Genomic DNA, 72,089 nt, shown 5'->3' on the forward strand with positions numbered 1-72,089 from the left:
GAATTATTTTTTCTGTCCTCGCTTCCAAAATCGGAGTTCAACAGTCTCACTGTGCAGAGCAGATTCTGCTCTTCTAAGCCCACCACAGCCTGGTGTAGCACAGCAGAGCTGGGTTCCTCAGTACCCGCGGTTAGGTCTCCTGTTTGGTACTGGGCCTCCAGGAACTTGGGCTGGGCCTCCTTCCCGACACCATGCCTTCCCAGAAGTAGGTCAGGCTGCCTGCTCCCCACCAGGGGCCCAGGGCCTTGTGGCCTGAACCTCCAGACCTTCCACGGGGCAGGTGTGCCCTGCTCAACCTCTGCTCTGGGCCCAGGGACTTGCGGCTGGGACTTCCAGACCATCCAGGGGACAGGCAGGCCCTGCTCGACCCCCACCTGTGAGCCCAGAGCCTTGTGGCCTGGACCTCCGAAACTTCCAGGGGCAGGCGTGCCCTGCTGGACCCCGTCCGGGGCCCAGGGCCTTGCAGCCTGACCCCGGTCCTTCCGCAGGGCAGGCGTGCCCCGCTCAACCCCCGCCCAGGGGCCCAGGGCCTGCATCTGGGACCTCTGGACCTACCAGAGGCAGGCATGCCCCGCTTGACCCTTGCCCGGGGGCCCAGGACCCTGCAGCCCGGCCCCTGTCCTTCCGGGGAATAGGCGTGCCCTCCTCGACCCTCGCCCGGGGGCCCAGGGCCTTGCAGCTGGGACCTCCAGACCTACCTGGGGCCAGGCGTGCCCTGCTTGATTCCCGCCCAGGGGACCCAGGGCCCTGCGGCCTGGCCCGGTCCTTCCAGGGGCCACGTGTGCCCCTTCATCCCTCACCTCGGGGCCCAGGGCCCTGCAACCTGGCCCGAACCTTCCCGGGGTCAGGCATGCTCCATTGCACCCCTACCTGGGGGCCCAGGGCCCTGCAGCCTGGCCCGGCCCGAACCTTCCTGGGGGCAGGTGTTCCTGCTTGATCCCTGCCTGGAGGCCCAGGGCCCTGTGGCTTGGCCCGGTCCTTCCAGGGGCCAGGCATGCCCCCTCGGTGCTTTCCTGGGGGCCCAGGGCCCTGCAGCTTGGCCCAGTCCTTCTGGGGGCCAGGCGTGCCCCCTTGACCCCCGCCTGGGGGCCCGGGATCCTGCGGCCTGGCCTGGTCCTGCAGGGCCCAGGTGTGCCTCACTCAATCCCGAAGTCACTCTCTTTTAAAGTATACAATAACCTCTGAGGCCAGGATCAGAGCCTGCCGAGGGGTAAGGCCAGTGCTGGGGCCAGCGAGGCTGGGATAGGAGCCTGCCATAAGCCAAGGCCACTACTGAGGCCTCCGAGACTGGGATTGGAGCCTGCTGAGGGGTTAGGCCGGTGCCGGGGCCAGTGAGGCTGGGATCGGAGCCTGTCATGAGGCAAAGCTGCTACTGAGGCCTCTGAGGCCAGAATCTGAGACTGCCGAGGGTTTAGGCCAGTGCCGGTTCCAGCAAGGCTGGGATTGGAGCCTGCCATGAGGCAAGGCCAGTGCTGGGGCCAGCAAGGCCGGGATTGGAGCCCGCTGAGGGGTTAGGCCAGTGCTGGGGCCAGGAAGGCTGGGATCAGGGCCTGCCATGAGGCAAGGTCAGTGCTGGGGCCTCTGAGGCCAGGATAGGAGCCTGCCAAGGGGTTAGGCCGGTGCCAGAGTCAGCGAGGCTGGGATCAGAGCCTGCCTTGAGGCAAAGCCGGTGCTGGGGCCTCTGGGGCCAGGATTGGAGCCAGCGGAGGGGTTAGGCCGGTGCTGGTGCTAGTGAGGCCAGAATCGGGGCCTCCCATGGGGCAAGGCTGGTGCTGGAGCCAGCAAGGTCGGGATAAGTGTCCTCTGGGTGGCCAGGCCACTACTGGGGCCATTAAGAGTGGTATCGGAACTTGCAATGTGTCATGCACAGAGAAATATCACAGAAAATAAAAACCAGATGCTTCCCCTAATTAGCAAAATCTAGGAGGAAAGGGGTAACAGGAGGAGGTCGAGTTATAGAAAGGGCCCTATAGTGAATCAAGTATGGTGCCAAATCAGAGGGGATAGGATGGGGAAGTGTGGAACCTCTTTAAAAGTCAGGAGGTGCATAGACAAATGTATCAAAGATAATCACCAATCAAGCATGGGATCGAGGGAGGGGGAGGGAATGGGATGGAGATTGGATGATGGCTAATTGGATGATGTGTGCTTGTATATCCTTTCAAGTCTTGTATTCCAATGTGATGTATGATTACAATGCATCAATAAAAATATAAAAAATAAAGATTCCATTAACAACAACAAAAAATAAAGTATACCATAAACTTTGAAAACTGATATACCTGAGTTCAAATCCTCTCTCCTTACTCATGACCTTTTAAGTTGGGCTGAGTGATTTTCACACTAAGTATCTTGCCTCATGTATATGGTCTTCCTTATCTGTATGGTTGCTTTTACTTTGTCAATGAGAAATTTAAATAAGATTAGGATGGCAAAGCATTTGGCCTAATGTATGACACTTGGTAATCACTCAGTAAATATTAGCTATTAATAAAGGAAGATTATAGAGAAAATCCTATTTCTTTGTACAGTCAAGGCTAATAAAATCCCCTTTTTATTTCCTGAATATTAGTACACAATAAGAAATCCACACACAATTGGAAGTATCTTCAAAGGCTTTAAGCAATAACCTAGGGACAAGAAGTGGCAAGAATTGATTGTTCTCTTTGACCCTATTTTCAAAGATTAGGAACACGCCGAAGACATACTCTCCTTCTTTTGTATTAGGTTTCATAAATCTGTCTTTTAATTCTGCATAGCTCTTTGGGGGTCATGAACTTAGAAAAAAGAACACTGAAACTGGGTGTGGTGGCACACACCTGTAATCCTAGTGCTCTGGAGGCTGAGACAGGAGGATTACAGGTTCGAGGCTAGCCTCAGCAACTTAGTGAAACTCTGTTTCAAAATAAAAAAAGAAATGTGACTGAGGGTATAGTTTGTAGCTTGGAGGTATAATGCTCCTGGGTTCAATCGCCAGTATCAAGTAAAAAAGAATAAAAAAGTAAAGGAAGGGAGGGAGGGAGAAAGAGAGGGAGGGAACACTGAAATTGGAGGTGTCTCTGTGGTCCTGAGATCTCAGGCGGCTGTGTGAGCTTAGTGAGGAGATGCAAAATCTTAGGTGTTTATTTGTTGGTAAAACAAAAGACCTTGATTAGATGAATTGGAAAGTTCTCGGCAGGATTGAATTTAGGATTCTAAATTCAGTTTCTTGCTACTTGAGTTTATCTGATTAATGCTTTACAGTGAACATGGAGGAAGACTACTCTCAGAGTATTCTTGGGTTTCCTCATATAACACAAAGTTACAGAGCATTGGAATATAATGCCTAACCAACCAAGCAAAACGGCGTGCCCTCTTGGAGCTTGTTTGTCTGTAGGTTAAATGTTCATTTTGGCTATGACACTCCTGATACCATTCACAGGGAGTGGAATGGTAGCTTCCTTGGGAGCATGGAGATAAACCAATCATTTGTTTACCCTTTTTTTAAATAGCAGAGTTTCAATTTCTTAGGGGTGCTTGGTGATTCTCCCATAAAGTAGCCCTTCTCCCTAATTTACATCTGGGTTTCATGAGCATTCTTGAATATGGGACCAGTATATCATATGAATATGAGATTTGCAGTCATAAAAATCTGGGTCAGTCATGATTTTGTTGTTTACTAGTGTATAACCTTGGTCACATCACTTTTATTACCCACAGCTGTAGTTTTATAGTGCAATCCTTACCATAAAATTGATAAATCATATGCAGACATGAAAATATCTGCTATGCTTTTTTGTGAAAATCAAATACATTTATTACTCTGTATTTTCAGATTCTATGTCTGTGATTTTTTTTTTTTTTGTGGTACTGGGGTTCCTGGAAGCCCTTCTACTTCCGGGCTACCCTCCCAGACCTATTTTTACATTTTTATTTGGAAACAGGGTCTCCTAAGGCAGCGCGCGTGGCTGGCTTTGAACCTGCGCCGATCCTCCTGTCTCTGCCTCCCAAGCGCGGGGATTACAAGCGTGTGCCACCACGCCCGGCTATGTCTGTGATTTTAACTAACTATAGATAAAAAAACATTTAGTGGGCATTGTGGCACATACCTGGAATCGCACTACTTGGGAGGCTGAGATAGGAGACCGGAGACAGGAGGATCACAGGTTTGAAGCCGGCCTCAGCAATTTAGGGAGACCCTGTTTCAAAATTTTAAAAAGTGAAGGGTTGAGGTGTAGCTCACAGATAGAAGAATATCTATAGGTTCAATTCCAGTATTGCCAAAAAATACTTTAAAAAGTTAAGTTGTTATTAATGAGTTCTATGTGTATAGGACAACCATGGTTTGTCTTTACTGAACACGCATAGTTTATGACTTTTTGTATTATCAGTATTTCTTAAAAGTACATGAAATAATTATTTACATAATATTTGTTTTTAGATACTATAAGCAATATAAAGATGACTTATTATATACAAGAGGATATATGTAAATTACATACAAATAATATGCCATTGTATAGAAGGTTATCTAATGTTGTGTAACAAATTAATCTAAAACCTATTAGGGTTTTGAAACAACTGTTTATTGTGCTCATCAAGGCTGTGGGTAAAGAATTTAGAGATAGGACTTCAGGGATCATTGGTGTCGGCTCTCTACTGTTTTGAGGCTTAAAATACCCATGAGTTGGTCCATTGATGCATCTGGTGGTTGGCATTGGCTGCCAGACTGAGCTCTCCTCCATGGGGCCTCATGGGTTGAGCTAGTTTGGATCTCCTCACGAGTAGCTGCCGGCTCCTCTATAGGGCACACATTTCAAACACACTGGATCATTCTGAGGATCAAGCTTCCAAAGCTACCAAACATCACTGTAAATCTATGATATTGATCAGAACAGTTGTAAGGCAGCCGAGGTTCAAGGAGGAAAGAGATGGACCCTGCAATTTGATGAGGAAAGGTGAGAGTCTAGGAGAATCGGTGGGACTCCAAATACTACCATGACTATTTTTGAAAAACACAATTTTCCCCAACTGACCTTTATATTACAATACTTCACCTCATATCAACATGCATCAAAATATGTTAGCCTCTACATCAATGTTCCTCTACTGTATCAGGCCCAGGTCTGAGGTTGTGGATCTCATCATCTGAAACAGATACAGGAGTGAATGAGATTCCCTGGGCACTTTCTCAATATTGATTTTTAGGGACTGTTTCTCTTGACTCTATAAACTATAGAAATAGTTACCTTCCCCTCCACACACCTCCAACTTATCATGGTGGGACAAGTCTAAAATAGTCAAGAGAAACACTCTCATTTAACAATTCAGAAGTCATGCGGCACACAGCCACTGCTCTAGTCCACAGGAACTCTGAAATTCACCCAGGCAGATGTGGCCAGATCTTTGGTTCTGAGGACTAATGCCTAAGGATGATGATGATGATGATGATTGTAGTACTAGGGCTGGAAATCAGGGGGATTCTACCTCTGAGTGACACCTCCAGCCCTGTTTTTTTTTTTACTCTTTCTAATTTTGAAACAGGGTCTCAGTCCTTTGCAAAGGGACTCACTTGGTAGCCGAGGCTGTCCGCGAACCACTAGCTTCTGATCTCAGCCTCTCACATGCTGGGATTACAAGCCTGTGCCACCACACCAGGCTCTGAGAATGATTCTTAATGGCTCCTTCTTTTGAGTATTTCTTCTATTCTCATAAAAAATGATAGGCAGTTCTTTCCTCTGTAAAATAAAATGTGTAAAATAACATAGACATTATCTCATATATTTGCAAATTTATTATTGATTCAGTGGGGTTAAATCCAACAAAGAAAAACTATGACCACAAATATCACTCAGCTCTTACATACCCAGTCTTTTCTTAAGGCTGCAAATGGGGAATCTCAGAAGATTCTTGGAAATTCAGTATGTAAATAAATAGGATCGGTGAGACATATCTTAAGGTACTTATATGGACTTTTGTCTATATGGAATACCACTTTAATTGCTTGGGAACCTTAACAATGGCTTTTAAAACACCCCCTTCAGCAGATCATGCTTTCCTGAGAGTACCCTAGGTTTGATCTCTGCACCAAAGCTATTTATTAAGTTCCGCATTGCTTACCATCTGGAGAGACTAGGAATGAAGAATAGTATTATTTTTCAACCCAGAAATCACTAGCTCATTTAAATTCAGCAGTCCTCTGGGCCCCGGGCCGGACTGTGTGGAGCACGCTAGACCCCTGGAGAAATGGGGGCCCAGTCACAAGGCCCTGGGCCCTGAGTTAGGGTCAGGCACGGCACGCTGGAACCCAGAAGAGCCGGCCCGGGTCGGAAGGCTCTTGGCCCTGGGCAGGATCACGCGGAGAACACCAGACCCCTGTTGAAACTGGGACCGGTCTCAAGGCCCTGGGCCCCGGGTGGGGGTCAGGTGGGGCACACCGGACCCTCTGAGAAACCTGGGCTGGGTCACAGGTCCCCTGGGCCCCGGGCCGGACCTCGGGGAGCACGCCAGACCCCTGAAGAAACCAGAGCCCGGTCGCAAGGCCCTGGGCCCCGGGTGGGGGTCAGGCAGGGCACGCCAGAGCCTGGAAGAGCCAGGGCCCGGGTCGCAGGACTCTGGGCCCCAGGCGGGATTGCGCAGAGCACACCAGACTCCTGGAGAAACCGGGGCCCGGTCGCAAAGCCCTGGGCCCCGGGTGGGGGTCAGGCGGGGCACACCAGAGCCTGGAAGAGCCGGGCCAGGGTCGCAAGGCTCTGGGCCCTGTGTGGGATTGTGCAGAGCATGCCAGACCCCTGTTGAAAACGGGACCGATCGCAAGGCCCTGGGCCCTGGGTGGGCATCAGGCGGGGCACGCCGGACCCCCTGAGAAACCTGGGCCAGGTCACAGGACCCTGGGCCCCGGGCGGGATCGGGCGGAGCACGCCAGACCCCTGAAGAAACCAGGGCCTGGTCGCAGGGCCCTGGGCCCCGGGCGGGGGTCAGGCGGGGCACGCCGGACTCTGGAAGAGCAGGGGCCCAGGTCGCAGGACTCTGGGCCCCAGGAGGAGTCTTGCGGAGCATGCTGCACCCCTGGGGAAACCGGGGCCGGGTCACAATGCTACTGAGTGCTTGATCCCACAACCTCCTCAAACCACATATACTGTCTTCTCTTAAAAAAAAAAAAAAAAAGTAAAAGAAAAAGAAAAAAGAAAAAAAAGAAAAATATTGGAAAGGGGTCAAGAAGGCTGTGGAGGATGCCTGGATACTGGAGATACAGACAAAACTTATCCAAATGAACTGGCAGTTTTGGAAAAATTCCCTGTGTAGGAGGACTGCTTCTTCTCTACATTCTTAAGAATCTTGGACATCACCTGTAAGGAGAGAGTTTAGCGGAGACCTAGGAGAAAGGCAGTATTGGAAGCGGTCTCCGCGATGGCGGTGGAAAGTTGTATTCAGGAAAAGAAGAAATTGGGTCCTACCAACCTTATTTTTTGGAGAAATTACACCAAACGTCAAATGCTACCGTCGCCCATGCTTAGGAACACTGGACAACATTCAAAGTGGAAAAAGAGCTTGGGAAAGATTTGAAATGGTGGAGGCAGTGGCAATGGCAGTGGCCAGTACTCAGGGGAGGCAGGGATCTGATGCATTATACCTGGAAACTTTGAAGTAATAACCCCAGAGGCAGAATGCTACTACCACACACGATCGAGAAGGTGGGACAAATGGCTGGGCGGAGAGGGTGCTTGGATTGGAGCCTGCTGAGGGGTGAGGCTGGGAAAAGACACAGAAAGGCTGGGATTGGAGCCTGACATGAGGCAAAGCCGGTGCTGCAGCCTCTGAGGCCAGGATCGGAGCTTGCTGAGGGGTTAGGCCATTGCTGGGGCCAGTGAGGCCAGGATCAGGGCCTGGAGTGAAGCAAGGCCAGCGCTGGGGCCTCTGAGGCTGGGATCAGAGCCTGCTGAGGGGTTAGGCCGGTGCTGGGGCCTCCAAGGCCGGGATCAAAGACTGCAGAGTGGTTAGGCTAGTGCTGGGGCCAGTGAGGCCGGGATTGGAGCCTGCCGTGAGGCAAGGCCGGTGCTGGGGCCTCCAAGACCGGGATCGGAGCCTGCCAAGGGGTTAGGCCAGTGCCAGGGCCAGCAACCAACATCGAAGACTTCCATGAGGCAAGCCGCTACTGAGGCCTCCCAGGTTGGGATCAGAGACTGCGGAGGTGTTAGGCCAGTGCTGGGGCCAGCGAGGCTGGGATCGAAACCTGCCATGAGGCAAGGCCGGTGCTGAGGCCTCCAAGGCCAGGAGAGGAGTCTGTCGAGGGGTTAGGTCGGTGCCAGGGTCAGCGAGGCTGGGATGGAGCCTGCCTTGAGGCTAAGCCAGTGCTGGGGCCACCAAGGCTGGGATTGGAGCTAGCCAAGGGGTTAGGCCAGTGTGGGGGCCAGCGAGGCCAGAATTGGGTCTCCCATGAGGCAAGGCCACTGCTTGAGCCAGCGAGGTCTGGATCAGTCCACTGGATAGCCAGGCCATTACTGGGGCGATTAAGAGTGGGATTGGTACTTGCAACGGGGTATGCACAGAGAAATATTGCAGAAAATAAAAAACAGATGCTTCCCCTAATCAGCAATAGCCAGGAGGAAAGGGGCAACAGGAAGAGGTTGAGTTATAGAAAGCACCCTATAGTGAAGCAATTAAGGTGACCAGTCAGAGGGTATGGGATAGGGGAGGATGGAGCCTCTTTAAAACGCAGGAGGTACATAAACAAATGTATCAAAGTTAATCACCAAACAAACATGGAATCGAAGGAGGGGGAGGGAATGGGATGGGGACTGGATGAAGGTTAATTGGATGATGTGTGCTTGTATATCCTCTCAAGTCTTGTATTCGAATGTGACATATGATTACAATGCACCAATAAAAATAAATTTTAAAATACATAAATAAGAAATAAATTCAGCAGTCCTTTCTTTATCATTTCTCTATTTTCTTATATATACTGTAGATTTCTGTAGTAGCCTAGAGGACCAAGTAATAACTTCAGCTCTCTGCCAGGCAACTGACAAGATTCCATTGTCCAGACTGTTACATTTCTTTTCTAGTTTCGATGTTAATCACAGTTGATAATGTTTCAAAACTTTCTGCCAGGATATAACAAGGATCTTATTTTCTCCACCTTTTGAAGACACCTTTCTCCCCCATTTCCTTAATCCCTGTATCTATTATCATATTTGCATCTATAATTTAAAAAAATTGACCACGTAACTTAGAGGAAAGGAGATTTATTATTTTTTGCTTTCAGGTTTAGTCCAATGGAGGCCAGGAACTTGGGTTCTTAGGTGAATTGTGACAAGAAGTGAAGAAAGGTTGAACATTAAGCTATACTCACATCATGGAGGTCTGAATCAGGAAAACAAGGGGTGGAGGAGAAATTATATACATGATCTTCCAGAGGCCACTTCCCCCACCCACACCCCACATGCCTACTGGTACCACCCAGGTAAATCCATTGCAATAATTATATTCACTTGTGGGATTATAACCCTCATGACTCAATTATATCAGCTCCAAACATTAATAAATGAGCTCTTTAGGATATATTTTATATCTAACTATAGCAACCTTGTTGAAGACCATCAAGGTTCCACTGACAAACCCTTTAGGACCCTTTGAGTCTTCACTAACACTCTTCTCAGTGTTTTTTATTGGTGAATTGTAGTCATACATCACAATGGAGTACAAGACTTGTGAGGATATACAAGCACACATCATCCAATTAGCCTTTATCCAATCCCCATCCCATTCCCCTCACTTAATCCCATGCTTGATTAGTGATTAACTTTGATACATTTGTTTATGTACCTCCTCTTAAAGAGGCTCCATCCTCCCCTATTCCATACACTCTGATTGGTCACCTTAATTGCTCCTCTATAGGACCCTTTCTTCAACTAGATCTCCTCCTATTACCTATTTCTTCCTAGTTTTTGCATATTAGGGAAAGGATCTGTTTTTTTGTGTGTGATATTTCTCTGTGTATGCCGCATTGCAAGATCCAATTCCACTCTTGACGGCCTCAGCACTGGCCTGGCCACCCTGCAGACTCTGATCCTGGCCTCGCTGGCTCCAGCACCAGCAGTGCCTTAGGGCAAGCCCAGATCCTGGCCTCACTGGTCCCGGTACCAGCCTTATCCCTCGGCAGGCTCCAATCCTGGCTTCAGAGGCCCCAGAACCGGCCTTGACTCATGCCAGGCTCTGATCCTGGCCTCACTGGTTCCAGTACGGGCCTAACCTCTTGGCAGGCTCTGATCCTGGCCTCAGAAGCCCCAGAACTGGCCTTGTCTCACAGCAGGCTCTGATCCTGGCCTCGCTGGTTCCAGCACCAGCCTAACCTCTTGGCAGGCTCCGTTCCCAGCCTCAGAGGCCTCAGCACTGGCCTAGCCTCATGGCAGGTTCCAATCATGGCCTCGCTGGTTCCAGCACCAGCCTAACCTCTTGGCGGGCTTTGATCCCAGCCTAGGAGGCCAGCACTGGCCTTGCCTCACAACAGGCTCTGATGCTGGCCTTGCTGGTTCCAGCACCAGCCTAACCTCTTGGCAGGCTCCAATCCCAGCCTCAGAAGCTCCAGCACTGGCCTTGCCTCATGGCAGACTCCGATCCTTGCCTCACTGGCCGCTGCACCAGCCTCACCCCTCCCTAGGCTCTGATCCCAGCCTTGGAGACCACCCCCCACAGGTCTTGCCTCACAGCGGGCTCTGATCCTGGCTTCATTGGCCCCAGCACTGGCCCCACCACTCGGCAGCATCTGATCCCAGCCTCGGAGGCCCCAGCACTGGCCTTGCCTCATGGCAGGCTCCTATCCCAGCCTTGCTGGTTCTGGCTCCAGCCTAACCCGTGTGCAGGCTCTGATGTGGCCTCTGAGGCCCCAGCATGGGTCTAGCCACATGACAGGCTCCGATCCCAGCCTCAGAGGCCCCAGCACTGGCCCTGCCTCACAGCAGGCTCCGATCCCGGTCTCAATGGTTCCAGCACCAGCCTAACCCCTCGGCAGACTCCTATTTCGGCCTTGGAGGCCCCAGTAAGTGGTCTTGCCTCACGTCAGGTTACGATCACAGCCTCGGTGGCCCCAGCACCGGCCTTACCCCTCAGTAGGCTCCGGTCCTGGCCTCAGATGCTCCAGAAACAGCCTTGCCTCACAGCAGGCTCCCATCCCAGCCTCGGTGGCTCCGGCATCAGCCTCAACCCTCGGCAGGCTCCTATCCCAGCTTCAGAGGCTCCAGCTTTGGCCTTGCCTCATGGTAGGCTCCAATCCTTGCCTCGCTGTCCCCAGCACTGGCCTCACCCCTTGGCAGGCTTCGATCTGAGCACCCTTTTCACACAGCATGCTGTCCCAAGTTCCCAAGAATGCATGGTGGTAGCATTCTGCCTCTGGGGTTATTTCTTCAAAAGATCCAGGTGTGTTGCATCAGATCTCTGCCTCTCCTAGGTACTTGCCGTTGCCGTTGCCACTGCCTCCACCATCTCAATTCTTTCCCAAACTCTTTTCCCACACTGCATGTTGTCCAGTATTTCTGAGCATGTGCAATGGTAGAATTCCACCTTTGGGACAATTTCTTCAGAAGATCAGGGTGGGTTGGATCAGATCTCTGCCTCTCCCAAATACAAACCTCCACCACCACTGCAGCATCTGCTGCCGACACCGCCTTCCTCCAAGGTCTCCGCTGAGCTCCCTTCTTACAGATGATGTCCAGGATTCTTAAGCATGTAAGGAAGAAGCAGTCCCCCTTTGCGGGGAATTTTTCAAAAGTTCCAGGTCAGTTGGATATGTTTTGTCTGCATCTCCAGAATCCTGGCTGCCGCCGTGGCCATCTTGACCCCTCTCCAATATTTTTTCTTTTCTTTTTTTTCTTTTTTTCTTTTCTTTCTCTCTCTCTCTCTCTCTCTCTCTCTCTCTCTCTCTCTCTCTCTCTTGAATAAGAGAAGACCGTATGTTTTGTTTGAAGAGGTGTGGGATTAGCAATGAATTTTTTCTCCCTTCCAAGAGTGGAGTCTCACAGCCTCGCCACACAGAGCAGAATCTGCTGTTCTAAGCGCATCAAGGCCCGGTGCAGCACAGCAGTGCTCAGTTCCACGTTACCCATGGCTTGGCCTTCTGCCTGGCACTGGTCCTTCCTGGGAGCGGGCCAGGCCACCTGCCCTCCAGCCCATGGCCTGGCCTTCCCGGGAGGGGGCATGGCTGCCCACCCTCAGCCTGGCTCTGGGCCTTCCCAGAAGTGGGCCAGGCTGCCCGCCCCCAGCCTGGCTCCAGACCTTTCCAGGAAATGGCCAGGCCACCCACCCCCCTTAGCTCATCTTTAAATCTCAAGGTTGTGTGTAACTTTGTGATGGTAGCACCCCACATCCAGGTAGGAAATACATTTTATTATTAAATATGGCATAAATTACTCTGGGATTTGGAGTACAAAGCAACTATTCCTTACATTTCTGGATTTCCTGAGTCAGGAATTTAGAGAGGGAATAGCAGGGATGACTTGTCTTCCCCCCATAACAGCTGGACCCTGAGTAGAGGTTTCATTCTGGATCCCTCTGAAGGCTTGTTGGCTCACATGCATGCCTGTAGATGGAAGGTGTTGGCTGGGACCCCAGGTGCTCTCCACGTGAGCTTCACCAAGTGATCTTTTTATGTGAGTGGGTATAAGCCTCTTTGTAGCATAAAGGTTGGTGTCTCATAGCAAGACCTCACGTAAGAAGCCAGTTATAAGCCTTATCCAGTCTAAGGTCTAGTCTTAGAAGTCATACTACATGTCTTCGTTTTAGTCTCTTGGTCTGAAGAGATGCAATCTTTCTGGGTTCAAGGGCAGGAAAATAGACCACAGTTCTTGCTGCGCCATTGCAGGTTTTCAGAGACATATTGGAACTGAAAAACTTGCTGTGGCCATTTTTAAAAATTATAATCTGCCACTCTATGAACATTCCTTAGGCACTTAAGTGTCAAAGTTATACATGCATGTGCCAAAAATGAAAATAAAATTAAAAGATGTAGTGGAAAATTAAAGGCTTCTCTATTTTTCCTAATCACAAGTACACACTTCTATTTAATTAATGATCACATTTCAACATTGTTAACGTTATTGTAAAACCTCCATAAAATGTTCTACTCATTTATCAACATGGGAATATAATATTATGTGGAGTTAGTGTCTCTCTCTCTCTCTCTCTCTCTCTCTCTCTCTCTCTCTCTCTGTATGTATTTTATGTGTGTGTGTGTGTGTGTGTGTGTGTGTGTGTGTGTGTACATATTTTTGTGGTACTTGGGGTTGACCCAAGGGCATTCTACCTTTGAAGCTATACCTCCAACCCTTTTTAATTTGAAACAGGGTCTCACTAAGTTGTTGAGTTTATACTTGAACCTCTATCCTTCTGTCTCAGACTTCTAAGTACTGAGATCTCAGGAATACACCATCAGGCTTGACTATGTGAATATATATATATATATATATATATATATATATATATATAACCCATATATGTGTGTGTATGTGTATGTTTTATAAACCCCTTTCTCATGTATCTATACTATAAGGTTAGAAGTCATGGTATACTCAAACTTATAGAGTTTTCCCCTGAAATATTGATGAGTCTTTTTTCTTTGACACATCAGCTTTAAGTATGGTTTTCTTAAGATAAAACATATCTGTATTTCCAACCACAGGCTAATATTTGCAAAAGGTAGAGAAGAGGCTGACTATATCCTTAAAGGGCAGAATATTCATTTAGGAGAAGACTAGTTGGTCCTCCCTGGCCAAGAGTGTTTTTTTTTTTTTTTTTTCTGTTTCATGTTTGATATCATTGAAAATTTGGTTGGAAACCAGAGATACAAAAGTTGAGATTTTTTTCTCAGTAAAAGAATAATCTTATTGTACCCCAAGACTTAATGAGTAAATAGTGAAAGAGTGTTGTATTTGTTGACTTTCTCATGTGTTATGGAATAGAAAAGGCCCTGTGTTGGAATTTTAGAGACCGTCCCTCTGTGCTGGGCCCTCCTACTGGGAAGCTTTGTGACCTTGTAAAAGTCTTTTCTTCTATCCCTCAGTTTCCTTACTTATGACACAGACTATTAAATTTAAAAGTTACTTCTTTTTTTGTGTGTGTGGTACTGGGGTTCCTGGAAGCCCTTCCACCTCCAGGGCTATACTCCCAGACCTATTTTTTACATTTTTATTTGGAAACAGGGTCTCCTAAGCCAGCGCGCATGGCTGGCTTCGAACCTGCGCGATCCTCCTGTCTCTGCCTCCCAAGCGTGGGGATTACAAGCGTGCGCCACCATGCTCCACTTAAAAGTTACTTCTTAAAGTTTGGTTCATGAAACACCAGTGTCCACATCATGTGGACACATTAGAATCTTGGACCTTTCTCCATTCCTACTACATCAAATTCTGCAGTTTAACAAAATCCTTATTAGGATTTTGATATGCTGATGTTTGGAAAACACTAAAAAATTTCAAAGGTCCCTTTGTATTCTAACTTTTTAGAACTAAAATTACTTAAAGAAACTAGTTGGGTGCATTGGTGCATGATAGTGATCCCTGTACTTGGAGGGCTGACACATGGGTATCATAGTTTTAAGGCCACCTTTAGCTATTTACACTCTCTAAGTCTCACTGACTCTAACTTAATGAAAAATTTCCTGTTTCACAATATAAAAAAGGCTGGGATCAATCCCCAATACCAAAAATAAATAAGTAAATATAAATAAATAAATAAATAAATAAATAAATAAATAAATAAATAAATTTAAGGAAAGAAAATCCGGCAACAACTATATTAATATTTTATTATCTTTGAGAAAAAAAAGAAGTGCAACCAATATTTTTAATCTAGACAAGAATGTTCTTTACCAGGACGTGAAAAAAATTTTTTTTTTGTGTGTGGTATTGGGAATTGAACCCTCTTGAGAGAGGGGTATTCTCTCTCTGAGCTATACTCCCAGCCCTATTTTATTTATTTTTTATTTTGAACAGCATTTTTCTAATGTGCCTCATGCTGACCTCAAACCTGGATCTTCATGTGTCAGTCATGTGATTATAGTGGATATGTGCCACCATACCCAGATTTAAAAAAAAAAAAAATTTTTTTTTTTTGCTTGCTGAAAAATCAGAGAAGTAAAAGTGCCAAGGAATATCTGGGTGCACACTTTATTTAGTGATCTTGTGGCCCTGCTATATGTTCCAGAAACATCCTTTTCTACTTTCCTGGCTCTTTTCATTAATCAGCCTCTTACGGTAACTTTCAGGAATTTTATTAGAAACAAGCTAAGAAAAGTAAGATGACCTACCAAAGGACATGCTGCAAAGTAGTACTGAAAATGCCAGTCACAGTGGGAGACAGTGTTATCACAGAAAGAGCTTCCAGTACATGAGCTTGCAGTTAAATAAAGCCTAGTATAGGAAGTGGCGCTCTGGGTCAATTAACACGTGGTAATAAGTAAGGGAAAGTGAGTTACTCTATTTCCTTTATGAAAACATTTCTTCCTCTGTCATTGAGCTCAATGCTTAGACATAATAGGGTCCCATCACTGCTTAATTAATTAAGTAATTAAAGTACTGAGGACTGAACTTGGGGCATTCTATTTTTAGTTATACTCAAAGCCCTATTTTAGTTTCTATTTTGAAACAAAGCCTCACTAAGTTGCTGAGGATGGCCATGAGCCTGGAATCCTCCTGTCTCAGCCTCCTGGGATTAGAAACACGTGCCACTGCCCCAGGCCAAATTTATTTCTAATATTTCCAAAACTGTTTATTGGATACTTAGTAGTTGCCAGGGTTGTGCTGTAGAGAGGAAAATAGATTTGTTCTGTTACATGTATTATACAGTTCACATATTTGAAAGACGTCGATTCAGATGTGGAGTGACTGGAGCGCTCGTATACTCAGGGAAGTTTAAGACGCAGTGTCCACTTTGCAAAAGGCCTTGGAAGCCGGGCGTGGTGGGCACGCTTGTGATCCCAGCATTTGGGAGACTAGGACCAGAGGATCTCAGTTTGCAGAGAGCCTCAGCTACTTAGGCCCTCTGCAACTCAGTGAGACCCTGTTTCAAAATAAAGAATAAAAAATTGGGCAGGGGGAGTAGTTCGGAGATCAAATACCTCTGGGTTCCATCTCCAGACCAGCAAAAAAAAAAAAAAAAAAAAAAAAGCTTTGGTAGTTTCCCATAAGGAAAAGCATATATCTACATTGGGACCAAAAAATTAAGCCCCTAATTATTTACTCGTGAGAAATGAAAATATAGTTCTACAAAGAGATTTAAAGAAGAATATTCATTCAATAGCAGCTTTATCAATAGCTCAAAAGGTTTACTAACCAAGCCAAATGTTTATGAACAGGACAATAGGTAAATATTCATATGATATAATATCTCTTGGGTACATGAAGCTTACAGATGACTGAAAACATAGAACAATATGGACAATCTCAAAAAAATATGTATAAATATACATATATATGTTTATACATATATTGTTACATATATGTACATATGTGTATATATATATCTATCTCTATCATCTATCTCTATCTATCATTTATTTATCTATCATCTATCTATATATCATGTTGAGAAAACCAGCAAAAGACAAAAACACTATATGACTTGCATTTTTGGGAACCAGAGCCACGGTTTCAACTGAATGGAAATTAGGCATGATGAAATGTTTTAGGGTAAAGGGAATGTTCTCAGTCTTGACTGTAGTGTTACTTGTAGTGCTATATATATTTTCCAATCTCATACTATTCTACATTGAAGATCTGTGTCCTTAAGTTTATGTAAATTTTACTTTAGATAAACTGACAAATTTATATCCTTCCTTGGAGATTTATTAGCTCTTGCACTTCACAGTATAATTTATCATCCTGTATCTCAGCATCTTTACCTCTTTCATGGATTATTACAGTAGGTAAAAAGAGAAATGGACCCTAAATGTTTAGTTATTCCTGGCACATTATAGGCACTAAAAGAATGCATCATATTAATAGTATACATTCCAGTTAAGACAATATTTACTATAATCAAATAAGAATCTTGGTTATTTTTGCACATTCTCCTCTGGTTACTCTGTTTTTATGGTTGCTTTAGTAGATCTTCTAGCTTGAATTTATGAAGTAAATAATTGATAAATTCATAAGAATTGCTTGTTCTGGCTACAAAGTTCTGAAAGGATCATAATAACAAATCCCTTACTTCTTTTCATCTTTCTATATTGTTTCTCAGGCCTCTTTGTATTTTAGAATCAATCACCCAATGAGATTATTTTTTAAACCACACTGATGTTTATTTAGTTCTCACCCTAGGGATACACAGAAGATATAAACTGATCCAGAATGAAGCCCACACATTGGTATTTTTAAGAAGCTGTTCAGGCATTTGAATCTGGAGCCAGAGTTGAAAATCCCTGCATTACTGATCTTTAAAGACCTTTCCAGCTCAAATGGCAGTATATGAGCTGAAAATACCCAACTGAAGTGTTTTCTTAAGCTTCATTTTTTATTTTTTTTTGCTGTTGCTATAAGATCGGTGTTGTTGAATTACTCTGTGCTTTGAGGACAGAGTTTTCAATTGGATGCCAATGCTGCACTTTCCCTTGCGTCATACCCTGTACTTTTTACATGGTTGTCTCATCTGCCTTGGCCTTGAAATCATTAAACTTTCTTATTTGTGGTCCTTGGTTCTAAATATGTTCAATTCAGCAGCACCTATAAAGAAAAGCTTGTTTTGTTTTTCTTTCATCCATTGTGATTTTATTGTCTTCTCCGATGAATGGAAGCTGTGATCTTATTCATCTGGAAATACCAACAGAACTGTAAAACTGGATTTTGAAAACAATCCCTCATCCTGCCTCGCCCAGTTGCAGCAACTTAGCTAGAAAATTTCTCCACATTGCTATTGTATCTTCTGCGGCATCAGCAAAGCAAAAGAAATCTGATATGAAACCTTCTGAAAATGCAGAGATTTACTTTTTTAAAAAAAATCTGGAAATTGAAGAACAGATAAAATAGCTTCTCTCTTTTCTTTCTAGATATAATAAAGTATTCATCTGGGGTGGGGTTCATAAGGTCACTAACTGCATTACAAATAACTCCATCAGGTGTGCTGATTCTTATAAGGATGATAGGTTAGTGGAATTCATAAAGAGAGAAAAGGAGGAGATATTAAGACTGCTCCTGAAGCCCCTTTCAGTTCAAAAGAGCCGAGCTAATGCTCCCAACTGGTGATGAATGTTTTGGTACTGTCCAATCTTCTGAATGGCTGAAAGCGTAATCTATAGATCAGCAACTCACAAGGCTGTAAGGATGGGAATATTTTTGTTCCTACATAGGGAAATATAGAATTGGCAAATTTTGAGGTGGATAATATCTCATCCTAACAACCTGTTCCATTTAGTCACATGACACATTCTCCCCCCTCCTTAATTTTGATAAAACTTCTATGGCTCATTAGAAAGAAAATCTAATGCCTCTTTCTAGTCCAAGTTACTTCTTGCAGTTAGCAAAAAAGCGTAGGAAATATTTCGCATCAGTGCCTAATAAATCTGAAAAGATAACAGAAAATATTTGAGTCCAAGTTAGTTAAATGCATGATGTTTAAAATTCCTTTTAGCCACCTGACATTAAGCATGTTGTAGTGAGATTCATAAATGTGCTTGCTCATGAATAGCTCTGGTATTCGTGGTACTCACTACTTTATTGGCATCGCTTTGGGACAGGGTTTAGAACGTTCAACGAGCCATTGAATTCTAGTCTTCCAAACCACATAAAAACTCTAAACTCCCTTAAACATGGCAAGACTCTCAACTATTAGGTGAAGCATGCAAAATTATCTCTGAGATCTGTTTGTTAGAGTAAATATCCTTAGGGTGCTCAGTCACTGACCTCATATAGTAGTATTGTGCCAGTGGTCCTCCTAGTCCTTCTAGTTGAATGAGCTCTATTTTCTTCAAAGATCTCTTAATGTATTTTTATGGAACTCAAGACTTTTTTATTGTGTGATCTGAGAGGCAGAAGTAGAGAGAGATTTCCATCTATTTGTCTCTGGATGTTATTCTTTACTGCCCCCTTAAATCTTTTCTGAAGCAGGATGGGAAATAAATAAAATCCTGTTGTTCTTTTTAATGCAGGCTTAGATTACATTGCATTAGCTTTTTTCTTTTCTTTTCTTTTTTTTTTTTTGGCAGCCTCATTTTTCCTGTTCAGTGAACTCAATCTCCATGGCTGGTTAATTCTGTCACTCGAATATGTGATTCAAATGAAGCCAAGTTGCATGCCAAGACATTCCATGGTCTCCATCCACAGCCCTCTTCCCTGTCATTCACCAACCCATTAGACCCTTGCTCATGGGAGACACTGAGAAATGCTTTGTCCATATTTTGTCCCCCAAAGGGCAAACTCGAGGTCATGGGAAAAATAATGTGTGTTACTACTTGGGGTGATAAGTCCGGACCTTTTCAGGATGCAAGAGGTATCCTTGAATATGTTCTTTAACAGGGCTGCTGGAAGCTGTGGCAAAGATTAAATGGACATAGAGTACTCTCCTAATCCATTATCAGTGTCCAGTATTAAGCCTCATCTTCTTTGAGGAAGGTGAGTGCTTCATTATGTGATCGATCCAGTAGAATCACCAAATCTACTGAGCTCTGTTTAAGTGTTGGGATTTCCACTGAACCTGTCCTCACCATTGAATTTTTCTGAGTGTGGAAAATCACTTTCTCTGCTCTTATGTAACTTTGGGCACATCATTTCAATCTCCACCGTAGTATAAGCACAAAGAGGGCTTTCTTGTTGCTCGTGTTCTGTTATTTTTAGTAATAGATGTGAGCATGGGTGGGATTTAAAAAGTAAAGTGTACAGATGGGGGACCACATTTCAACTTAGAGAATAGTGACCTAGAATCCCAGGATGTCAGGCTGCTTGTGCCCTCCGGGGTCATGCAGAGACATCACCCCCATGGGTCCCAAATTCAAAACAGCGTTACCGAGCAAGTGAAATTGCTTTTGATTCCTTCAGTTCTCATCTGTCTTTTGTGGATGAGGTCACACATGTGGTTCAAGGTTGCTCATCTTTTTGATTCCAAGTCAGTGTCCCCAAGACACATGACACTCACTTTCTCCACCTGGGGTGTCCTTTGGAGCTGCCCTCATCAAGCCCAGATAGAGTCAAAAGCATGTCTCTATGTCATATCATGAAGAGTCACTACCAGTTTATGTTTGTCTTGGGGATACAACCTCCTCATTCTATTCTAGACTGTCTGGGTTCAAACTACAGCTATATATGCCACTTTCCCCACCTAAGATTTCATTTCACCATGTGTGAGCTTCCACATTTATAAAATGAGAAGAGTAATATTGACTACTCCAGGGTTGTCGGGTTTAAATGAGATAATGTGAAGATGTTAGAACAATTTTTGCATCTGCTTGGCTCCAACTAAATAGCAGTTCTCCGGTTCTCTCAGTCTCTCTTTTTATTTTTCTGTATCCCCTTCAGATATTCAATCAGAGCTTATTTGATCAAAACGCAAAGCTGGATATGAGTCTTCAGTGTGATGGACTCTAGTTACAGACGTTCAACTGTGTCTTTGTATGTTTATGTCCTGGTTGATTCATAGGTGCAATTGGGGGGAATAGATTTAGAAGGATTGTTATTTATATTTTTCTTTCTTTCTCCCTTCAGTTAGCATTTGAATAGGGCCATTTGGTAAACACGTCACTAAAATATCCTTTCCAAAATGGGCACCAATCTGGATAATGAGAGTCCTCAGCTATTAACCTGAATTTCTTTCCTCTTCAGTTCTATTTACAGAAGTACAGAAAAATTGTCCGTTGCTTGAGGAAGCCAGAGTTGGTCACGCTGACCTTTCTGCTGGCATTTGGTTAGTTCTTGTTGTCTTCCTGATTCATTCTCTCGCGGTCTCACAGCCTCTGTCCCTTTTTCTGTCTTGTTTCTGACAGCTTTGCTGAGGTGTAGCTGCTGCTCATCAATGACAGGAAATATACAAAGGAGAACGTATGAGAGTTTCTGTGTGTGTAGTTTTGGGGAGAATGTGTGGGGTGTGTGTGTGTGCGTGTGTGTGTGTGTGCGTGTGTGTGTGTGTACACCTGAGTTGTACATCACGCCTTGAGGAAGATGAGGTTGTATGCATATGGAGTTTCTGAGAGGGAGAATGTGTAAATTCATGTGCCTGCATCTGTATGTTTGGACACCTAGACCTAGAGCGTTTAAAGAACAGCCACTTGGGTTGATTATTTTTAAAAATTCATCCTTCTAGGAATGACCTTGTGTTTTCTTTCTACTCCCTCTGAACTACTTTTTCTTCCTGATTCACACCAGTTTCACTCTTTCATACTGTCACCAACCTCAACAATCTATACCTTATTAACTGTCTCTTAGAGCCAGAGCTTCCTGTTTGTACCTGCAGAGGGTGTCTCATGATGTCTCTGCCTACTTTCTGCGTGGTCCTATGAAAGGTACTCTGTGTTCACCAGAATGTGTATCAATTTAGGCTTTCATGGATAAAACACACCGGGAACCTTGACTTCCAACTCGTTTTTTTCTCTTTTGCAAAATATTCACTTTCCAGTAGCTTCAGTAAGGCAGAAAAGGTATTATAATTATAGCTCCTAACATAGCAAGAATTTTGGTGTCTGTATGTTATAGGGTCAGGGTTAGCCCCTAGGGTTTTTATTACCAAGTCACTTCTCTAGAGTTTTAGAGAGGAGGGAGGGAGTTTGTGGTCAGATACATGTTTACCAATAAAATACCTGGAGACTATTCTTTATAGCTTTTTGCTAACCCCATGACTGTTGAATCCTTATCCAATTTGGGCCTCAGTACAGACTTGCTGTTTGAGTATTATTATAGGGCTTGAGTGAATTGTGTATCCTTTCATTTTGGACTGGCATTCCCAATGGAATCCACTTCTGGTAAAAGAGTCTTAGTACTTATGTTGACAACTGCTCTAGCAAAATTAATTGGGATATTAATAATCATGTCAGATCATGCACAAAATGTGTCTGTATCACTAAATATTTATGTTTTATATACCCTTTATGTTCTGTTTAAAGTTCTAGTAATTAAGTCTCCCCGAGCTCAGTTGGAGAAATAACAACTGAGCTTATTAATGACACCAATTATGAATATGGAATTTTATAAGGTACCATTTACATTATGTAAATAGGGGAATTAATTACAAACTTGAAGAGAGAGTAGGTTCTGGCCTGTCCATTAACTCTGAGCCCACAGCTTTAGCATTGGAAAAAGTTTCCTTTCTTTTAGCAATGACACTGACCTACCAGTTATCTGTGGAAGGAGGACTATACCTTAAATCTAGAAGATTTGGTTCTAAGTATGATTGCTTCACATCTGACTCACAGGGGAGCTTCAGCAGAAAGCTAGTGTCGTATATGTGCAAATCCCTTTGCATTTCACAAATGGTTTTCTGCACATGCTTTCATTTGAGCCTTATAACCACATGAGATGATCAGATTATACACTGAGGAATAAAATTACATGAACAAGTAGAAGACCTTAAATATGTTGCTTTAGCTTACAAATACTGCCCCCTGAAGTAGGAACTGATCAATACCTATTAGGTCACAGAAGCAGGCCCCAGGCACAAGATGTGAAATTCAAGCATGTTCCCACTCTATGGGTGGGAAACAGATGACCAACACTAGCTAGCACCTTCAGATCTTCAGCTGGGAATTATATTTAGAAATGAGAGCCAAGCTTTCCTTGTATTTGAAAACTTGGGTTGCCTTGAATAAGTTTTTTCTAAAAATTGATTTGATATAAGGCAGTTTTAGAGCATGTTTTGTATTAATAAACAGAATATCAATAAAGTCACAGAACTAGGAGATAGGACAGAGTGCAGAACAGCTTGGGTTTCCTAACCACTTATCTGCAGTTTCTTCTACAGTTCTGCAGCTTCCTCCCATTTTCCCAGGCCTCAGCCTCTATTTCGGACCCATCGATCCTGTCATGGGGTTGGCACCCACTTCAGGGTTCTCAGATCTCAGCTTCTGGGATGAGAGCCTTCTGCTTGGCTTCCAGCATGTACAGCTGTACTCTATCAGGATGCTTCTAAATTCATTAAAATTCTACAAGGAGGAGACACAGCCAGCTGCCACTCTCCTGGCCCATCATCTTCCCCGATGTCAGTTACACCTCATTGCATTTGGCAACGCTCTTGACGTGAGTGACATTAGCCAGAGCACAAATCAGGTACCGTCTGCTGAGGAGTAGGGGGAAAATCACTAATACATTTATAAAAGGGAAAACAACCTCAGGGTGACATCTAAGTTGTCTTTTTGATAGTCTCTGTTTCTAGGTCTGTGTTTAGTATGGAAGACTCTATTTTTTTTAGTGTTCCCATTTACCTGTTCTAAAGCTGCTCCTAAACTTTATTGGAGAGAAGAATCATAACAATGAATGGATATAGTAGACCAGGAGTTATAACTAGGGGAAACAAGTGGACCAGTCAGTCCAAGATGATCCCAAGTTGTAATTGTCCTAGTCTACTTTTTTTTTTAAGTAAAACTTGTTTTCTTTCAAACATGTCCTGATTTAGTGGATATATAATTTGACCACATGGGTGATGGTCTCAATTTGATGAATCATCATCCATCAATGATACTGAGCATCTACCACCCAACATCAAAGGTGTGAGGTGTGTAGATGTGTACCTCTAAGCGTTTCATGGTTTCTGCCATTAATGAGCTTTAGCTTTGTGATTGCAATAACAGAAAAACAACTGTAACTCCTAGTATTGTATTAATAAACAGAATGTCAATAAAGTCACAGAACTAGTAGATAGGACAGAGTGCAGAAGCAGCTGCTTTAACAGTGGGACCAGGAGAGGGTCAGCCACTTGCTTACTGTTCTTGTGGCAGGCAGCATATGAATTGATCTTGAGGACAGAACATCTGGAGTCAGTCAGTTTAGGTTTACACCCCAACGCTGTACTGTGACTGTGAGAGGGAGAGTTCATCTTCTCATGCTGCTGGTTTCCGAGTGTCTTTCTTCTTGTTGGTGTATTATGAGGAGTAAGTGTTACCACACATGGAAGGTGGGTCACAGAGTGCTTCATGGAAACTTAAGAATGCAGTCAATGAGAAGAACTAGGGAATGATTAGCAGCAACAATATTGAAACTCTGCTGTCAACCCCCGTCTCTGTCATTCAAAGGCTGTGACATATAAGACAGGGTTAATGATAGAATCACAGTGCTGAAAGGGCCTGTGCTACTACCAAGCTCAAATTCCCTACCACTCAGAAGATGGGAGATGGTTAGGAGGTAAACACCATTCCTCGGAATCATTCATCACATTTCTTCTCGACATTTTCAAATAGAGTTGTGACAGCAAGGCAAACTGTGTGCCGTGGGCTTAGGAGAACAGATGGTGTCAAAGAAATCTAGCATGTGATGCAAAAACATGGTATGTTCCCATCCAGCACACAGAGGGGCAAAAACAGTGTGTGCTGAACAGCCCCTCCCTCCAGTGGTGGGGCGGGCAGGAGAAAGAAGAGAGGTGCCAGGAGCGAAATCCATAACAGACAGGTCTAGATTGCTGCTTCTCTAGAAAATACTTATCAATTTATTTTTCTCTGGACCTAAAAAGATGCTAAATTGGATTCAATGCTATCTGAGCATATGTTCCTTATAAGTGTACTGGGAATTACTTTTTTAATTATTTACTTTCCAATATACTTTTATTAGTGCATAGTGATTATATATCATGTTGAAGTTCAGAGTGATAAAAACATAGGCGCACCCAGCATTTGAGTTGATTGGAAAGTTTGAAACATCTTGGGGTTTGGCCAAAGAACATGGACTTCTCGAACAAGAGATATAAAGTAAAATATTTACTTATTCAAATTACTAATATCTATCAAAATCATTGAAATTAGTCGCTAACATTTATTGAGGCCTATGTAGCAAGTCAAATACTTCTAAATGTTCTAAAATACTTAGAAGTATTAATGTATAAGTATCTAAAGCCATATTCTTCTTAAATTTTTTTTTCCAGTACTGGGGATAGAACCCAGGAGCATTCTATCTCCAAGGTATACCTCCAGCCCTGTTTTTTTTTTTTTAATTCTTTATTTTGAAACAGGGTCTCACTGAGATGCAAAGGGCCTCACTAAGTAGCCAAGGCTGGCTGCAAAACAGGATCCTCCTGTGTCAGCCTCCCAAATTCTGGGGTTACAAGTATGTCTCACCATGCCTGGCTACCACACTCTTGATGTAGGTGTTATGATATTTCCCATTTTGCCTGTGAGAAAACTGTTTCAAAGAGGCATAAGGGTCACACTAAAAGGGGGGGACTTTAACCCCTGATTTTTTTGTGTGTGTGCGGGGGTCTGGGAATATAACCCAGGGGCATTTGACCCCTGAGCTACACCCCCTGTCCTAGTTTTTATTCTTTATTTTGAAACAGGGTCTTATTAACTTATGGAAGGTCTCACTAAGTAGCTGAGGCATTCTATGAAATTTTATGTTCTTTAGAATTATGCTATTTCCTCTGGTTTATTGGCCATAGAAGTAAGAAATAATTTAATTATGTATACAAAATGTCTTTGATGATCATTGTGTTCAAGAATGGAAGAATGTTGAGTGGAAGAAGAGAACTTAAAATATGCAAGAAAAGCCTTTCTAGTTTGGTGGAACTTTCCTTCTGTTCCCAGTATGAACAACAAGGAACTTTCCAGTTGAGTGTCGGGTCTTGTTCTACTAGAAATATCTTCATTTTTTTTCCTGGAAAGTATTATGAGATTTTAGCCATGTTAAAATGCTAGAGAGTTTGAACAGATTCTGAACCTAATATGGCTATCATATTAGTCTACATGATAAAGAGAAAGTAAGATTTTGAACATAAGTTACTTTGGTTATTAGATTATACTGGTTCTTTATGTGTGTTTCTCTTCATTTTTTAATTTTATATATATTTATGGTATAGCTTCTATATGGTGGGCTCTTTACAGACCTATGGACAAAACAAAATGAGGAAAACAGACACAATGCCTATTTTCATTAAGATTATTATAATGTTATTTTTCTGGGGAAAAAGGATTGACAGATCTTGTCAGGTTTGATAGTGGGATGTAGTAATTGTAGTTTTTTTTTTTGGTGGTGGTACTGGAGTTCCTGGAAGCCCTTCTACCTCCGGGCTATACTCCCAGACCTATTTTATTTTTGGAAACAGGGTCTCTTAAGCCAGCGTGGCTGGTTTGGAACCTACGCGATCCTCCTGTTTCCACCTCCTAAGCCTGGGAATCACAAGAGTGGGCCACCACACCTGGCTAGTGATTGCATTTTAATGCTCTCCTTTCTTGAAACTGTAGTTTTTTGCATTTATTTCTAAATACATTAATGGGCTGACTTATCATAAAGCCACAGAGACATCAGTAGTGCCAAGTTTAATAGCTGATTATTGCCTTGATACACAAAGATAAGAGGGCTATAGATTGACTAAATGACCCAGAATAAGTTGACACATTTCTCCAAGCTTATTTACTAATTTAGAAAAATGACCCTGCACCCTCCCATGTCTGCAGCCAAGCCACAAATATCAATTTATTTTCCTCGTGAAGATCCATCTGCCTCAGAGTTGCACAGTATGTGGAGCCAGAATAACTTTGAAGAAAAGGCTATCTCCTTTCCCCTGACTACCCTCAGGCGAGTCACCTGAATTTCTTTTAAATAGACATGCCATTTTATATTTTCCCTGCCTCCATGATGGCTTATATCTGGGTCCAATGAGATGGGTATGAAACTTCTCTATGGATTGAAGGATTTCTAATTGAATATTTCTTATACCTGAGTTTCTTCCTGATGGACAGGCAATTACTTCCGACTGCACAGTTGTATACTTTGCAATATTAGAGTGTGTGTGTGTGTGTGTGTGTGTGTGTGTGTGTGCATGCACGCATGTATGTGTGCACACAAAAGGGTAAAAAGGCAGCAATATGAATTATTCTCTAAATTCTGATTCCACTCCCCTGCCACAGAATGCATTTTCTCATATAATTTCAGATGGGTAACCAAATGGAAATGCATGTAGCATCATTGAACAACACAGGCATTATCCATGCAAGAAAATGAGTGAGTGCTCAAACTCCTATCCCTCCTGACAGTTTTCAGGAGGGCTGCACATAGCTCTTGGCACCAAGTCCCCAAGCCAGCCCTCAGATTACAGCATGAGCTGAGCAGGGAGTTGTTCCCTTGTCAACAATGAGCATTAGTACAGCAGTTGGACTGGAAGGAAAAGCCTTTGTCTATTAGGAAGCTTGCAGAGCTTGGTTGCTAGGCAACCCAGTCTAGAGGCAGCAACCAGTGTGTACCAGGAGGGAATCCAGGGGGGTGGGCCTGGAAAACAGAGAGAGGCAATTCTTCTTTCAGAATCAGCTGAGGCTGAAGAGAAAAGAAGCCAGTCACACTGTCTGCCACCCAGGTAAAAAGTGGTGCCTACATGGAATTCAGTTGTGCATTTTAACATCAGAGAGCTAGATGCCAACGCTGACAGAAACCATATTGCCATCCAGAAAGCTATGTGACCTCCAGTAGAAGTCTTTCTCTAGGCTCAGTTTCTCTTACAGTAACAAAAACTAAAGAACCAGGCCCAGAACTCTCTCCCAACACTTGCCACCTTAAAGCAGAGGGTCACCGAGTCTCATCCCATGTACTGTACTTTCATAAAAGGATAGAAGAAAAGGCTATAGTGCTAAAAACACTGTGGCTCTGTAAACCTAATTTTCCAAATAAAATGATTAGTTGCCAGTTCTAAACACTTTCAAATATTTACACAGGTCAACATCTATCAAATTAGAATTATAAAGGAAGTCATCTTTTGTATGGCCAAGCTTCTTATGTTCATATCCAAAGATGTTTCTCACTATCCTGACAGAAACTCCAAAAGACAAAAACTAGATGCATCTGGGAGTCCAAGGCATGGACTAATCCTCAGGCCACTGGGAGGGCTGAAATATCAGGTAAATATTCATTAATTCACAACTAAACCTGTCAGTTAATTTGAATTCAAGGGACCGAGACACCTCTCATTGTAGTTTGCTGTGAACAGATAATCAAGGTTGAATATTGGATGGAGATTAGGCTGGGCAGGTCTGTGAGGGTTTCAGTCATCACAAGGAGAAGGCAACAGACTGTAAGCATTGTATATAAGAAGAAATTTAAAGTAGGGCTTCTTCACTTGGTTTAGCTGTCAACCTTGGACATGTCACCTAAATTATTTGGGAAACAGATTACTCATACGTATATGGGAACAATAATAATACTTAGTGGTACAAGATGCTTTGGTTTCTAAGTGAACTAAAGCATAAGAAACACCAAGAATGGGGTTCAGTATACTTGTAACATTGAAAGAGGCTAGTGAGCTAGTCACTCTGCGTGCCAGCATCACAAAATAAAATGACAATATGGCAAAATGCACACAACAAAAGAAATGGAAACAACCAAAACACTCATCTCAGGATGTTGGCATGGAAAGTACTCAGGTAGGAGTTTGGGAGGCCAAACTTCTTGGAGGTTCAGGGCCACCACCTGAGTCCAGATGCAGTGTGAGTCATGGATTACAATCAGTGATCGTAGCTCGAGTTGCCCCCAAAGAGCATGGTACTGTTAAAAGTACAAGCCCCAGTGTGCCCATGCTCTTCCAGCACTGATGGACATTGAACTGTTTTCTCACGTTTCAGTGGCCAAGCCCAGCTACATCAGCGAGTCAGTCTGGAAGAGTACTGTAGGCAAAGATGAATATTGAAAAATAACGCCTTCTAGAAGTAGGGCTACTGGAACTGACATGAAGGCTATGAGAAGACCAGAGAGAAGATGGTTTCATGCAAGAAAATAATAAGTATGAAGGTGTTGAGGTGAGGAAAATCTTAAGTATTTTGGGGTCTGAGATTGGTCCCCCTAGAACTTGAACTTTGTGAATAAGAGGAAGGAGCGGTTAGAGGATGTGATCAGGGATGCTAGAGACAAGATCATATACAAGGTCTTGTAGGCTAGAGCAAGATTTGGAGTTTTATTCTACATGCATTGAAACTCAACTAACCTGTTGAATAAAGACAGAGATGACATGATTTGCATGACAGAAACAAAAGTTAAACTTTTTTGTGAAGAAAAGATGTCAAGAAAATTGGCCCAGTCTTTTCAGTATGTCAGAAACATAAAAAGGGACCGTGCCAGACTTTCAGATTTTAATAATAACAACCAAATGTAATGTGTTATCTTGGAATGGAGAAAAATAACTGTAAAGACATTTGAGAATAATTAAAAGATAAAAACATAATGAAATGGAAAGGTATACTTATCCACTGGAAACAAGTTACAAAATAGAAGAGGTACTCTGCCTTCACTTTGGCTTTTACAAAAAGATATAAATATAAATAATGCATACATATAAAAAGGCCCACAAAGCCACATCTTCCAAAGTAAGCCTTATTGGAGATCCCTGAGTGTAAGATCATAGTATTTTATTTTCTTAGAAGAAAGAAATGGTAAGAAGGGTGAAAATTAGAATAGGTAGAAAGCTGTGGCAGGTGAAAAATAATGGCTACCTTCAAAGGTTAAATACACTGAACTTGGTGATAAGTAGGATATGGTGAGTACTATCTTAGAAATAGATTAGGACCTACTGATAAATTAACTGTCCTAGAATAGGTAAAAAAGAACTAGAAAGACTTTTAGGTTTTAGGCTTTTGATAATTGGATGAAAGTAGGGTCATATTCTAAGATGGGAAAGATCAGGCAAGGTAAGATGGGAAAGATCAGGCAACCTTTCTTAGAGGGAGGCTCAATAGTGAACAGATACCTTGTGGATGGGTGACTTATATGGAGATGCAACCATCTGAAATTCTGAATCTTCTTAGACAAGTTTGCACTGATCTGTAGAGTTTTATTAAGGCAAAAACCTCCTCACACAGATAAAAAAAAAATTCTGGCTAAGCAGAAGCAAGAAGAATAAAGATATGACTTGAATTTTTTTCCTGGGATGCTAGATAAAATCTAAGCAATATAACACAGTATGGTCTCTAGAGTAATAACTATATTCTTAAGCCTCTACATTTTAGGAAATCAATGTCCCTACTTGAGATGGTCCACAGAAAAATAATCCAGTTACTTGCCACAGATAAGAATAAGATCACTGAAGAACAGATAAAGTAAAATTAACCATGCCCAGAAAGTATTTGGAGAAAGATTGTCAACATAAATAATTACCAACAGGAAGTTCAGATCTAATTTACAAACTCATATTATATATATATGGATTGTTTCATCATGAAAAAAGAAAAAACCTCACAATATTGTCAATTACCTAAATGATTCCTGCTGTAATTAAAACAGTATGACTCTTTTGTTAAAAGGCAGTAAGGAAAAGTTTGGTTAGATGTGAAGAAGAAATTACTAGCTAGTAGATCTAGAGTAGAAATAGGCACCTCTTTAAAAGGGTTTCCACCTTTGGAGACTATTGCCTAATTTATGATTTCATAACCAAACCTGTAAGGCAAAAGAAAAAAATTACAAAAACAAAATAACAAAAAACCAGACACTTGAAAGGCAACTCCATCCAGTGTATTTTTTTTTTAGCCTGGCCCATAACCAATCTACCCAGATGCTTCACAGCTGAATCGATCCAGATGGTTCTGTGTAACAGCCAAACTGAGCATTTCAGATGAACTACAAATTTGGATACTGGAGATCTCAGACTCTTCACTAAATAGGGAATCTGAGATGCCAATTACAGAATCTCAAGGGCTATAAGAATTAAGAGGGTAGGGGTAAAATGTCAAGTGGTGAGCAGGTGTGGATTTTAATGGAAAAACAATTCTCTAGCCTTCTACTGAATTCAAGTATTCAACATAGTTTCTTCATTAAGGTTTATAAAATTTTCAGAAAAAAAGTTTAAATCTTAACACTGAACAAGATCTCTCAAGATATGCTTTAAGTATTCTTACTTAAGAAGCATTTTTTCTATACTGCACCAATAAAAACTTTTAAAAAAGAAGCAATCTGCCAATGGAAATAAGAAATGCACACATGCGCATGTGCATGAACATGCGTGTGCGTGAGCATGCACACACACACAAACGCAAACTAAATTAAAACTGTTTGAAACATTTGTTTAAAAATATTCAGGATAATATTTTTCCAAAAATCCCATTTAGAAGCTATTTATACAAGTCATATAGGCTTGGATATATGCATGCACTAGAATTCATGGTAATTCATTTTCTTTCTATGTTTCAGATCAATACACACACACACATGCACACAGACATATATATACACACATATATACACGCACACACACACACACACACACACATATATATATATATGTGTGTGTGTGTGTGTGTGTGTGTGTGTGTGTGTGTGTATACGTATATATAATCTACCGATGATGAGATCTCACTTAATGACATTGAAAATCCTCTAGGTGCAAGTTTAAACAATGGAAGTCTAACAAATGGAGCAAATCAAATAGCAGGCTGGGGAAGTTGAGCAGAAGTGATATCAGCCGTGAGGCTCAAGATGTTTCTCTTTGGTTTCTATGGTAAGAGGTGGTTGTCAGTATTCCAGTTACCAATTGAGGAATCCCAGAGAGAGAACACAGACATTCTGTGTGATCTGTCTTCTTTGGTAGAAGCTCTGTGCCTGGTAAAGGGAAAAGCAATACTAAAGATGAAATAACTCAGGTCAAAAGAATTTGAGAGAACCATACAGAACTGGGACCCTATTCTAACTCAACTGTTATTCCTGTGACTTTGGACACAGGACTTGTCATGGTCAGATACACAATGTCTCCTGGAGAGCTCATGTGTTAGTGTTCAGAGTTGATGTATTGAAGTCATGAGCATTGTTATCTCATCAGAAGATAAATCCATAGCATTGTATTTAGTGAGCGGTAACCTTGGTAGCCGGGTATGGTGGTACTGCTGGAGAAGGTGGATGCCTGGAGGTATGTCTTTGGGTTTTAATTTTTGTCTTTAAATCCCCTTCTTTTTTTATCTTTTTTGTATATATGATGTGAAAGTAGAGCCTCACACTTTCCCTTTCTCTGTTTCCCACTGTCATGGTCTGAGCTTCACAGACCCTAGCCTCACATGGACTAGGCCCCAACACTTTCAGAAAAATGTGAGCAAATAAATCTTCCTTTTTTAAAGTTGTGTGGCCAGGATTTTTGGATTGTGGCAGTGAGAATATTGACCAAGACAACATTCCAATTCTGCTTCCATTTTCTCTTCAGCATTTAAGATTATTAAGTCAGATGCTACTACATAAAGTTTTATACAATATTTGATATCTAATAAGACTTGCTAATGTTACATTTTAGCAAAAGGCAGTATCAAAAATAAAGAAAAAATCAAAGGCAACAGATATTACTGATTTTCCTATTGTATCATAACAGTTTTTTTGAGAATACTGTATTTCCTTCAGGAAGGAGAAACTGTCAAACTGCCTTGAAAGTTATTTAGTACAAGCTAATATGTGGCTCTTTGAGTATGTGTAGCCTGCAATTACCCTGAGTCATTTCAATTATTTTTAATTTGTTTATCACTGAGCCCACTTTGATAACACACAATTGACTTAAATTTTCATGGGGCATACTCATATCACCGAATCCATGGATTCATTCTGAGCTTTGTAGCTTTTTTAATATAATAACTTTTTATTGTAGACCAACTTTGGGCTGCTAAAGCAAAGACTGCATGGCTATAGACAGCTTCTACCCTGGGGCAGAGTACAGTCTTGTCAGCTAGAACTGTTCTTATTTAACCTCAAATTACCCCAATTCTAAATTTTGCAAATTTTTTGTATGTCTACAATGTCTTATTCTGACATGGACTTAACTCAATAAAATATGTTTGCTTTAGTCCTTGTATTAACTCTATTCCACGTTAATTTTTCTTCCCTGTTAAACCAGATTTTAACAAATCACCATGCTGAAAAAAGAAGATACTGGGTATAGTGGCACACCCCTGTAATTACATACTACTTGGGGGCTGAGAAAGTAGGACCTCAGGTTCGAGGGCAGCCTCTGAAACATATCAAGGCCCTCTACAACTTAGTGAGACCATGTTTCAGAATAAAAAATAAATTAGGGAAGGGGATGTAGGTTATAGGTAAAATACCCCTGGGTTCAATCATAGCAGCAGAAATAAACACAATAGGAAAACTCTTACAAGATACTACTTGTAATATATCTCCAATAGATATAATTTACAATTTACCTAACAGCCCATTTCCTGATGACCCAGAAAAATTTAGAAAATACTAGATCCATTAAGAGAAGACAAAGAAAATTATTTTTCAGGCTGTAGCATCTTGACCATGAGTTGAGTGTTATTTCTATTCCATTGTTCTTCTCAAATGTTTTGGACTGAGAGATTAGGATACAATACTATGGGTGATGGGAGGGATCAGGGAACATTTCTAGGTAGATATGATTCTCAAAGACCACTACTGATACACAACGGATGGCCCAAGAGTCTTCCTTAGGATACTTTCAACTAGGCCAAGCTTCTCATATACTAGTTGAAGGATGAAAACTCACACCTTGCATTTTGGATTTTGGAAAATACTCTGTCATTTGAAATTCTTTCCATCCTTATGATGGTAATGATATTTTTTTTAGAACAGAATGCTTTCCTGCATGGTAGGTAGTCTGGCCACAGTGCCTAACTTAATCTTTCACTGAATTCATTCCCTTAAATACAGTATCTTTGTTGACAGTTATTAAATGCCTGGTTGCCACCAGACATCAAAGAGTTGGAGAACACACAGATGCATTTGACAATCAAAGATAACTGCTGGGTAAATAATGACTGGATAGATTTCTTTTCAGGATGAGTGGCCAGTTGCTAAGTGAATTGCAATCCCCACATCCATCCTCTTCATCAGCTTACTGGAACACTCTGGAGGCCCTCCTCTGAGACCTGAAAGTGATTGGATTTAAATTCTTACTGCTACTCAATGATCAGTTCTTTTATGTGCCAAGATGTCCTCTTCCATAGTGCTTTTGAGTTTTGTTAACCTAGCTCATGAAATTGCTTGAGAGATTCCTGGTTGTGAGAATACCTGGAAACAGGAGATTTGTGGATGGCAGGATCTTGTCCTTACCTCCACGCCAGTCTTAGTAGCATCCTTTGAAGAGTTGGGAGTGGCTACAGTTCTGGATTTCCAGACAAGTCCTCATGAAACCCTTGCTCTGTGACTGTTTATCTTCTGAGTCACAGGTGTGGCTGGAGGGCAGCTTTCACCAATCCCCACCTCCTTACCCCTTAGGGTAGACCTGTTCTATGCTTCTACGGAACTGAAGGTTGAGTCACACTAGTGACAGTGAAGCTCATGTTATATCAATTCGATCATCAATGATTAAAATTTAGTGGCAAAGAGCCAGACATGGAGCGTGGTGGCACACACTTGTAATCCCAGCATTCAGGAAGCTAAGACAGGAGGATCTTGGTTTTCAGACAGCCTCTGCTACTTAGTGAGGCCCTTTGCAAGTCAGTGAGACCCGTTTTCAAAACAAAAAATGAAAAATAAGGCTGGGGGTGTTGCTCAGAAGTAGAATGTCCTTGGGTTCCATCTTAAGTACACCACACACACACACACACACACACACACACACACACACAAATTTAATTGTGAAGCAAATATAACTGCCTGCAAAGGAGTGATGAGTAACAGAAAGTAGCAGAAGTATGTCCAGTCTTGGATGGACAGTGCTGGTGCTAATGAGGAGAATGCAAGCCCTGCCTTCCTAGTCTTCATCTTATATCTTGCTTTTATTGTTGTTTTGTTGCGCTCTGTGCTCCAGTCAGCATTCTTGCAGCTATAATCTAAAAGACCTGACCACCTAACTTAGAAAAAAGAACATTTATCTTTTTACAGTTTTGGGTTAAGTCCATATGAGTCTGGGGACTGTGGATCTTAGGGAATGGAGTGGGAGGCAGAGAGCACATGGGCTGTGCCCCTCACATCATGGAGGCTGGAAACAAGACAGCGAGCAGGGGGAAGAAGAGCCATTTATTTAATCCACGAGGATCCACCCCAGCACTCCACCTCCAGCCTCACCCTACTGGTCTGGGTTACCACCTAGATAATTCCATTTAAATAGGTTTATCCACTGCAGGGATTGCAAACTTCATGAGTCAATTGTATCAGCTCCCAATATTTTAAAAGTGGGCTCTTTAGAGGACATTTTATATCTAACTATAATGTGGGTTTTTGTTTGTTTTAAAAAACTATTCTTCCAGGTCAAATTTAAGATATTTGTGAGTGACACTGCTCTCATTTTAATTTTATGTGTGTGTGTGTGTGGGGGGGTACTGAGGATTCTACGAGCATTCTAACTCCAAGTTACAACCACATTCCTAGCTTATTTTTTAATATATTTATATTGGTACACTGTTGTCAAACATCACAATGGAATACAAGACTTGTGAGGATATATAAGCATACTTCATCCAATTAGCCTTTATCCAATCTCCATCCCACTCTCACCCCCCCTCAATCCCATGCTTGACTTAGTGATTAACTTTGATATATTTGTTTACATACATTATGTGTTTTAAAGAGATTCCATCTTCCCCCATACCATCCCTTCTGATTGGTCACTTTAATTGCTCCTCCATAAGGCCCCTTCTTCAACTAGATTTCTTCCTATTAGCCATTTCCTCCTGGTTTTTGCATATTAGGGAAAGCATCTGATTTTTTATTTTCTGTAATATTTCTCTGTGTGTGGCACATTGAAAGTTCCAATCCCACTCTTGTAGGCCTTCGCTCCTGGCTGACCATCTGGCAGACACTAATCCTGTCCTTGCTGACCCCAACACCAGCCTCACTCCATTGCAGGCTCCAATCCCAGCCTCGGAGGCCCTAGAACCGACCTTGCCTCATGGCAGGCTCCGATCCTGGCCTCCAAGGCCCCAGCACCAGCCTTGCCTCACAGCAGGCCCCATCCTGGCCTCACTGGCCCTAGCACCAGCATTGCCTCATGGCAGGCTCCGATACTGGCCTCGTTGGACCTGGCACCAGCCTCACCCCTCCACAGGCTACAATCCTGGCCTCCGAGGCCCCAGCACTGGCCTTGCCTCATGGCAGGCCCCGATCCTGGCCTCACTGGCCCCAGCACTGGCCTCACCCCTCAGCAGGCTCCAATCCCAGCCTTGGAGGCCCCAGCACCAGACTTGCTTCACGGCAGGCTCTGATCCCAGACCCACTGGCCCCGATACTGGCCTAGCTGCCTGGCAGGCTCCTATCCTGGCCTCTGAGGCCCCAGCACCAGCCTTGCCTCATGGCAGGCTTCAATCCTGGCATTGCTGGCCCCTGCACCGGCCTAGCCACCCAGCAGGCTCCTATCCTGGCCTCAGAGGTCCTGACACTGGCCTTGCTGTGTATCAGGCTCCGGTCTCTGTCATTATGAGCAGGTCGTCTATAGATGTTCCCTTTTTTCTTCCTTTCTTCCTTTTTTTTTTTTTTTTTTTGGTGGTACAGGGGTTCCTGGAAAGCCTTCTACTTCTGGGCTACACTCCCAGAGACCTATCTCTTTTCTTAAATATTTTTATTTGGAAATGGTCTCTTAAGCCAGTGAGGCTAGCCTCAGACCTCCATAATACTCCTGTCTCTGGCCCCCAAGCATGGGGACTACAAGTGTGCACCACCACGCCTGGCATTTTTTGATTTTTTTTTTTTTTTAATATGAGAGCAATACATGTCTTTTGTGAAAGCTGGGAACCCAAGTACCTAGTGGCAATGAATTTTGTCTTCCCTCCAAAGGCAGAGGTCCACAGCTTCACTTCAAAGAGCAGGCTGTGCTACTCCATGTGCACCCTGGCCTCCTGCTCTGCACAGAGGAGTGCAGTGGCCATGAGAGCTGATGACTCCCAGAACACGCAGCATGGTGGCCCATCCCAGCTATGCGGTGCTCCCTCTGAAATCCCCCAAACCCTTTTACCACTTAGCATGTTGTCCAGAATTCCTGAGCATGGGTGGCAGGAGCAGTCTACTTTTGCGGAGATTTCCTCAAAAGTTCAAGGTGGACTGGACTGGATCTGTCTGTCCCTCCAAATTCTTGTCACCATCACTGCCGCTGCTACCACTGCCATCTCGGTTTTCTCCTGAATATTTTTCCCACACAGTTTGTTTTCCAGAATTCCCATGTGTAGCAGTAGCAGTATACCTTTGAGGATATTTCTTTAAAATTATGAGGTGGATTTGATTGAATTTCTGCCTCTACCAAATACTGACCACCGCTGCCACTGCCACAGCCATCTCAGTTTTCTTCCGAGTACCTTATTCACATAGCATGTTTTCCCAAATTCCCAAGCATGTGCAGTGGTAGCATTATACCTTTGGGGTGATTTCTTCAAAAGATCAAGGTGGATTGAATCAGATCTATCTCTCTCCTGAATACTGGCCACTGCCGTTGCCGCTGTCTCCACCATCTCAATTTTCTCCCAAACACTTTTCCCATACTGCAGGTTGTCCAGAATTCCTGAGCATGCACGGCAGTAGCATTCTATCTTTGGGGCAATTTCTTCAGAAGATCAGGGTGGGTTGGATCAGATCTCTGCCTCTCCCAAATACTAGCCTCCACTGCCACTGCTGCTGCCACCACTGCCTTCCTCCTGGTTCTTTGCTGAGCTCCTTCCTTACATGATATGATGTCCAGAATTCTTAAACATGTGCGGCAGGAACAGTCCCCCTTTGTGGGGATTTTTTTCCAAAAGTTCCAGGTGAATTGGATAAGATTTGTCAGCATTTCCTGAATCCTGGCTGCTGATGCCACCTCCATCTTGGCCCCTCTTCAATACTTTTTTTTTAATAAGAGAAGACAATATGTGTGTTTTGAAGAGGTTGTGGTATCGAGAACTCAGCAGCAATAAATTTTACCTCCCTTCCAAGAGTGGAGGCCCACAGCCTCACCGCGTAGAGTAGGATCTGCTGTTCCAAGTGCAACAAGAACCCCAGAGCAGCACAGAGAAGCATGGCAGCCAGGCACACTGAGTTCCCTGGGATGTGTGGCTGGGCTTACTGTCCAGCACTGCTGGGCTCCCTCCACCATGCCTGGATCAATTTTCTTACAAGGTATGTTGTTAAGAGTCCCCAGCATGCGCGGCTGAAGTGCTCTTTTCTCTAATCCCTTCTGGGATGTTCTTCCAAAAATCACTTTTCTTGTGTGGCATGCGCCTCCTTGTCATCTTGCTTCTAATTCCGTCATTATACATTCTCTTTCCTGTATTCTAGATAGGAAGTCACAGCTGGAAATGTCTCCTTAAGTTGTCCCATTCAGATATTAAACCAAAATCTGGTGTCCAGGGCTTCTCTGAGGAACGCATGTCTTTTTTGGCAGCCTCGCTCACCACTGCAACTGAGGCCACCACCATCTTGGACCCTGTCAACATTGCTATCCTTATTTTATTATTGGTATTATTGTTGTTTTTTTTGTGGTACTGGGAATGGAATCCAGGGACATTCCGCCACCACGCTACACCCTCAGCCCTATTTTTTAATTCTTTTTATGAAACAGGATCTCACTGAGTTGCAAATGGCCTCACAAAGTAGCTGAGGCTGTCAGTGAACTGCGATTCTCCCATCTCAGCTTCCCAGATGCTGGGATTACAAGCATGCGCCATCACTCCCATCTACTGTTGCTTTAAGCAGGGTCTCATCAGGTTGCTGAGAGATTTGCTAAATTGCTGAGGCTGGTCTCAAACCTGCAACCCTCCTATCTCAGTCTCCTAAGCATTGGGATTACATGCATACACCACCATGCCTCACTGTCCCATTTTTCACTCTTATTTCATGCATGCAAAGTATTCTTGTGTTTATATGCATTTAGTTCCCAGTACAACTCAGAGTAACAGTGGTGACCAGGTATCTTATTCAAAGGAAAGAACTCAGTTCAAGGATATAAAGGAGGCCTGGGAAGGTTAGTGCTCAAACCTGAGCCTTTTAACTGCAGTCCACAGCTCTTTCATGCACTTTGCCTAATTATCTACCTCCCCTCTAATTACAGTTCTGTCTGTGTAACTAGGTCCCATCCTCCCCTCCTCATCCCATCATCTTGCACCTACATATTGATTCTAAGTTTGAGGTCTGAACAGTTAAACCCTTTAAGATCTTTTCTTCTTTCTGTGACAGTTTAGAATACGTGTCAATGTGTGTTGCCTACCAATGAGTGCCTCCACACAGGTGATGAGATATTCTAGAAATTTCAGGAATCACACTGTGGGAGCTTCTTTATTAATTATCTTTTTGTTTAGTTTTTCTGAGGTACACACTAGGAATGAGTGTTTCTGAAAGAGTAATATATGGTATGCATAGCTATCTTACGATAACAGAAAAGTAAGTTTAATTTACCTTAGCCTCCCGTCTTTAGAAACCAAGAATAGTGAATCCAGAGGGCAACTTTATAAGCCAACAGACTTTGAGATCAAATAACAGGGGCACCAGTTTTACATTGCATAACTTTGGGATACCCCCTTTCAACCACTCATAGCTCAGTTTTTTCTTTTCTTTGTTTTTCTTCTTTCTTTCTTTCTTTCTTTCTTTCTTTCTTTCTTTCTTTCTTTCTTTCTTTCTTTTTGGTGTTACTGGGGTTCCTGGAAGCCCTTCTACCACTGGGCTATGCTCCCAGACCCATTTTATACATTTTTTAAAATTTGGAAACAAGGTCTCTTAAGCCAGCATAGCTGGCTTCGAACCTGTGCAATCCTCCTGTCTCCGCCTCCCAAGCTCGGGGATTACAAGCGTGCGCCACCATGCCCGGCTCTTTTCTTTTTTTTTTTTTTTTATAAATTGGAAGGTAAAAGCAGTTAACTAACTGTTCTAAGATAAAATGAGGTGAGGTATGTAAGCCTCAGTATACAAGTAAGTCTTTAGATGCTGGTAAAAAGAAAAGCCAAGGGAGAACACACCACAGGGAGGCTTCAAGGTCAAATCTATCTGATGGCAAGATGCATCATAATGCTTTTCTTCCATCACTTTCCCCTAAGCCAAACTTGGACCATTAGCAATGGAAGCAGCATTTCATCACAGCTCATTCACAAATGATTCAGTGTGTGTTCTCTGAACCTGGTAACATCGAATTGACTGCAGATGGTATGCATGAACAATTGTGTATACTATAAGAAAGGCACAGGATACATTCACAACATGATATTTTTTTCTTAAGCTAAGTTCTCAAAGGTTTGCAAAACAAATATACAATCACTTTTTCTAATTGGTATGATTTTTCTCTTTTTAATTTAAAGCATAGTTTCTTTCCTTTTTTTTTTTTTTTTACAGAATCCTTTAGTTTGTTCAGGCTTGTTCTAGAAAGCAAGATGTTTTCTCTGGTTTGGAGTGAAAAAGTACTCTGAATCTGTAAACAAAGATCTCCCAAAATTTCAGGGGAAAGAAAGTAAAAGATATAAGGAAACCTTAGAGAAAATGTAAGCCAGGCTGTGAAGAGAACAGCTGAGAGGGAAAGTTGGTGGTGGCGCAGGGAGTTGGGGAGCACTGAGCACAGCAAAGCTCATTGTGTACAGAATAAATAGTAAGGAAAGAAATGAGATGGTGTAGCGAGGTTAAGAAATTGCCCAGATCATGGTGCGTTGGTATGTGACCTCTTCTGCTAGTGAAGAAGTAGTTAAATCCACCAGTTAAGGAATAAAGAAGTGTAAGGACATGACTCCAGGAGTGGGTAATGGCTCACTGAGAGCCATGCACATGACCATGGCTGCCTCTGTGAAGAAAGTCAATGCAGCAATGCAGTCAATGCCGGATATATGCTCAGTGGAAGCCACTCAAGGCAGGTCTTGGAGGATGCTTCTACTCTATAGCACCTCCAGGAAAACCCTGCCCTTGTCCTACAAAACCCTTCTCAGATTTCTGAGAATGGGACACAGGTGCATGCAGAGATGTGAACTCAAAATTCTCCTGCAGGAATGTGCGTCACGCCACTGCTTTCCGGCAAAGCAGACCCTCAGGCGGTACGACCATCTGGCCACTCCTTCTGAAAGGGTTATTTATTTTTTTTCAAGACATCAAGAAGCATGGCTTTTGTTGGTTCCTTTCCTGAAATTAACTTTAGCAAGTAAACACAAATGGAGTTACCTGCCTCCTGCCAGAGCTGTGGCAGCTGTCACCTGGCAGGCCAGGTGGGGTAACCCCTCCTTCTCCCAGGCACTCAGATCAGACACTAACCCACAACTGCGTCGTCTTACCAGTTGTGAGACATTTGCTAAAATATTCAATTATTCCAAGCCTCTTTTTCTTGACCTGTATCATAGGTCATTAAATGGGGGTAATATTAAGTCCTGAAGATTAGAAAATTTTACATTTTTTAAATACTCGGCACTGGTGAGTATAATTTCCATGCTCAACTTGTAGTCAACTTACCTCAAACCTGGTCATGAAAAATCCGAAGCTGGTTGTGACCTTTGAAGGCATATGATTTCATATAAGAAGGAAAAGATTATTAAATTTATTTTGAGAAACAACTTAAAACTGGACACAATGTACTTGGCATTCTGAGAGGAATAGCGAACAAAAAAAATAATGAAGTTGTTGACCTTAAAATGAGGGCAACATATATACCCCACAGGCCGAATTCTTTCCTTCTTTAACCTTTGAAGTTAGAAGACTAGATAATTCTTAAAAGCTGCATCATCACAGTTTTATCTGAAAATCCCAGAATAAGAAGAAATTGTATCAAAGATTTTGAATGTGCACTTAAAAGATTTTTAAGAGAAATCTAGTGTAATCCAAACCCAGTGATTGATTTTTCCCTATACCTACCTTCTTTTTGCTCACAGACCTTAACTGGTAGGGGACTTGCTACCTTTCAAATCTATTTATTTTTTAATCTGGATTTGGATGGATTGAACTATTTTATTTAAGTTCCATATTAAAAAAAATCTGACTCCCTGTATCTTCTGGAAATTCAATTTCTGTTGGCAGAAAGTACATAATAAATCTTCCCTTTGAAAGGCTGCCCACTTATTTGATGCGAAGAGGGTGTCACGTGCCTGCAAACATTTTCTTTGCAGTTAAATAACCTGAGGTTTTTTAACCATATTTTGTGGGACATAGTTTTAAGATAGTTCTTGCTAGGCCTGGTAGTGCAGACAGGACATCTGTAGGTTCAAAGATAGCTCTAGCAACTCAGCTACACTTTTAGCAAACTGATGTGACCCTACTTCAAAACAAAAAATAAATAAAAGCGGCTGGAGGTATAGCTTGAGGTAGAGCACCCGTGGGTTCAGTCCCTTGTAACCCACGCACATAGGTAGTTCTTCTTTTCATGCTGATTTGATAGTGCTGTGTCCTTAAAGAATGGCACACAGAAAACCCACACTGATTTTTAATCTGAATTCTACAGTATATACCCCATACAACCTCAACTGCACGACAAATAGTTCAGTCTCCTTTCCACAGCTTCCCCTGTCAAACCACATGTCCCGGATTATTTACTCCACAGGTGTACATTTGTTTATCATTATTTTTTAAAAATCATTTTGAGACAGGGTCTTGCAAAATTGCTGAGGCTGCCTTAGAATCTGTGCTCCTCCTGTCCCAGCCTCCCAAGTACTGGAATTATAGGAAAATTGAATTAAATGTTTATGTTCTTCATTCGTTTATCTCTCAGAGATACCTTTTGTGTGTGTTCACAGCAAAAGAAAGATTCTCTCTTCTATTTTTGTGTGTGTGGTACTCGGGATAGAACCCAGGGGCATTGTACCTCTGAACTCCACCCAGGCCCTATTCTTTTAGTCTTTTTATTTATTTATTTATTTATTTATTTGTTTGTTTGTTTGTTTGTTTATTTATTTATTTATTTATTTATTTTTGGTGGTACTGGGGTTCCTGGAAGCCCTTCTAACTCCGGGCTACACTCCCAGACCTACTTTTTACATTTTTGTTTGGAAACAGGGTCTCCTAAGCCAGCGCGCGCGGCTGGCTTCGAACCTGCGCGATCCTCCTGTCTCTGCCTCCCAAGCGCGGGGATGACAAGCGTGCGCCACCACGCCAGGCTAGTCTTTTTATTTTTAAAACAGGGTCTCATCGAGTTTGCCAATGGCCTTTCTAAGTTGCCGAGGCTGTCTGAGAACTGCAATCTCCCGGTCTCCAAATGCTGGGATTACAAGCATGCACCACCATGCCTGGATCAGATTCTCTCTTCTTAATAGAGACTATTTTCTACTGTGAAAGGAGTTTAGATTATATTTTATTGGACAAGATATAACCTCCCTTCACTATTATGTAAAGTAAGCACAACGTTAAGACCTACCAAACCAAATGTGATTGTTGAGAAAATTTAGGACTTAAAAAATAATGATAGCAAATGGTGACTGCTGGAGAAGCAAAGTGATCTTAGTCTAATAATACTTCCAGCCTTCACCATCATTGCCTTGACATCTCTTCTTTGACTTAGCAGTTTGAAGGGGACCCATCGGAAAGTTATCCTCAACCTTTCCAGGGTAACACAATTCTCATTTTTTGTTTCTTAAAACTTTAGGGGGATTAAAAAGAAAGTTATCAGAAAGAAAAAAAAAAACTCTTTAAATGTGGAAGAATTGAGTTCATCTACATATACCATACTTTAACTGAAGATCTTGCCTTCCAGAAATGAATACTTTTGGTGTAGATTGAGATTTAAGAGCTTGTGTCTTGGCCGGGCTTGGTGATGCACGCTTGTAATCCCGCACTTGGGAGGTGGAGACAGGAGGATCTCGCAGGTTCGAAGCCAGCCTCGCTGCCTTAAGAGACCCTGTTTCCAAATAAAAAAAAATATATAAAAAATAGGTCTGATAGTGTAGACCAGAGGTAGAAGTATTTCCAGGAACCCCAGTACCACCAAAAAAGAGGAAAATAAGAGCTTGTGTCTTGGCTGTGGAATCTACTCTGGTTAGAATCCCACAAATAATGCCTTGCTTCAGACTGCCATGCTATTTGATAATTCTGTGTGAAAAATGAGTTTTAATATACCTATAACTATGACTCATGATTCTGTGTGTTTATACATTTCAATGTAATGTTATTTTAAAAATAGTGCCTATTTTCTAATTGGCAAATAAAGATTATACATATTTATAATGTATGAGATGCTGTTTTGATATATGTACTCATTGTAAAATGGCTTATATTACCTTGCATACCATTTTTAGTAAGAATATTTAAAATCTACTATTTCAGCAATTTCCAATGTATATAATACATCATTTACTCTCTTTCTGGTGTACAGTAGATGTCATGAATTTATTCTTCTTTGTCTAAGTAGAATTTTCTACATAGGTACAGGCACTTTCTGAGAAGGACACTCATATCTTAGAAGTAAGAAAAAAAGAATCAATAAATGACATGTTATCAAATTAAAAAGCTTTTATGTTGCCAAGAAAACAACCCAGTGAAGAGACAATTAACAGGATGGGTGAAAATGTTTGCCAGCAATTATTATAATAGGGGATAAATATCCAAAGTATATAAAGAACTCTAAAAATTAGCACCCAAACTCACAAATAATGCGTAAAAAGTATATGAAAAAACGTCCAGCCTCTTTTGCCATCAGAAAAATGCAAATTAAAACGATGCCGAGATCCCATCTTATTCTAGTCAGAGTGGAAGTCATCAAGAATACAAACAAAAATAAATGAGAATGTAGGAAAATAAATATTACATACTTTTAGAGAGAATGTAAATTAGTTACAGCCGTTAGGGAAATCAGTATATACCTGGAAAGTCTAAGACTGAAACGACCATTGGATCCAGCTATACCACTTTGTGGTATGTATCTAGAAGAGTTAAAGACATCAGGGTTTAGCGCTACACACACCCAAGTCAAAGATTTCCCTGCACACCTGTGTCACTGCAGTGCTGCGCTGCTCAGTCACCAGGTATGGGGTCTGCTGGGCGTTCGTTGACAGATAAACAAAAGATACTATGTTAATCTGAACAGTTAAGCCCTGGAAAGATCAATACTGCAAATTATCACTCATCTATGGAAACTCAAACAGTTGATTTCATAGAAGAAGAGAGTAGATTACAGGTGACTAGAGGCGGAGAAGAGGAAGTAGAAGGAAGACAGATAATAAGCCTCAGATCATAGTTAAACGGGAGGAATGAGTTCGCTCTTCCACAGCCCGGTAAGGTGAATACGGTTGACAATTTGGTGTCTATTCTGTAAGAAGGAGAAGAGTTGGAGGATTCCCCACACATCCAATGATAAATGTTTAGGAAAATGCAATTTCCAGGACTTGATCATTATTCATTGTCTATATATAGTAACAAATCACCCTGTGTCCCATAAATATGTACCACCGTTATGTGTCAATTAAGAAAAAGGGAAAGAGATCTCAGCCAAGTAAAAAGAGGGAACTGTGACTTGGGTTAAACCACAGTACCCTGCGATTGGGTTTGATCATGGGTTTGTTTGATCATGGTACCCATATACTCTTTGTGTACTTTCACATTACAAGTAACATTTTAATTTCACCTCTTTTATATAATGGCTCTGTTATATCTGTGATAAATGGTGAAAAATAAAAAGACTAGTTCAGAGCCACCCATATTTATTGGAGCACAATTCACAGTATGAGCCTTGATGTTGTTTGCTAGATGAAATGAAAAAAAAATGTGCATATGTGCACAATGGAATACTATGCAGCCATAAAGAAGAATGATTTTATCATTTGCAGGGAAATTAATGAAACTGGAAACTATAACTTTCAGTGAAAATAAGTCACACTTAAGAGTATCATGTTTTCTTTCAATAGGGATGCTAGAGAAGGAAGAGTGGACATGATAAATGTAAAAGGGTGATCATTAGTACAGACAAAGGGGATCAGAAATTGAAGGGGTAAGGAAGCTAACGGGGAGAAAAATGATCAGATTATGTTTATATATATACACACACATACACACACACACACACACACACACACACAAATATGCCACAGTGAAACGCACCATTGGGTATAACTATGTACCAATAAAAAATAAAACTATACATTTACCATTCTGAACAGAGCACTAATGATCTATAAGAAAGATTTTGTGCAGGGTCTTATAAAGGATCTCATAAAGAAAGGTTTTGTGAAAGTGTAACTAGAGTGGCGTAAATAAATTGGAGGAGAAGATTCAGAAAGCAGGAGAATTGTATAAAGTCCTGCTGGGACTATCCTTTTAGATAGTGGATAAATGGAGTGGTAGCTGAACAGGAAGGTAGGAAGCAAGTTGATTTACTTTTAACATGAAAAGATAATCTCATGTTTATGATCTGATGGCAGAGACCAATGGGAGATAAAAACTTGAATTTTTTTAGAGAATACATACAATTGCTGGAGCAACTGGAGTGATGGCTTTGAGGAGATGAGAGATGGAGGTCAGTGCATGAACTGAAAAGACAGGGATTTGGAGAATGAAAGAAGACAGTGGTCTGTTGTCTTTTCCATTTTTAAAATAATTTATAAGCCGGGCATGGTGGCGCACGCTTTTAATCCCAGCACATGGAGGGCTTAGACAGGAGGATCGCACAGGTTCAAAGCCAGCCGTAGCTACGTAGTGAGGCTCTCAGCAACTTAGTGAGATCTTGTTTCCAAATAAAACCTAAAATAGGTCTAGGAGTGTAGCCCGGGAGTTAGAAATCCCCTGGGTTCCATCCCTAGTACCACAAAAAGTGTTTTATCTTATATTATTTTATTTTCCTTTATTTTTGTGGTGCTGGGGATTGAACCAAGGGACTTTCAACCACTAAACTATACCCCAGTACTATTTTATTCTTTCTTTTAAAGCAAGGTCTCATTAAGTTGCCGAGAGTCTTGCTAAGCTGCTGAGGCTGGTTTTGAACATCCTTCTGTCCCAGCTTCCCAAGTACTGGTATCACTAAGTGCCAACTTCTTATGACTTTAGGGAGATTACAGGAGTTTTAATATATATAAAATATACGGAACAGTGCCAGGCATACAGTAAAAGCTCATTCATTAGCAGTTTCTATTCTTCCGCTACTTGATAAAGGTCTCATTTTAATGTAATATATTGTTAGATTTAACTTATTCTGGAGTAGCAGGGTCTCTCTTCCCTTCGGAATTCTTTCTAGGAGAAGATTAGAGAGATTCCAAGCACTACTCTCGAGGGAGCCAGATGTGCCCTCACTCTCATTCTAGGGACATTTTTCAAGACAGTAAACATGATTTCACTTAACTGTCAGTAACGCTTTAAGGTAGATCCTATTATTGTTCACTTTGTGTAGATAAAGCATCTGAAAGTTAGAAAGGTGACAGAGCTGAGTTGCAGCAGGACTGAGAACCCAGGTAGTCTCACCTACCTCCTCCTAAGTTACTCATGATCTGTGTTTCAGTCAACATTCATACTGGGACAATGCAAAAAGCCTGACCAGACAACTTCGAGGGAGGATTTATTTGCTGACAGTTTTTTGGAGATTCAGGGTTCAGTCCATATGAAAGCTATGTCTTTGGATCTCAGGACATCTGTAGTGGCAGAGAGTAAGGGCACAAAGCTCTGCTCTCACATCAGAGGCTGGGAACAAGTGAGCAAGCAAACGGGTCCCAGGTCACAAGCATGAACTCTCAGGCCACACCAAGGACACGCCTTCTCTATCCACACCCCACTTACCTTGGTTACCACCCAGTTGATCCATTACAATGCCTTACCATCTTAATGGATAAGAGTAAAACCTTCGTGATACAATTACACAAACTCCAACAACCAATTTATGAACTCTTCAGGGCTCATTCTATATTTAAGTACAACAATATTCATCATAATTTATAGGGTTAAAATTAGCTACGCATACTGAGAGACATGTGAAATCAACCAAGTTGAGTCTGTGTCCAAGAAAGAAGAGCACAGGTTAGTACCTAAGGAAACAGAGTTGAAACTGGCTGCCAGAAAATAATATGTCCTGAAACTTTCTACAAAAAGATGGTTCTGTGCCAGAAGGAACTGCAAAATTACTGGACGTAGGTTCTATGCTAAACTTAGATCTCTTGTACGAAGGTCTGAGAAGTAATCAGTTAATCATTGGGTGACATTTAATCAGGATCCAGGCATCTAATCAATGGGCAATCCATGGTAACATTGGGGTACTGGTCTGGCTCTTTGCCAGGGCTGTCCAGTCTTAATTAGCAATTATCTCAGCTGGTGACCCTTTGCTCCTGGGAAATTTCAACCAGGAAGAGCTATTTCTAAGTTGAAATTTCACCTTTTGCCTCTATCACTTGTAATTAGGCAGTTGAGTTTGCAGTGTCTCGATGGGCTGGGTTGATGGAGGGATCTGGCATTAGACCAACAATTACTTTAATGAAAAGAGTAATAAAACTGTCCTGAAGGTGGGTATCAGATCTGAAATTTTCTTTACTTTCATCTCTTTACAAAACCTTCTCCCATTCTTTTACTTTGAAATGTGGCCTCAATTATATCCATTTTAGTCAAGAAGGATTTTTATGTCAGCTCAAAACTGAGAGTTTTCAATTGAAATTAATATTTTTTAGAATAAAGCCCTCACTCTGATTCCTGCAAGATATTATCTTTCAAAAGAGGTGTCATGTAAGGTAGGAGAAAAAGGAGTCTAGATAATCAGGAGTGAGGAGACTCCTAGAAAAAGACAAGGAACAGCTTGGAGTCCCCGTGTGACTTTCCAAGGTCAGAGACAAAGACAGACAAGGGTCTTGCAGACAGATTTGGGTACAAAATGATTTTATTTATAAAGGGGGCTCTGTGGATGGCAGGGAATTCACTAGAATGACATGATCTTACGCACCATCCAAAAATTATTTTAGTTTCTGTATAGAAGAGCAATTAGAAGAAAATGCAAGTCATGTGCTCAGAAGACTGTCTGGCTCCTGGTCTGTGAGAAACGGTAGATACGGTCATTATCATTGCTATTCTAATAAGGGCATATTCTGTAGGATGGCAGACACATCAGGGTCTTTTCATGAGAGAGGATGGGTCTTCACCACTTACTCTTCAGCATCTAGTGAGTGTGATGGGGAAATGTGCAGCTATGATGCCTTCTTCAACTCCCCTGTCAAGCATCTTCCATCTCAGGTGTGTTAAAGGTGGGACTCATGTGGAGAATGTCCCTGCGTTTAGTGCATCTTCCTGGGCACCATCATACCACCCTGTGAACTACACCAACTTCAAGCTTTAAATGCAAATTTTTAGAGAACCCATCCCTCTACCACATGGAGAAACGTAATATTTGCAGATAAGGCACTTATCAAGGATCTCATTACAACCTCACTTTTAAAAGCCATGCCACTGAGAGCAAGTTAATTTTTGTAACTCAAATATTTACTGATGCTACTAATACCAGGAAGGGGCCTTGGAGGACATGGAATGCCAGGGGAAAGAATCTTGAAATATTTCATCTCATTTGACTTTCACAACAATCTGGTGATGTGGACAAAGTTGGAAAGGAAAGTTCCGGTTCTGGGGAAATTGAAAGGTATCTCGTGTGACATGCCCTCAGACAGCCTTGAACTGTCACCCAATTTGTGAAGCACTGTCTGTCTTGTTCTGTCTTTTTTATTCCAAGTAATGGACATTTAAGAATAGATATTTAGAAGAAATAGAAAATGTATACCTGATTAGCAGAAGAAGCTTGAATTTTACTCCAGAAGCAAATCTGTTTAAAGTCTATTGTATGAATGTGGGGAATGCACTAGGGTTTAAGATGAGAAAGAACTGACCGTGTTCTGTTTTTCCACCTTTTTTTTTTTAACATCTCCTTGTCATCCACATTCTTGATGGAGATTCTAAAATGAAAGAAGAGCTAGTTGTTTGAAGAAATTCTAGGAGTGGAGTTCCTATTTCTAAAACGAAAAAAAGTTTCTTTTTTGTTTGTATTATTATCTGTTTGCCAATTAATCACAGTCATCTTATTACCAAATTCTCCAGGAAACTACTGGTCTGGTTCTTTGTCATAAATTATTTTTCTTTTTAAAATGGATGGCTATGATTTTCCATCTCTTTTCATAACTTTTCCCCTTCCTTTCACTTTGAAATATGGCCTTTTTAATTCTATCAGTTTTATTCAAGAAGAATTATTATTTCAGCTCTAAACTGAAAGTTTTCAATTTAAATTATTTTTTAGGACAAAGTCCTTATTCTGATTCCTGCAATAATATCATCCTTCAAAAAGTGGTGTCAAATGAGAAAGGAGGAAAAGGAGTCTAAGATAATCAGAGTTAGGGTAGTCCTGGAAAACAACAGGCAACTCTAGGAGTTGGTAAGGGCCCTTGAAAAAGCTTCTTTGAGGTAGAATTACACAACATAAACTTTAATTATTACAGGTGTATAGTGCACAGATTATTAAAATTCCAGAATTTTGAAGCCATCTCCAAAACTTACTTTGAGAAAATATGTATTACTTTTAAAGGTTAATTTTGTTTGTGTGCAGTTAGGTCTTAGCCCTGTTTCAATCTCCATTCAACCAGTAATTTGTGTATAGAGATTTACTGTCTCTGGAAGTAAATTTTATACATGCTTATTTATATACATATGAAACCAATAGTATCTTTTGGTGGATAAATAATAAGGCATTTTGGTTATTTTAATAGTACTACAAGGAACATTCTTGGACAAGTATTTGTGGAGACATATGCCTTCATTTTTCTTGGATATGATTCCTAGCGGTAGAATTGTTGACTCTTATGGTAAATGTCTTCAACAGCCTACGTGACTTATTTGTTTACAACAGCCATTGTGTCGGTTATATTTACAGAGTCATGGATGAAGATTCAAGTTTCTCCACATCCTTGCCAACATTTGATGTTGGCTATCAGTGCCCTTGATGATGGCCATACTAAAAAGTATGTATGACTATCTAATCGTAGCTTAATTTGCATTTCTCTAATGTTAATTGAGCATTTTCTTGTGCTTGCTAACAATTTATACATTTTCCTTAATGATATTTTTACTCTAAATTTTTTTTCATATAAAGAAGCTTTTTGCAGGATTTATTTATTTTTGGTGATGCGACTGGGGATTGAACCCAGGGGGATTCTACCTTAAAGCTATACCCCCAGCCCTTTATGTTTTTGTTTTTCAGACAGGATCTCCTTAGGTTACTGAGAAGAGCCTCAGAATTGTGATATTCCTGTCTCAACATTCCAAGTACTAGAATTATAGGTGTGTGCCATTATGCCTGGATTATCTGTAGAAGATTTAAAAATATATTCTGGATATAAGTTATTATGTTTTACATATATGCATATATAATGTAATAATTAAGGCTATTTTATTTCTAGAATTTCTTATGTATATCATGGCACATTTCAAAGAACAAAATATTTTAATTTTTGTGAAGTATAATTTATCTTTCATGTGTCTACGAGTCATTGAAGAATTTTTTCTTTTGTTTTAGATTTGTAGGTATAACATGTCGGCACATGATACATTTTTAGAGTTTTTATTGTTTGCATATACATATTTAATTATTTTAACACCATTGGCTGAAAGACTATTTTTCTATGTTGAAAATTTTGATAGTTATGGAGATGTTCATATATATGAGGGTTTATTTTTATCTGTTTGTTTATTTTATGACAGTACTATACTGTCTCCACTTTTGTAGCTTTATAGTAACTTTTAAAATTAGGTAGTATGAACCATTGAATTTACCCTTCTTTATGTATAATTGCTTTAAGCATTATAGGTCCTTTGCCTTTCAATTTACTTACTAGGGTCAATGTCAACAGATTATATTGTATTTTCTTTAAAGCTTTCAACAGATTTTGATAGGAATGCCATCAAATCTATTAACCAATTTGTGCTGAATATCCACCTTAGCAATATTCATTCTTCTAACCCATGAATAAATATAGTATGTCTCTTTGCTTTTTGTTTAGTATTTTCTTGAAAACGTTTTTCTTGACAATATTTTCTGCTTTTAGTTGTTTAATATTTTATTAAATTTGTTTTATAGTATGTTATTCTTTTGAATCTATTGGGATAGATTTGTCACAGGGACACCAAAGGAAATAAAGTCATATTACAAAATAAATATGACTTTATTTCCTTTGGCTATATACCCATCAGAGGGATAGATATATCATATGGCAGTTATATTTTTAATCTTTTTGAGGAACCTACATAGTCTTTTCCACAGTGAGTATAGTAATTTACATTCTCACCAACAGTATAGAAGAGTTCCTTTTTCTCTTATCAGCATTTACTATTTTAGTATAATAGTCATCTTAACTAATATTAAGGAGTTTTTCCAATGCACATTTTCCTAATAGCTAATGATATCAATCATTTTATGTATTTAAATTCATGGGACAATTTTAATTCCTTTTAAATTTATATGCTCTTTTCTCTTGTATCCCTGTGACAAATTCATCTCAATAGAATCAAATGAATAACATAAAACAAATACTACTTCATAAAATTTGTTTATTTATTTATTTATTTATTTATTTATTTATTTATTTATTTATTTTCCTGGAAACCCTTCTACTTCCAGGCTATACTCCCAGACCTATTCTTATACTTTTTTATTTGGCTTCGAACCTGCGGGATCCTCCTATCTCCACTTCCCAAGCGCGGGGATTACAAGCATGTGCCACCATGCCTGACTACTTGACAAAATTTAAAAAGACAAATATTATATCAGATGTACACACATCAACAGATAGACAAAGGAAGCATACCATTTCCCAAACAATAGTTTTCCAGAAACAGACCAGTTTGAAGAAAGTCTATAAAATGCTTTCAAGTGGGATGTCGTGGTGCATTCTTATAATCCCAGTATTCCGGAGGCTGAGATGGTTCGTGGACAGCCTCAGCTTCTTAGTGAGGCCCTGTGCAACTAAGGGGGACCTTGCTTCAAAATAAAAAAAATAGGGCAGAGGTTGAATGCCCTGGGTTCCACCCCCAGACCCTCAAAAAAATGCTTTCAAAATAATCTAAAATACTACACCTATAGAAATTAAGTGAGATGCAGTTGGATACAGGTTGACAATACAAGGAAATCAGAAAAACAATCCAGGTTATGAATGTGAAGATCACTTAAGAGATAGAGATTAAAAAAAAATCTTGGAGCTATAAATTTTAATTAATAGAGTAAAAATACTGTGAAGAGCATTTACAAATAACTACAGGATTTATGAGAATGGTTAATATTCTCTTTGGAGGACATTTAAGAACATTAAGAAAAGTAGAAATGCATTAAAACTCTATATCGAAAGACAAAATTTAAGGGTAATTGGCTTTTGGAAAAGTCTAGAGGCAGAAACTAAAGGAATTAAAATACTCTATTAAAATAGAGAATTTCCCAAACAAGGAAAATGAGATAAACATTCAAGTACAGGAGATATTTACAGGTAAAACAATAAGAATTAGGCCAGATTTCTTAACCAAAATTCTGAAAGCTTGGAGGCTTGCAATGAAGAAGTACTCTAAACCTGGAAAGAAAATAAATTTCAACCATGATTATGTGTACGTGTGTATCTCTAACATCTTGTACCCCATTAAGATGTATGACTACAATGCAGCAATTAAGAAAAAAAACAGAGGCAAAATAAATATATAAAAATATTGCTATATCCACAAAAGCTACATTTCAAGGTTGACACACACTCACACTCACTCACACATACACACTCACACACTCACATACACACTCACACACTCACACACACTCTCACACACACACACTCACTCAGACATACACACTCGTGCACACACTCACACACACACTCACACACTCTCACACACACTCACACACATACACACTCACACACTCACACACACACTCACACACACTTCTTTTCAAGACAACAGAAACTAAAACAACTCATGAAGACTAAGCTGGCACTAGAGAAAACACTTAAAGAAATAAACTTCAGAACCACAGAAGGAACAAATACCATCAGATGAGAAACTAAGTTAAGTAGAACTAATACTGTATCATATAGAAAATATGACTTAAAGATGACAAGAATTAAAAATCACCCCTTTATAATAATGCTGAAAACAAGACTGGTTTAACATAAAAGTCAATATATATAATCTACCACACTAATAGAACTAAGTAAAAGAATCATATGATCATCTTAGAATATGTGTATTTTGCACATAAGTAGAAAGGGAAATTGACAAATTTAGTTCTCATTCATGATAAAAGCATTGAAGAAATTAGGATAGAAGGAGCTTACATCACCATCAAAGCAATATATAATAAAGTCAAAACTAATATCATATTCAATGGGCAAAAACTGATATTTTTTAATGAAGAATAAGACAAGTATCACTCCTTTTCAATATAGTATTTGAAATTCTAGCCAGAAAAAATAAAGCAACAGAAGGTACTGAAAGTAACTAGGGGTGAATAACTAGGGGGTAAAGAACTAAAATTATCTGTTTGCAGATGACATGATGCTATACCTAGAAATATAGAAACAAAAACAGAAACCTCAACCAGAAGACTTGGAGAGTTGATCAACAGATTCACCAGAATAGTCAGATAAAAAAATCAACTTGGAAAAATAACTAGCATTTTATACCCTAATCATTAATTCATTGAAGTAAAAACCTGAAAGACAATTCTACTCAGAATAGCCAAAAACAAGCTGGATGTGGTGGCACAAGCTTGTAATCCCAGTACTTGGGAGGCTGAAACAGAAGGATCGAAGATTCAAAGCTACTGTCAGGAACTTAGTGAGGCTCCATGCAACTTATGAGGCCTTGTTTTTAATATTTTATTTTATTTTATTTTTTCCATTTTATTTTATTATTTAAATTGATGTATTATAGTCATATATCAATCACATTGGAGTACAAGACTTGAGAGGATATACAAGCACACATCATCCAATTAGCCCTCATCCAGCCCTCATCCCATTCCCTCCCCCTCCCTCGATCCCATGCTTGTTTGGTGATTAACTTTGATACATTTGTTTATGTACCTCCTGCTTCTTAAAGAGGCTCCATCCTGCCCTATTCCATACCCTCTGATTGGTCACCTTAGTTGCTTCACTATAGGGCCCGTTCTATAGCTCGACCTCTTCCTGTTGTCCCTTTCCTCCTAGTTATTGCTGATTAGGGGAAGCATCTGATTTTTATTTTCTGTGATATTTCTCTGTGCATGCCACGTTGCAAGTACTGATCCCAATCTTGACGGCCCCAGTAGTGGCCTGGCTACCCGGTGGACTGAGGCCTTGTTTTGAAATAAAGAATAAAAATGGGGCTGGGCTATAGCTTGTAGGTTGAATGCCCCAGGCTCAATCCTCAGTATCCAACCCCCAACACATAAAATGTATATCTAAAAATAAAACAAAACAAAAATACCAAACAAAGCAAGCAAACAAACAACAACAACAGAAAACCCATGGGGATGTATCTAATAAGATAAATGCCAATGTCATTTTTCAAAAAGCTGGAAAAAGAAGTTCTAAAATTCATAGAAAAAATGAAATATCCAGAGTAGCCAAAGCAGTTGACATCATGTAAATATCACAATTCCTGATTTCAAATTATACTGCGGAGTTATGGTAATAGAAGCAGCATGATATTGCACAAAAACAGATGAATTGAGCAATGGAACAGAACAGAAGATACAGAAACAAATTTTCACACTTAGAGCTAATTGACTTTTGATGAAAATGCCAAAAGCAATCTCTAGAGAAATGACAATATTTTTAACAAATGCTGTAGGGAAAAGTGAATATACATTTGTAGAAGAACGGACTTGGACCCCAACCTCTTACTCTGAACAAGAATCAAGTCAACATGGATAAAAGACCAGAGACTTAAAATTACTAGAAGAAGGCATAGGACCAGGTCTTTAATATTTAGGCACTGATAGAAACTTTAATCAGTGAGGCCCTCAAAACTCAGAGAATGAAAATGAGAATTAATAAACTGGGTGATATTAAATTAAAACACTTTTGGTCACAGCAAAGAAAACCATGACTTTAAAAACCAGAATATTCCTATAGAATAGTAAACTAAATGAATGGATTACAAAACTGGCAGATGACTGTCTGGTATAATTTAGTTGTAAATCTCTCTGGTACTGGTCTCTCTTATATTTAATGGTTTCAATCTCTTTACTTGTTAGTGGTCTGTTTAGGTGCTTGTCTTCTTGTTTCACTTTTGGTAGGTCATATGCTTCTTAAAATTTATTAATTTCTTCTACATTTTTCAACCTACTGGAATATATATTTACAAAAGTAGTCCTGGATTGAACCTAGAGGTATTCTACTCTGAGGTATATCTCCAGACATATATTTATTTTTTTCATAGTACTGGGCTTCCTGGAAACCCTTCTACCTCTGGGCTACATTCCCTGACCTATTATTTATATATTATATAAATATATAAATAGGTATATGACATATGTATATGATATATGTATGTATACGTATATGATATATGTATAAATAATATATATGATATATATGTATATATACGTATATATAATATATAATATATAAATACACACACACACATATATGTGTGTGTGTGTGTGTGTGTGTGTGTGTGTGTATTTGGAAACAGGGTCTGTTAAGCCAGAGAGGCTGGCTTTGAGCCATTGTAACCCTCCTGTCTCCGCCTCCCAAGCACAGGGGATTACAAGCATGCACTACCATGCCTGGCCATATTTTTTATTTTAAAACAGAGTCTCATTAAATTTTGGAGGACCTCACAAAGTAGATGAGTCTGGCCACAAACCCGCGATCCTCCTTTCCCAGCCTCCCAACTACTGGGATTACAAGCATGTACCAACACATCCAGCTCAGTGATTTTTTTTTGTTGTTGTTGTTTAAATCCCTCTATCCCCATTTCTAATTTTGTTGATTTGAGCATTGTCTCTATTTCCTTTGATTAGTTTGGATAAGGTTTTATCAATTGTTTATCTTTTCAAAGAGTCAACATCTTTTTTCATTAACCTTTGTATTGCTATTTTAGTCTCTATTTTATTAATATCATCTTTGTTCTTTATTTTTTTTCCTTCAACTGGTTTTGAGTATGATTAGCTCTTGTTATATATCATAAAGAGGTTCAGAGTGATAGAAACATGTGTTCATGTGTGCACATAGCACTTGGAGTTTTTCTCTCCAGATTCCCAGCCTGTCCCCTTCTGCTACATGCTTGAGACTGGTATTGACAATTTCATATATGTATACAGAATTATTTTGTTTGCCTAAATAAAAGAAACTTTTATAATATTTATGAAGTCAGTATTATTCTAGTATCAAAACCTGATAAGGACACTTTATGGAAAGAAAACTTATATACCAATATTTTTGAGTGTGTATGGTATTTGGGATTGAATCCAGAAATATTTTAATTCTGACTTACATTTTAGCTTTATTTTATGAAATAGAGTCTTACACTGGTTGTACACCTATAATCCCATTTCAGCCTCTCAAGTACTGAGATTAAAGTTGTGAGCCCAGCTAAGACCTCATAATTTTTTATGAACATAGATGAAAACATTCTAAATATTAGCAAATCAAATTTGACAACACATTAAAAATCGTTAGTTCTTTGAGGGTTGCGAGGATGGTTCAACGTAAAAATCAATAAACACTATACATCTCATAAATAAAACCAAGGACAAAAAGTTACATAATCACTTCAATTACTACAAACATAAAAAAATGCCTTTGAAGAAATTGAACTCCCATCCATGGTAAAAATCCTGAAGATTCTATAGAAGGAACCTATCTCAATATAATGAAAGTGATGTAAGACACACCCAAACCAACATCATACTGCATGGGGAAGACAAGGTGTTTCCTCTAAAACTACTCTCACCAATACTATTAAATATAGCACTTGCAATTTTATCTAGAGCAATTAGGCAATAGAAGGAAATAAAAACAACACATATAAGAAAGGAAGAAGTCAAATTATCCCATTTTGCAGAAGTTATTCTATATTTAGATTCTAAAAGTTCTACCAGAGACTTGTAAAGCAGATAGATAAAAAAAAGTCAGCAAAGTAGCGGAGTATAAAAGTCAGTATACAAAAATCAGTATACAAAAATCAAATCCAGGCATCTGCAGCCAGATAGTTCTTGACAAAGGTGCCAAAAACATACATTGGAGAAAAGCTACATGACACTATGTGAATATAACATTGTTAACTTGGACACTGAGTCTTGGGATGGGGGGAAAGGAGAAGCCAGGGCAGGACGGGGGCAGGAGAAGGGTTTCCAGGAACCCCGGTACCACCAAAAAAAAATAAATTAATTAAAAAAATTGGAAGCTTTTGATTAATGAGGGTCTACATCTGAATATGGGTAAAAGTATGAAAATGGCATATGGCATGGTTACCCTGGACAATCATTGGTGGGAAGGGGGGAAAGGAAAATGGGGGCGGGAGGGAGAGGGCACCAAGTACAGTTTAAATGTATACCATTTATTTTCAATAAAAAATTGTGTAAAAAAATTGGAAGCTTTTCTGTATACCAACCATAAATCCAGTGAAAAAGAAATGCAGAAAACACTTCCACTCAGGATTTCCCACAAAAAAATACTTAGGAATAAACTTAACCAGGAGGTAAAAGACCTCTACAAAGAAAATTATAAAACATTGAAAAACAAAATCGAAGAGGACCTTAGAAGATGGAAAGATCTTTCATGTTCATGGAGAGGTGCAATAAATATCACCAAAATGATCATACTTCCAAAATTGATCTACGGGTTCAACACAATACCCACTAAGTTACCATGATCATTCCTCACAGACATAGATAGAAAAAATCAGTCCTTAAATTTGTTTGGAACAATAAAAAATCCAGAAGAGCCAAAGGAGTTCTCAGCAATAAAAAACATGCAAGAGAAATTATAATTCCTGACTTTAAACTATACTACAAAGCCATAGTAATAAAAACAGCATGGTACTGACACAAAAAAAAGATATATTGACCAATGGAGCAGAATAGAAGACTCAGAAACAAATCCACATACTTACAGCCAATTAATCTTTACAAAGGGACTAAAAATATTGCTGGGGAAAAGATAGCCTGTTCAACAAATGCCATTGGCAAAACTGGTCAGCTTAAAAAAAACAAAAAGAAAATCTTATCAGTTTTAATAACATAGACAGAACTGGAAAATGCATAACAGGCACAGAAAGACAAATACCTTATGTTTCAGCCTCTCAAATGCTGGGATTATAAGAGTGCTTCACCACGCCTGGCCCTGGACCTCATTCTGTTGACAGTGTTTTTGAGCAGGGGATTAGTATGTCTGAATCACATAATGCGAAAACCCTTAAAACCAAAATGGCAAAATTAATGTGTGTCAAGAGATTACTGTGGATATTTTACTTTAATTGTCAAAAAAAGACATACAGGGCGTCTGTGCATAAAATGTGGAAGATATCCACCATCATACTCCAGCTAAGTGTCTTAGATAACCAACATTAACCGGTGGGTAGGGTAAGGAAACAGATGTTAGATGTCAGTGTGTAAGGAATCCCACTGACAAGTTTAATTAAAAACCCATCAAGATAATAAAAATATGACAGGCATGGTGGTGCATGCTTGTAACCCAAGCATTTGGGAGGCTGAAACCGGAGGATCACGGTTCACGGATAGCCTCAGTTACTTAGGCCCTCTGCAACTCAGTGAGACCCTGTTTCAAAATAAAGAATAAAAAATAGGGCTGGGTGTGTAACTCAAAGGTCAAATGCCCCTGGGTTCCATCTCCAAACCTGCAAAAAAAAAAAGATAATAAAATATTTATTTTATACTTTTATCTGCAGTCAAAACATTAAAATTTACATGCATATACATGAAGAATATGTTTTCTGAATACTGGATGATACTATAGGTATTGTTCCAAAACTTGCTTTGTAAATTCCAAAGTAGTAAGAATAAATGTTCCTACTAGCACCTGACACTGCGAGGATTTTACGGTATGCCTGAGACTGTTATGTCGACATGGCTTGTCTTACCTCCTTTAATCCTAATTGTGGTCTTGCACAACAAATTCTATTAGTAAATGCATTTTACAGACAAGGAAGGGAAGGCAGAGGGGTTCAGTAATTTCTATAAGGTCACAGAATCCAGTTGTGATCCCAAGCAATTCAATTCACGGCTCATGACTTGAACCGTGACTCCACAGGAGCTGACTCTATGGGCCAGAGGGGAGGGCTGGGCTGAGAACTGGAAGGAAGTAACTTTGTAGAAATGGAGTCACAGAGGGAGAAAGGGCATCCAGGAAAACTCAGAGGCCAAGATCCCTAAGGCTCAGTAATTCATGGGATGTGCTGGCCAAGGGAATAGAGGGGGTTGACGCTTTACTTTAACTTCCCAGTGCTGATGTCTGGGTGAATGTCTTGACATCAACCAAGAAAAGAAATAGGTGACTTGGGAACAGTTTGAGGTAGATTCGAGAGCTTAATTTCTGACCATAAGTTAGAACCATTTTGTTCATATCCCTCGCTACTACTGGTTTGGAAAATAGAAACTTAATGACGTGTGGGGCAAGAAGTTTCTGTTCCTTTTTCTCCCTCAGTATTTTCTCATATCAGAATGGAAATCATCTTATCACTTATTGAGATGGGGGTGGTGAGGAACATGGTAATTAAATGTAATTTGGGATATACACGAGGCTTAGAAATTCCAATTTGGAATTGGCCCAGGCTTCCTCCTTCTCTTACTCAAATTTTACCAGAAAATATGCTAACATTTCGAGTCTTATCTTCCTCCTGTGTCCTTCCCCACTTCTGAATTTGATGAAGAAAGTACGATGATTAATGACTGCCAGCAAAGTTTTACTAATATGTGCGGGGACAGGGACCTGGGAGGGCTGCAGAGAGAAATGCACCAGGAGCGGTTTGCATGTATATTTGTGTCACATTGAACCTCACTATGATGTGTAATTGCAACGGATTAATAAAATAATCAATAAAGAACAAAAACGGTCTACTGAATTTGATGCTCTTACTAACCACTGACACAGAGGGGCTGCTTAATTAACTTTAAAAATATATAAATAGCAGGTGTTGGCTCAAGAGTATATAGAAATTCAGGGCTGCAGATTAAAAGATAAACATGGGCAGAGAGAGTGTGAAGAGAGGAGAAGGGTCTAGAATTCCTATGAAGTAGCTTGAATGCACCTTCATCTGAGGATGAGGAAAGACAGAGAAGCATGCATGCATCTTTTAAGCGCATGTGTGTCTACGGATTTATGCACAACTGATGTTTATTAAAACAAGCAGATAACATCTTCATGGGAGGCCATCTTATTCTCTTTTCTTTCTCTTGTACCATGAAACTTTCTCAAGTCTCACATAACTGTTTCTCACTGTGGTATTTGGGAGAGTAGAAAGAGAAGGCATTGGTGCAGGTGTCTGAAAATAAATTGCTCTATTCCTGCAGCTGTATTAAACTGTTGTAAGCAATATTCCCATTGGGCCCACGGATAAAATCCTGGCATCCAAGCCTGTTTCCCGATGAGGTCTAGGGCTCTAAGTGATGTCTGAGTAACACCACTTTTGGCAGAGGGGAGATGGGTGCTTTGGCATTACCTATGCCAAATGTGGTTATCCAGAAGGTTGACAGAAAGGAAGCATGTTGATGGAGTGATACACTTAGGCTGATGTATTTAAAACGAACCAGCTGGAAAAGTAGCAGTTCTTGGTGGGATTTGGCCTCTGCTGATTCCCTCCATGTTCTTGGAAACAGAGGATAACACTCAAGGTTGCCCTGTGGCACACTGAGATTATGGTGTAGACTTAAGTAGGGGTCGAAGCATAGTCACTAGGCTGTGTTATATAAATCACTAGCTTGTGACATTTATATGTCTTTCTACCAAGAACAAGAATATTAAAATCACATGGTTCCAGTGCAGTTTGGGTTAAATGAAAGTGTTCTTATAAACTACACAGGGGTATTTTAAAAAATTATATTTGGGGCTGTCTTTTCTGAGAGGCTCAGAAAAGGTATTTTAAAAATTTATTCCTTTGTAACTCAGTTATAAAATTTGTCAAACACTAGCTCATTATTTTTTTATTTCGTTAGCTGTCATAAGATGTTATAGTTTCTTGGGAGGATATCTTTCTGCTTAAAAGAGATGTGCTGGGAAATGTCGGAGCAGAGAGTTAGGATGACTGCTTTCTATGTACCGGGCTCTGAAAGTTTCTTTCATTTTTAATGCAAACTATATTATATCTGTGATTGCTTTAAAGCTTGCCAAGCAAAGCTATTACTTTAATAAGAATTATCTTGTTGACCCTTAGTTTTCAGAATGCATTTAGGATTAGATCTAAAATTCTTAAAATACCTATGAGGCCCTACAATTTTGAGCCTCAGCTTCATTCATTTTTAATATACTCTTATTGGTGCATTGTTACTATATATCACAAGAGGTCCAGAGTGGTAGAAACACCCATGCACACAGCACTTGGTATGTTTCCCTCTGGATCCCACCCACCTGCTTCCCATCCCCATACATGTCATTCAGATTAGCATTGATAATTCCACATATTTACATAACATTGTTTGAACTGATGCCTTCTTCGGTTTCTATCAGTGCCACTCTCTCCTTTGATCAGGAAACTTCAGCTTTTTGAGATCTCCAAAATATTTACCCTCTTGTTAGCTCTTCAGTGTCTTTGCAAGAGTTATTCATTCTTTAGCCTATCCCACTATTTTTTTATTCATCCTTACAGCCCTTCTATAGGTAAAATTTACATATAGGACCAGTCAGCTTTGGCTTGCCAGACTATATACTGAAAACAGGAGCTATACACATTCCATACTCATGGAGACTGGAGTCATATAACCTTCCAGCTGAGAGAACAGAGGATTGATATACAGACTCAAAATTGATTTGGGATGCCGGGTGTGGTGGTGCACGCTTGTAATCCCCACGCTTGGAAGGGGGAGACAGGAGGATCGCGCAGGTTCGAAGCCAGCCTCGCTGGCTTAAGAGACTCTGTTTCCAAATAAAAATATAAAAATAGGTGTCTGGGAGTGTAGCCTGGAGGTAGAAGGGCTTTCAGGAACCCCAGTACCACCAAAAACAAAAAACAAACAAACAAACAAAAACAAATAAAAAAAAAGAAAAAAATTGATTTGGGACTTGTATAGGTGAGTGGTCATTATATCCAAACCTCTCAGTTTGTGTTAAGAATTTTGCTGTTTAGTAAGGATTCATTAAGTACTTATGTGCGGGTTACTCTGACTACTGAAATGCAATAGGAGACAAGAAAGCCAGGTAATTAATTTAAGCAAACTCAAATTGATGAAAAAAAATGAAGAAAAAGATAAAAAAGGCAGACCCAGTGTTCAAGTATTAAGAATGCTTTTTCTGGGGTGGAAGTAGGGGTGGAGAGGACGGTTAGGGTATAAGCATCATAGAACTGTCATCAAAACTATAAAAATTGGAACCATAGAACTGAGAGGAACTTGTTGGCAGATCCCATGCTTAGCCTACAGGAAAGTAAAAGTCGGGGCATTCCCAAAGTAAGAAACACAAAGAGTCTTAATAGAGATCTAGGGGACCCACGTCATCCCTTTTGTACTTGACTTAGCCAAGAGGTACGTTTTCTGTCTTTCTAATGTGGTCTTACTTGCCGCACTCAAGTCCAGGTTTTCCTATTGTGTCCAACAATCTGATAAACAATCTGGGCAACATTCTGCTCCCCAGATAGTTCTGTGTGTACTGCAGAACCCCCAGGGCCCACACAAAGGTCGCACTCTCACCGGCACAGCCAAGTTTGAGAGGCTGCTCAGTCCAAATGACAGTGGCTTAGATCCTCACACCGCTCGGCACTTTTATTAAGAGTGGCACACAAAGGTTGCCCAGCAGAATCCCCCGTCATAGCAGCTCCACACTCGTCAGCATCTGAGCCCTTAATGAAACCCTGTCCTCTTTTTCAGAGGGAGGGAAGAATTGTTGGTTTTCTCTTTCAATTATTTTCCCACTCTATTAAATTGTCACGATCCCTGTGTCTCCATGAGAGGCGGGTGTCATCATCACTTATCTGGAGACACGGTGGTGCCAGAGGAGATGTTTCCTGAGTCTGTTTTGCCACCGCCAGAAAAAGGAAGGTGAAGTTAGGAAAGCTCAAAATCAGTGGTGGTAGATGTCCCGGAGAGATTTATGAGACACGCAGCGAGCGGAACGAGGATGTTGATGCCACTGGGTTATATAAAATATGCAATTTTAATCCACTAAGCAGTTTATCTTTTCACACAGCTTAGTTTGCTGGGATAATTACCTTCCTGAGCAGTCCGTGTCATGTACAAGGCGAAGTATGTGGAAAATACACAAATCTGTGTGTGCTGTTGGAAAACATGGCAGAGGTTGGAGGATTAACTCGAATTTCAGAAAGAAAAAAACATGCTGCAGACAATTAACACAGGAGTGGGCTCAAGGTCTCTCTTGTTGCTAGCAAAATTATTAAACCCTATTTTTCTTAGAGCAACAACAGCTAATTGAGACCCTGTCATGTGTTAGGCACTATGCTAAGGAGTTTTTTTTTAACCATCCCGGAGGTCCAGAGAGATCGAATAAAACTAACCCAAAGATATGCTGTTATTTGGCTATGGAATGTTCTCCCAGGAAAGCTCATGCGGTGTGGTATTGCAACTGTGTTTAGTGGTGAAGTAATTGGATCATGAAGGCTTTGATTTCAGCAGTGGATAAGTCCATGTGATGGGTTTACTGGGTGTTCACTGTATGCAGGTGGAGTGTGGCAGGAGGAAAAAGTCTCTGTGGTGTGCCCTTACGACTCTATCTGTACCTACCCCTTCCTCTCTCCCTCTGCTTCCTGGTTGCCATAGGCTGACCCACTCTCTACCACGCCCTGCTGCCATCCTGTTTCTTCCTTGGAGTCAGACAGCCATAGATTGAACCTCTGAAACTATGAACCAAATAAACCTTTCCTCCTCTAAGTTGCTCCTGTCAAGTATTTTAACCATAGGGACTGAAAGTCTGACCAAAATATATGCTTTGAGGGAATGTCTAGGCTCAGATTTGACCCTGAGCCTGAATTTTTTTCCCTGATGTGAGTCATCTGTACTTCTCTGGAAGACCAACGCTTTCTCTAGCGAATGAGAACCCTGTCATTTAGCCTAATAATTGTACCTTGTTGGACCTTTGCCGCTATCTCCTGAAACACGTATACTCATGAATAAAAGCGGCAGATTTTCCAGTCTTAAAGAACCTTTTATTGTCGCCAGTACTTCTCCATTGATTCCTTCCTTAACCCTTCATCTCACCATTCTGGCTGCTGTTCCTCTAACAATTGCCTACATACTACAGCACATGGTGATGGGTACACTCCCTTCTTGGAATATTTCCTGTCTTTGGATGCTAAACATATACTCCTCTGGTTTTCATCCTTCTCCCTCCATTCTATTGTGTTACTTCTGGCTTTTGTTCTCCTTAATATTTTCTTGGTAAAGGCAGACAAAGTTTATTCCTAGGATAACTTCTTTGTCCTGTCTACACTCACTCTTTGGCTAACGACTCTTGAATTTGTATCACACCACCAGCATGAAACACATTCCATTATCCATCTTATTTAACATGTTTACCTGGACGGCTAATATCTATCTCAAACACATATATCAAACTAATCTAGCGTGCTCTCTCCTTTTCGTCTAAGTCTGATCTGTCTGCACTCTTACACATCTCAGTTGATGGGCACCCCCATTCTTTCAGTGAAGGCAGAACTGTAAGGTCATCTTTGATTCTCTCTCTCATACTCAAAACCTTCTCTTTCAGGATATCCAATTGATTCTATCTTTCATTTGTATAAAGACACTCACTACCACTTAGTAGATTGATCGACACCCCTCTGGGTCATTTCATCAACACATTTAAACTGAATCATGGAAGTTGCATCTTAGATACATGTCTTTTTCTACCTGTATCTTTTACATTCTAGTCTCAATATATCAGCTACAATAATAATTAATACTTGCCAGTCAGATAATGTCAACTTCCTGTTTCAAAACACTTTAGTGGCTTTCCTTCTAATGCAGAAAAAAAAGTTTTCTATGAAAGTTGACAAGGACGTAGGTAATATGCCCTATATCTCCCTTCAAATCTGACTTAGACATAATGGTCTCCTTTCTTTCCTCTTAGATGTTCTCACTCTTCATTCTCCAGATACCATCATGATATGTACCCACTTCCACCTTCTCATTTTTTCTTCCTATGGCTTCTTGCCTAGTTACATATTTAAGATAGAATCAGACCTCATGTGCATATGCATTATCTGCTCTCATTCCATGTGTTATTAACACCATACCATTCACTGTCCTTTAATATACTGTCTAATTTATTTATTTTGTTTAAGACCTGTTCTGCCTACTAGGATATGAATTACTTAAAAGCAGTAGTTTTGTCTATTTTCTTCACTATTGTATTCTGGATCTTGGAAGAGTATTGGAAACATTACTAAGAGACTATCTGATGAATAAATGAATAAACAAATAAATGCATTCATCTTAAGAGTCATTACCTAGAGAGTTATGGGAAGACATCTCAGTCATAGATCACCATTTAAGTGGGCTGGTTTGTTGCCTGGCATAAATATTAGGAACTGGAGCTATAGTCCCATAGGTTATAGTGCTTACTTGGGAGACACAGTATAGTGCTTCTGTACACACTGTTGAATCCAGAAGGCTGAGGTATATATTCTGTATCTTGAACTTTAAAATTTTAAAATTTGGGGGCCTCATTTTTTCCATCTGAAAATGGCAGTAATAGTATTACTTAACTACTAGAAAAGATTGTTTTAAGGATTCAACAAGTCGAGAGGCACAAAGTGCTTACATTAGTCACCGTCATGGGGTTCAGACTAGCGCTATATAAATCCTATTAAAATAATAGTGATAACGATAAAGACAACAAGAAATTTTCTGTTTATAAAGGAAGGTAAAAGAACCATCATGGAAGACTCTGCAAGAACCCTTTTAATTTTAAATAAAGTAACTTAAATGTCTAGTGTGCCCTTTGAAACAACAATTAATTATATTATACAGAAGAGTAAACATCAATATCACAAAATGACCTGTATGCGTAACAATTTATACCAGTATCTAACATTTACCAAGTGTTAGGCACCATGCTAAGTATTTTACATGAATTTAAAGATCTGGGAACTGAGGACTGAGGAATTAATTACTTTGGCCAATATTATAAGGCTATTAAATGGTAAAACCAAAATATAAACTGGATGAATTTGCAGATGTACCATGGTAGAATAAAAATATATGTATTTAATTTCTAAAAATGTGCTAAAAAACCAACCAGAACAGGTTGCAATGACAACACATTCTGTGTAGGCATTCAGACTTATGCTCCAAACTTTTCAAGTGTAGTCATTATCCAAGTGTGATTATGATGGTCTTAATTATAAGATGGGTCTTAATAATTTTCCTCTTAATAGAGTACAGAAATTGAAAAGCACTTAAATGTTGGAGTAGATTCAGGATTACCAATGAAATGATACCACTCTTTCTATAACATGCTTTTTAAACAGTGGCAGAAAGGGTTGCTGTTACAGCTATGAGGTTGAGAATCACACTTAATAGCATTTATGATGCAAAATCCCTTAATAGAGAATAATTTTTGTTGTATAATGAATAGTTATAGAAATTACTGTGGCACTCACAAGCCTTGATCATATAGTTATATCCAGTTTTGAAGTTTCCTCAGGATCTGGGTGTACCCATGGGGAACTGTCCTTTATTGGAGCAGCATATGTTTTTTGTGTTAAAAAATAATGAATGGGTTGAGCCCTCATGGAGCAGATGATGAGCTGTAAGTCTGTATGAGAAATGACTTAATTAAGGCATCCCTCTATTTTACACAAGTTTGATATTTAATTAAAGAGATCTGGTTTTACATGCAGAGAATAAACAAAAAAATACTACTGGTAAGTCCATCTTAAAGAAAAAGAGCTAATCGCTGGGTGATAGTCATTAGGGCTGTCATTAGCATTTTCACTGAACCAAGTCACAGGAACAGGAGCTGATGGGTCAAGGGAAGCTGTGATCATCTTGGGGCATGAGTTATTCACTCATGGAAGAGGTATTTCATCTGGACCCCTACACTTCAGCAAAACCTAATCCTAACCCCTGAGCTCTTCATGCCCCTGGGAAACCATCATGTCTCTCACCATCATCCCAACACATAGGCATTAGCTGCAAGGCACTCCCACCTGCCTTGGGACTCCGTGGAAACCTATCATCCTCCAAACACTAGTACCCAACAAGATTTGTATTACCATTGCTGATCCCAGCTTCTTCTCGCCTCTTCTATGTCCTAAAACCATCTTCCTGCGTCCTATGGGGCTCCTCCCACAAATTCCCAATACCTTCAATGACTGTAAGAATTGCTCATCACCTTTTCCCTTTAACTGAAGCCTGGGTCTCCCCTGAGGACATTGCCACCCATCAATCCCTCTCATTATACAACTTCTTTGCCTCATATACCGGATACCAGGCCCTTTAGGTTGTGAGAATCTTTCTTGATTTTCACTATTACTCCAGACTTGCTTTTGTCTTTCCTCACTAAAAATATATTGGGATAGTGTATGGTTAAACTCAAAATGTACCCTTGTCCTCCTCAGGTCAGTCGTCAGGTGACATCACTACTCTGCAAGCCTTAAAGACTTTGGTGCTCTACCTTTCTTAACCCTTCTACTGCAGTAATTCCTAGTGAAGTCAAATTCACCAGAAGAAATTTTCCAAGGTACTCCCCTTTAAATTCTCAACTCCAAGCATCAGAATAAGGGGTCCTGGGAGTTATAATTGAATAACTGACTCTAGATATAAAAAGCGAGCATCATAACATTTCAGTTTGCCCTATTCATATTCCCTTCACTCCCCAGAACCACAGGTAGTCTTACAAACCAATAGCCTGCAATTATGGTTAAAATCCATTAGACCAGCATCCATTGAAAGGAGCAAAATGAGACTGGAGCTTTTTCATCGTTTTATTACCAGAGATTATCAGTATTTGCTTGGTGTGGTTTTTCTAGAGTAATGTGCTCATGAGGCAGTCATTATTTGACCTAACCTCCTGAGGTAAGGTTATTTGTATAGTGGATAAGAGTTGGGACAAATCAAAGTCTAACCACAAAACTTAGAACAGATGTGTAAATGAGCTGAAATATAACTAGAGTATCTAGAAAGTAATAAACACACACGTAGGGCTTAGGGACATATAAGTGTTCTCAGGAAGCCATAAGCTCTCTCACCTCTTGAGAACTCTGAAGCTCTGTGGAAGCCAGGGTTAAGGCCAAGCCAGGTTTGCTGACTGCCTGGCAGAGTGTACCCAGGGTGCTCACAGAACTCCCGAGCAGCGATTGGTGTGGTTAAGGAAATCTCTATCCGCTCATTAGATAACAGCTAATCTGAGGAGGGACTTCAGCGGTCGCACAGCAAAGAATTAGCTCAGAAAACTCATTGAGCAAACAATAGCAAGCTCTGGGGAAGGAGACAGATTGGCTTTCTGGAGTTGTGTATATTATTTTAAATATCTGGTTTTGACAAAATAGTATAAGACTATGACATATACACAGGAGAAAAAGTATTGAACAAAACCGTCCTTGAGGAAGCCTACACATTACCAAAGACTTTGAAAGTGCTGCTTATGACTTACAAAGAAAAATATGAAAAAGAAATGAAGTAAATACAGAATAATGTCTATCTAATAAAGAATGCCAATGAATATTATATATGCAAACATGTGTACACACACACAAATCAAATTCCAGAAAAGTGTAATTACTAAAATTTTTAAAATATATCCTTAGAGGATATCAATAATAGATTTGAGCAGTCAAGTATACAACAAGTGATTATGAAGATAAATAAATAAAGATTATCTTCTATTCCAGGCACAAAACAGTCATTCCTGTAATCATAGTTTCTTGGAAGACTAAATCAGGAGAATCACTTGAGCCCAGGAATTTTAGACAAAGCAACACAGTGAGACCATATCTGATAACAAAAATGAAAAGTTTATATTGCCTGAGAAACAGAGGAAGGAATGAAGAAAATAAAACTAAAAAGGGCCTGAAAGACACATGAGATCCTTCAAGAATACTAAAATACATGTAATGAAAATTCTAAAAGGAGAGAGAAAAAGAGAAAGGGAAAGGGTGTAGAGGTACAGAGGTAGTCTTTGAAGAACTGGTGGCTGAAACTTCAGGCAAGATAAATTCAAATACATAATAATTAAACTGTTGGAAGCCAAAGACAAAAGGAATCTCAAAAGCATCAAAAGCAACTAACCATGTGCAAGGAGCACTTATTGAGAATAACACCTAATGGTCCATCAAAAACTATGGGGATAAAAAGACAGAAGGATGAAAACCAACATGCAAGAAGAAAGAATAGGAACCAAGAATTCTGTGATTAAATTAATTATTTTTCTAAAATAAGGAGAAATATTGATATTCTCAGCTGAATAAAAACTGAGAGAATTTAGCACTAATTAGGCCTATTTTCTTTTTATGTATGGTTGTGTGATGCTGGAAACTGAACTCAGGGGGTTCTAACTCTGAGCTGTACCCCATATCCTATTTTATTTTTTGTTTTGAAACAAGGTCTCCCTAGGTTGCTGAGATTCTCGCTAAGTTGCTAAGGCTAGTCTTAAACCTCTGATCCTCCTGCCTCGGCCATACATGTGCTGGATTATTAGTGTACCCCACCCTGCCCAGTTAGGTCTACTTTTAACAAATACAAAATAACTTCTTTAGGCTAAAGTAAAGGGATAATTAAAGGTAACTCTAAACTACATAAAGAAAACTGGTAAAATATTTACCTATGGTAACTACAGAGTTAAATATAAAAGACAGCAAAAATCTGTTTTTGTAACTCTTTTTCCATATCTGATTTAAAATAAAATTGCATAAAGCAGTAGGTATAAATGGGTGTTGAATGTCATATAAGATATAAATGAATCATCGTCTGACAACAGAAGCACAAAGGGGAATAAAATGGATCTGTAAAGAAGGAACATTTTTGTATACTATTGAGATTAAATTCAATTCATATAAACTATATATTTTTATTTTTATTGGTGCATTCTAGTCACACATCTTAATATCAACATCATATTGCTTTAAATTAAGATTAGACTGTAATCTTCAGTGCAAACATAAAAAAATTATTATACAATGTGGTAAAATAAAGAAAGGCATTAACCCACTTTCATATTCCAAATGTTAAAACCTATAATAGCATAAATATAATAAGTAATAGGTCATTATAAAATATATAACTATATAATATTTAAAATATAATTAATATTTTGAATATATTAATTAGTACAATACTCTCTATATATACTCTAGCTCATTATTTTCAACCTATTTTAATGCACCTGTGTCAGTTTCTTTGAAATATTCATGAAGTTGAAAGCTTGGGACCTAATGGGTTAAATGATGCACTAGAAATTACCTACTGAACACACACAAAACTTGGAGTAGAGGAGAGGGAACTAAAAAAAAACTGATGAAAAATTAATAGCAAAATAGCAGATATAAATCATAACTTTTAGTAATGACATTGGATGTAAATGTATTAAATTCTCCAGAGGCAGAGATCAGAAAGTGAATTAAAAGAAACCATGATTCCAGCTGAGTGTTGTGGTACATACTTGTAATCCTAGTACTTGGGAAGCTGAGATAGGAAGATGGCAGTTTGCAGACAGCCTCAGCTACTTAGTGAGGCCCTCTGCTACTTAGTGAGACCTTGTTTCAAAATAAAGAATAAAAAATTGTGCTGAGGGTGTAGTTCAGAGGTAGAACGACCCTGGGTTCCATCCCCAGTACTGCAAACAAACAAACAAAAAGAAACCATGATTCGCTATATATTTTCTATAAGACACACACTTTAGATCAAATATACAAATCGGATAAAATTAAAAAGATGTAAAAAACAAAAAGCAATAGAAATAGTACCCAAAAGAGATATTAAGTGCCTCTACTAATAAACGACAAAATATACATTAAGATAAAAAGTGTTACTAGATATACAGAATATGTTATAATGATAAAAGTAAATTCATCAATAATATAGCACAATTATACACAGGCATCAAAAAGCAGAGCCTCACATACACGAAGCAAAAACTAGAT

Source organism: Muscardinus avellanarius (genome assembly GCF_963383645.1).
Source record: "Muscardinus avellanarius genome assembly, chromosome: 7".
NCBI lineage: Eukaryota > Metazoa > Chordata > Mammalia > Rodentia > Gliridae > Muscardinus > Muscardinus avellanarius.